The sequence below is a fragment of the Dermacentor silvarum genome, chromosome 6 (assembly GCF_013339745.2).
Source record: "Dermacentor silvarum isolate Dsil-2018 chromosome 6, BIME_Dsil_1.4, whole genome shotgun sequence".
NCBI classification, from domain to species: Eukaryota; Metazoa; Arthropoda; class Arachnida; order Ixodida; family Ixodidae; genus Dermacentor; species Dermacentor silvarum.
Window position 1 is genome coordinate 159,810,457 of NC_051159.1, and position 72,089 is coordinate 159,882,545.

Below are 72,089 nucleotides of genomic sequence, written 5' to 3' on the forward strand. Positions count from 1 at the left end.
TGAGCGACCTGCGCCCGTGCATTCTTTATCAAGTGCCGTATAACGGCACTTACTATACCGGACGTATGCGGTACATTTTATTCCAGTGTTGAGTACTGGATATAAACGGACTTTCAATAATATATTATTCGTGAAAATATCTGCGGCGGCCGGCTAGGCCCGATATAAGCGACCGCGAGTGGACGTAACGTTTATATGCCGCCCTGCAAATTTGGCGCCCAAGAAGCGCGTCAAAGCGTTGAGAGAGTGTTTAAAAGAAAAAGCTCCCAGGAGCGGTGAGGGAGATGCTGCGAGGGAGAAAGAAAAGCGTAAGGCAAAAGGAGAGAACGAAGAGAAAAAATTAATGGCCAATCCATCACCGTGGGTATGCACCACAACCACTCAGGTCAACAACAGCAACCACAACTGCTTTGATGGCGGCGGAGGAGGTAAGACTCGCACTAGCATCCCACAATGGTCCTATTATCCCCATTTTACCGCCGGCAGCTTACATCCTTGCCGCGCGATTGAGGAAATATACTACTGCAAATAATGTTGCTAAATGATCGTTGTCAACATCTTATTTCCCGCACCACAATTTTACTTGGAACAGGAAATGTTGTTCGAGTAGAAAAATTGAAGTCACGCTTACGAGAATACGGTGTCGAGTCCCCCCATCACTAAACTTTTACCTCCACTGGTCTGGTCTCGCTATACCTCCTTTGTGTCCCTTATGCGATGAGAGTGAATCGCTGCAACACTTCCTGTTGGCATGGCGCCCATACAGTATTTAAAGGAAAATATTTTGAGAAGAACCCTTCTCAAACCTTGGCTTGAATTTGACTCTTCCAGTAATTCTTTCCTTTGGGGCTACCGTACTGGGCTACAGCCACAGGATCGTTTGTGAAGCTCTCTGCATCTTTCTGCGTGAGACAAAAAGAATTGCATGCTAACATTTTTCTTAATTCTTATCACGGTCGCATAACTTTTTTCTATAATCATTAGATATTTGTTCATTCATATCTGTAACAGTAAAACGTCAAGTCCCATTTACAAGATCCTTTCATTTCAACTTACATTACCCTAGTTATAATACTTTTTTTCACCGCCATACTCATGGCCGATCCGCCAGAGTGGGTTGCGCCATTTCACTGGGGAACGAGAACAAGAAGCAAAATATGGCGTAAGCCGGTGGACAAAGCAATTGTTTTCGGTGGCAATTATAGTCATATCTTGGTACCGGCGACGTTATGCGACTGCGTTCATGTTGTGAACTCGTCAGGCCGCGTCGGTGAACGCTCTCGGTGATGTCAGTGATGTTCAATTCCACCGATGTTACCGGAAATTGCCACAAGCCAGTGCAACTTCGACAACTAGTGGTAGTGCGACGGCCACACGGGGGATCAGCGGCGGCGGGCCGCCACGTGCTCTAGATCGGCGATCACGGGAGTGCGTGCATGTGGAATTGCGAACCTGCGTCGATTCGGTAGGTCGATTTTGGCTTCCCATACTCTAACCTTACTAAATGTTTAATTTCTACCATTGCAATATTATGAGCCAGCAGATAACGAATATCGGTGATATAAACATCTGAACGTGTAGTACTAATGCAGACACGCGCATTGAAGTTTTGGCGTGTAATCAGCGTAGTTCGTTCAGGCAGCGTAGTTCCGTTTCGGTTTCCTCCAATTGCATTATTGCTGGCGATTTTTAAATGCGAAGCATTTCTTGGCGAATATTTGGCACTTTGAGAGTATCTATTCTTCTATCTAGCCGCCTACGTCTTGGTGTTCTCATGGTCGTTTCGTTAACTTGGTATGTGCCAAAATTGGCATAGTATGACAAGACTGTATGACGAACATAAATGATAAGTCGGACATGAATGCCATATGTGTGTCATGTAGGTTTTGAAACAGCCGCCTATGTCTTGGTGCTCTCATGGGTAAAAAAAAATAACCCAAAGTGGCAATGAATCGAGAATTAATTATGGTAATGGGTGCAGTATGGTTATGATAGTAACGATAATGATACTAGAATACAATAATGACTTATTAATGACCATGACTCAGCAAAAATTACAATGACTCAGCAAAAAATGATTAACACTCAAAAAGCCGGCAGATCCCACGCCCTGTGGGAATCGATGTTATGCGAAGCAGTGTGCGGGGAACCTACCAAGTTAACGAAAGGACCATGAGAGCACCATGACACCATCTGCGCGTCGGCGGGGAGCTGACGCGCAGATGGTGTCATGGTGCTTAACCGAGTGACGCGGTGTTTGACCGCGTGACGCGCTTCAAGATGAGTGGCACCTTCTTCGGGTTTCCGAATCTTCTTTGGTCGTCCCATGTCAAGGCTACATGTACTTGCCGCACAGTCAACGAGAGTTCTGCCGCCGTCGCGGCGGCTCCGAGCTTCATCTCCCTGGTGATGTCACAGCCAAGCTGCGCCTCCACACTTGCCGGGGCGTGGTCGGTCGAAGCCTCACGAGCCACCGCCAGAGGCGCCTGCTGCAGTCACGGACACCGCGCACGGTCGGCGCGAACGCAGCGAAACGGGGAAACGCGCACGGCGTCGGCAGCAGCTCGGCGTGTTGCCTCATTGGTGCTGCTACAATTTCTCTCTCTCTCTCTCTCTCTCTATATATATATATATATATATATATATATATATATATATATTTTCTTTCTCTCTCCCGAGCATAGCTCGAGCCGCGCGCACGCTCTCCTTCCCTCTCCATAACGTCCCATGTCAAAGAAACATGTGCACGGCACGGGGAGGAGGTGAAGCACACGCCGCTCCGTGAGGTGGTTGCTATGCAACGCGTGGTGACGTCATCGTTCAGCGAGGCTTTTTGAACAGGTTCCACAGACTGACGGTCGGCTGAAACAGCTCCGCTGTTAAAATGCACCATAGTTACGTGACAAGCAACCGGTAGCTCTTTGCGCCTCACGCGGTCGCCCATCCGACCTGGACAATGTTCTGCGTACGTGCTGTGTCTGTTCAGTGCCGTGGAACGTTTACGTTTACGTAGCACGCGACGCTCCACGAGGTGGTTGCTATGCAACACAGTGGCAGGCGGCACACATTACGGACGGCTTAAACAGCACGCTGTTAATAACCCCTCAGATGACGCATATTTGTCGTGCAAGAAGCAAAGACAAATTTGCTTCCGCAATTACAGCATCGGGGAGGTCCTGTTCACGTTTCACACCAACAAAGAGTCTGCTGCGCGGCGGCAGAGTCACAGACTCATCGGACATACGTAGAGCTGTCCTCGGTAATTGGATGGTGTCAGAATCAGAAGGAAAAGGGTCCTGGAACGACACCAGCAACTCACATAGATCAATGATTGCGCCGTATTCATGTAGAAAGTCCATACCAAAGAATATTGGTCGGGAGCACACATGTAATACGAGGAAAGACCCCGTGAACGTACACGCACGGATTCAAATACGTACCGTACACATGCCAGTTGGCATAACCAGATGGCCAGCGGCCGTGCGCAACTGGGGCTCTTGCCATGGTATGGCGACCTTCCGCAATTTAGACGCCAGTGCGCCGCTCATAAGTCAATAGTTGGAACCGGTGTCGACGAGGACAGTGGCAGCATGAGTATCCACAAATACGGTGATGTCGGCAGAAACAATCTTAGCAGTGTCGGAAAATAAAGAAAAACTGGAACGGTCGTAGTCGGGTCGTTGCTTCGGGGGATGTTCTTTGAATGTTCGTTGGAGAGCGACTTCACCTTCAGAAGTCGCGGTTAGTAGTTTCCCCTGTGGGGACTCGGTGATTGGTTCCTCAGGGGAGCGTAAGACGACGAGGGCAAGCTAGCTGACACGGACCGGCGGGGAGATGGTAATCGCGATTGGCAGAGCTGAACAGCCGAAGGAATTCACTGGCCCGTCAGATAAGATCCAATTTCCCGGCGACGCTCGCCGTAGCGTCGGCACCGCGCGTAACGGTGGAAGCCGCGGAGACCCAGCTGGCGGCATTGGGCCTCTTCGATTATGCGTTCCTGACAGTCCCGGACTACCCGAGACGGTGCTTTCAGCCAATGAGCGTTGCGTATGCAGTCTTTCGGACATTCCGGGACTGTCAGAGACGGATAACCGAAGAAGCCCACTGGCAGTCGCGGTACACGTAACACGAGTTGCGCTCTGCCTTGAGCCAGGTGGCAGATACGTAGATACGTTCGGGTACCTTGAGCCGGGTAGCGGATGCGAAGGGGTGTCCGGGAACTGATGTGTAGCCTGGTCCAGGGGCCGCACGATGGGACCTGTAGAAGGTGGTGCAGGAGCCCTCAATGCCGCCGCATATGTTAGGACGGGGAACTCATGTCTTGGTGGTGCGAGTGGTTGCACCGCTTGTCTGATTTCACTCCGGATGACGTCAAAGGTGGTTGGGTCCCACTGGCCCCACTGCTTGGAGTTGCCGCTGTTTGTCACGCGCAATACTTCGTATGAAGTCTGCGAGGGCCTGCTTCTCGCTGTCGAAACCAATAGAGCATGCAGTAGCCATGATGTCGTGGCGCTCGTACTATGACGACCGCTGCTGGAGAGTATGCCCCGTCGTGGTTGCCTCACTCACTAACTCGGCCACGCTTGTTGGTGGATTGCGTTCAACTCCACGCATTAAATGTCGCACCGTCCTTTCCTCGGACAATGCAGTGTCTGCACGCCTGAAAAGACGAAGCATGTTCTCGACAAACATCGAGGCGCTCTCGTTCGGCCGCTGGTTCCTAGAAGAGATGGCTTGTTTAGCTGCAGTACACTGCTACGGTATTTTTCGGTACGCATCGCGGAACTGTCGGCTAAACTCTTCCCATGTCGCAAAGGAACCCTCATGGTTCTCGTACCATGTCTTCGCAGAGTATTCCAACGCGAGGTAAACTCTCCGCTGCTTGCGAACATCATCCCACTCATTGATGCTGGCAGCCCAATCGAAGTGGTCCAGCCAGTCTTCAACGGCCTCAAAATTGTCTCCGTGGAATGGTCTGGGTGTTTGGGGTGCATCAAAAACATGCGGGAGAGAAGACTGGGCATCGTAGGTTTGGCTTGCCTGGTTTTTAGTTCTCAATAATGTAGAGGTCGCTACTATTGTGTTAGGGAGTGGCGCCCCCTCCTAGCTGTGAAGCGTTTGTGCTAAGCAGAATAAAGACAGTTGTTGTTTGGGTTCAGTGTCGACCGGCCGTCTTATTACGGGCTCCTCAGGCGCTCAGGCTATGGCTTTAGTACCGTGCCCTTCTAACTGATAACACTACAGTTGACATCGTTATTTCCCGTGTCGATCACTAGGGACCGAAATCGGGTGGTAGTCCTTGAAGACGGCGGCTGCTTCTTGCTGTAGGAGCTGTGGCTCTCTGTAAGGTGCTAGGACTGACGGCGAAAATTTGGGAGTGAAGGTGCAATTACCCAACAGCCTCCACCAGTAATGTCACGGGTGAAGCAACAGAGACACCCAGCAGTGAGTGAGTGAGTGAGCTGTCAACGTTGTTCTTGTTGCCTCAAAACATGGCTCGTACCCAGGAGGGGATTGACCACACTGGATGGATTGAAACATACACCCAACAACGTAATCAAAGGTGAACAATCAAAACGAAGCATTTGGCAACTGACTGCTAACAAAGATTTTGAGAGGGCCTATACATAAACTAAATAAACAAACAATAAAGAGTAATCTACCTACAAAAATAAAATAACATGCCCCACGGTCGGTACCCTAGCACCGTATTCTTATTTCGACATTGCTTTTTCTTACGTTTTCTTTTAAATTATTTCCCTTTTCTTTGTCTGGCACGACCAGGTCTTAGTGCAGGTCTTCTCGTATATATATATATATATATATATATATATATATATATATATATATATATATATATATATATATATATATATACGAGAAGAAAGGAAAGCGAGTTGCCCGATTATTATTAGCCAAATCTTACGAAGCCAATCAACACAAATTCTAAGCTTACTATTGTTAGGAGATGTGTAGCATTTGTGGCTGCAATCATCATTACCATTTTAAACGAAAGATCAGGTGCGCCCTTTAGCATCATGGGTATGTGCCACATACAACATCATCATCTCGCGGCCAGCGCGTAAGCGCCTCGGCTCCGACGGGTCGACCGGTAAGTGCAATTCCACTCATTTTACGCAATCTTGCTTGTACACAGCAGCCTCAATTATGCCCTCTGTCACGGTCACGGTGAAGAACAGATACTGCTACGGTTCAAATATGGCTGCAGTAAGTTAGGAGGCGGAGGCTGGCGTAGGTTTCGTTGTAGCCTGGCGCATCGAATACCCATCAAAGAGCACAAAACTGACTCTGAAAGGAAGTATTAACCACTTTTAATGGCATAGATTTAGAAGGGCGTCACAGAAAGGCGGCCGGCGTGAAGCCTAGCCCGACAGGCCTAACGGCCGCAGGCACCGAACAAACGAATGACTTCTTTCAGTGACGAGCAACCAAGAACCGACGTTTCGAACTGAACAGGCGTCAGTTATGACCGCGTTTCCATTATAACAGTGCGTCACGATACGAAATCGGCAAAAGCGTCGAGGAATGCGTTGTAGAGAACTGCACGGGCTCCGGCTTACCCAAAAGCCCGGGCTCGGCCCAGCCTGTGGTCCGGGACGGGTAGGGCAGTTTTTTCATGGGCTCGGGCCGAGCTCGGGCTCGGCATGTGCTTTTCGGCCCGAGCCCGGGCCGGGCTCGGACTTTCTGGTGTTGTGCATGTAACTTGCAGCGAGTTATCCTCGCGCGTCTTGGCTCTGAAAAACGTGTTACCCAGGCGCAGCTGGAAGCTAGCAGTGCTACTCCTGTGTACTTCCCATTTCTTCTTTCGTCAGATTTTGCGCTGTTTGAACAGAATGTAAAAGTCCAGAAAGACCGAAGTCGCCTCAAACCAAAGGATGCCACTGTATTCCTTACCTAAATCAATGTAATCAATGCTTTCAGCACGGTGCAAGCGCGTTCGCGACTTGCTGATTCTTCAAAGGCGAACGATGACTGGTAAGATAAAATAATTCGTCAGGCGGCTGAAATATGGCACTGCGTCCATCGATGATTGTACGCATGTTCTCAACCGGCCGCCTAGCAGCAGCGCATTGCGCTGCACCATGGAGGAACGAGAAGCTTTCTTTCTCCATTTACTCCATCCATGCACTGCGCTCCTGACCGGTCGTCGCTGCGCTTCGGCTATAGTTGACTAGAATACGCTTGAGTGGGACGAGCGGCTGGGGCGACGCATGCTTTGCAGTGAGGCGCCCGACGTGGAAAAATACTGTGGCGGCGCTGTGATAGAAGTGGATTGGGACGCATAAAGGTCGCGCCGTTGGAAACTGCTGGCGATACTGCTCGGCAGGGTTATTCGTACTACTTTCGCGCGCTGGTATTTGCGTTCAGACCACTGAAGTGGTGTTCATATAATCGCATATGACGTGTATTTATGCCTTAAGAATAAATTCCTTTCATTCTCTCTTTATCTTATTTTTTTAATGCGGCTCGGTAATCTTTTTCGGTCTCGGGCCCGGTCCGGGTCGGTTTTGAGCCAGGATCGGGCCTAAGGTAAGGGGGTAGGCGGGCCGGGCAGGGCGAGTAACGTAGATTATTTCAGGGCCCGGGTCGGGCCCGGGTCTCGCCACTAAAGCTTTTGGTCGGGCTGGGGCGGGCAGCCCAACGTAAAAACGGACCCGGTGCAGTGCTCTAATACGTTGAGGTCCTGTTGAGCAACGACGACACAGTTCTCGACATGCCTGTGAAATGTAAAAAATTGCAGTATAAGAAAGTTCTTGTAACACCCATCTGACAATAAATGGTGACGTTAATGTTAATAGCATTGGAGCAATGTAGCGACACACAGTATCGCCACCGCTGGAGCGCGTCATATGTGAGGCATGCATTCAGTTGGACTCCTCTGTTGCACATTCCTCTGGCCACGCAGGGCTCTTTAACGGCGCTGCCACGAAGTCCACGGGGGCGCGTGTCCGAACGTATATTCATTGACGATTGTCTCAATATCTATGACACGGGTTCGATTCCACCCATCAACTAAAGAAAGGAAGGATTTCCTCCCACTTATGTTTAGCTGCAAATTAGCTATCATGTTGTTTCACCTTGGGCTCCGTCCTTTTTATTGCGTTATGTTATTCTTTTCAATATTGCACCAACTGGCCTGTACTTCCTCACTTATATTCTTTGGAGCACTTCGCTATGACGCATGAAGGCTGTATTTAATTCCAGTCAACAATTCGTTCAAACAGCGGCCGACTCCACCAAGGCAACCAGGAAGCGCCTCAAGACCAACCACCCGTCTACGAAGCCCTTGCCGTGGCCGTCTGGAGCGTGCAGTGGCTCGTGGTCGGATGTCTACCTGAGCAGTGCTTTACTGGTCAGTACTAGCATAGTAGGATGCTTAGTCATGTGATAGGCGGTCGTTGTGCACTGGTTGTGCAAAACGCCAAGAACTTTACGAACTAATAAACCTGAATGAAAATTGTTGTTTTTGACCGAAAGTGTTAAGTTCGAGTGAATTTTGGAAAGGTGTATGTTTTTATTGCGATAACAATTATGTGGACACTTCAAGCGGATTTCTGCTTTCGGCGTCGGCGTCGCCGTGAGGTTCCGTATAAAGTCCTACGTCGAAGAAATCGTTGCCGCGCGCCGTATGCTGTATGTGCGAGTGAAAGCGCGCGAGGGACGCGAGCTTTCATGGGGAGCGAAGCGCACGGCCGAGAGCAAGGGCGACTTCTTCCGTCGCGCGAAAGGCCGTGGGGCGACGGGAGAGAGGAAGGGGAGGCGACGTTTAGCTGCGGCACCAAATGCGTATTTATATAAAAAGGTTACGAGACGAGAATATGGTAAAGACTTCCGATGCTGCTCGATGAGTGCCCCTTTCTGATCTCGTCGAAGACCTCCGAAGCCGCCGCCAGAGGCACCGGCAACAGTCACCAACGCCGCGTGCCGTCGGTGCGAACGCGGGCAAAACGCCGACGGCGTCGACACAGTTCTGCGCGTTGCTGGTTCTGCTACATGTTCATGTTTATACAGCTGATAAAACTACTAACCTTACTCCGTATAGCTCTCCGCTAATTAGCTATCGCAATTGATGCTACGCCTTTCGGGTGAAACTGGGACATTTTTGTTTATTCTTTAACATTCTGTTAAATTATACGATCGTAAACATTGTAATGTAGAACTTCCATGTCTTACCTCGCCACCTGAAATAACAGGAGACTATGCAGTGTCTTTAACTATACCAGTCAGAGCCTTTCAAACAGAAAGAATTATTGAACCATGCGTTAATGGAGGAACTGACACTTTGTTATGAATAGCACTACTTGAAAACTCAAGTAGCTGAGGCCACAGTTCCTCTGAAATTATGGATTAACCGGTAGATATTGTGTGCCTGAAATGAGTTATCTCGTGCACTATTGCCGCCCGGACAACGCTAAATTATAGTATCCAGAACGCAATAAGGCTGCCTATTAACAATTCTTGTTAATAGGCTGACAGTTATGGCGACTAGAGCGCGTGACGCACTAAAGCCCGGCCCACATGGAGCGAACTTTCACGGCGAACTTCGCGCGGCCTGCACCAGCGCGGTGCAACGCCAGCGTGTCGCCGCCATGGATGCACGCACATGCGGCGAAAAACAGGCGGCCGCCACCGCAACGATTTCAGTGTTGCTAGAAACGGCGTGATTCTATTCCCAGTAAAATGCAGTGAAAAAATAGTTTTGTATCTGCAACTGAACCATTATTCTGCAACTGAACCATATTGGTCGTGCCTGGACAACTGTAATCAGTCGATCACTGTACGCGATGTGCGCAGCTTTTGTCGCCATGTTTGCTCTACCCTCTTTGGCTTGTTAGCCGATTCAAATGTGGCGGCAGGAAGTCGGACGCGGCCACTCCCTGAGTGGTCCGAGCTGACAGACTTCATTCGCCGCTTCCAGCGAGCAGTTGACCGCCGGCGAACATATCTAGCCCATCTTGATCGACGGCGAACAGCCGCCGGCCACCGGGCAGACGGATTTCTCTTAATTTGAAGAGATAAGGTACAAAATTAGTCAAGAAGAAACAGGCCAACCTAGACGCAGTAAGGGTAAAAGCAGACCAATTCAGGCTGGTGCTCGCAAACAAATATGCAGCTTTAGAACAGGAAGATAAAGGCAACATAGAGGTAATGAATGAAACCGTAACTAGGCTGATCTCAGAAGCAGAAATTGAAGTGGGAGGTAAGGCACCAAGGCAACCAGTAGGTAAGCTCTCCCAAGTAACAAAGGGCCTAATAAAGAAACGGCAAAACATGAAAGTGTCAAACTCGAGAGATCAGATAGAATTCGCTGAACTGTCGAAACTGATCAACAAGAAGAAAATAAGGGATACCCGAAATTATAACGTGGAAAAGATTGAGGAAGCAGTAAAATATAAACGCAGCATGAGATCAGTGAGAAGAAAACTTGGCATAGGGACAAGCCAAAATGTATGCACTGAAAGACAAGCAGGGTAATATCATCAGCAATTTCGATGACATAGTAAAAGCAGCGGAAGAATTTCTATACTGACCTGTACAGTTACCCAGAGCAGCCAAGCTACTTTCATTCTAAGTAGTGATGAACAGGATACAAATGCTCCTTCTATAACTAGCGATGAAGTTAGAAAGGGCCTTGAAAGTAAAGAAATAAATAAAACAAAATGAACTTTCTTGGCGAGGTGGGATTCGAACCCGGGTACCAACGGTCCGAAGGAGAGCGTCATCACCACTGCGCTATACACCCACACTTCACGAAGATGCATTTATGGGAACCATATAGTTGCATTGTAACGAAGAGAAGAGATTATAGTTGGAAAGGGAGAAAGATTGGGTTAAAGTGCAGCGCGATAGCTGTCTCTCAATAGAGGACACCTCAACCGCGCTGCACAGGAGGATGGGGACTGAAAGATCAGCATTGTACCGACGATTGTGACACAACTTGCTCTGGGCGAGAGAAAGAGAAAATGAGAGAGAGACACACAGAGGGAGAGGAAGAGAGATAGAAAGGAAAGAGAAAGAGAGGGAAAGAAAGACAGCGAGAAATAAAGAGAGAGAGAGAGAAAGAAAAAGAAACAATATAAACTTTCTGGCGAGGGCGTACTTTAACCCGGGTACTCGCTCTCCGAAGGCGCGATACACCCACGCTTGCAGAGCTCCGCTGTTTCATCAGATTTCGCAAGTGTGGAACTGGCCTAATTTTTGAACACCGACGCTGTTCTAGCTAACCGTAAAAAGTGGCGCCTCCTTCGCAAAACCTCGCCGAGCTATGACGTCACTGCGGTGCCTAGCAACCACCTCGCAGAGTGGCGTGGGCCTCGCCCACGCCGCTCCGCGAGGTGCCCTGTCGTGGTGCCGTGCCGTGTCGTGCGAGGTGTCGTGCCGTGCACATGTTGGCTTGACATGGGACGTTAAGGAGAGGGAAGGAGAGCATGCACGCGGCGCCTCCAATGTTGGGGACAGGGATGATGATGATAAGTGGTTCTTGAGGGAAAGGGAAAGGTTGGCGCTATCTTCTGCAGCCCTTGAGGGAGCACGGCTCAGCGCCAACGGGGAGGGGTAAGTGGGAGCGAAAGAAGGGATAGAGTGGAGTCGCCATGGCTGGGCGAAGCAAAACCGGCAGGCATAGGCGGCACGTATCAGGCCGAGATGGAAGGCCTTGGTGTGCTGCAGAGTCTGCAGGGGTGTTGTGCCAGGCCGGTCAGGCCCGGGGTGGGGTGGGAGGCCGTGAGGCCTTCCCGCTTGTAGAAATGTCCTTAGAGGCGTGCGGAGAGCCCTGACGAGTCAAGGAACTCCACGACGCCTCGAAGTGCAGAAAGGTGGTGTCGGCCGGGGAAGAGGAGATCTTCCTCCTTGCCAGAGGGGAGGCCCAGGCGGCGGAACTCCTGCAGGAGTGGGCCCCGCTGCTGGAGGTACGCCGGGCAGGCCAGCAGGAGATGTTCGATCGTCTCCGGCTCCCCGCAGGAGCTGCAGGTGTTGGGGACAGGGAAAGAGAAAATGTGAGCGAGATAAAGAGAGAAAGAAATTGTAGCAGCACCAACGAGGCCACGCGCAGAGCTGCTGCCGACGCAGCCCGCGTTGCCTAGCCTCGCATGCGCTGAAGCAGTAGCGATGATGTCACGTCGCGTTGCCTAGTAACCGCCGGCTCAGGTGCGCGCTCGCTTCGCCCGACACAGACACGGCTCCTGCCGGCCTGCCTGCGTTTGTGGCATGCCAGGAACGCTGTCGCTCGTAGGCGCCGACGCGTCCAGCGCTAGTGACGCGGAATGTCGCGAAGGGGAAAGTACGTTCAATAATGATCCCTCGAGAATACCCTCGCTAGATGCGCAATTAAGTTAAACCAAGTTAAGACCTAGCAGCAACCAAGTTAATACCTAGCAGTAGCAGCCAGTAAGACTTGAGGATTGACACTTTCGCTGTGCCTACGCTTTGCACGACCGAGTGCAAACTTGATCGCCTTTTTTTTTTTGTCGACATTTCGCGACGAAGATATCGCGGGTCCCAGCCATAGACAGCTTCGCTGTAAAGCTCAGAAAGTTAAGCATACGGTACGTTAAACCAGAGGCTTCAATAGACGCTACTTGGTATTCCGGAAAGCGTTAGCCTCAGGTGGCGGCACCCCTCGAGGCAGGACTTGTGTTATAAAGCCATAATCTTGTCGCGTAGTGTTGCAAAGTGCAGATGGTGTAAAGCCGGGGAACGCTGCCACAAATAGACGTCGCCGTTTACTATGTATATAGGCGAACTGCTGAAGGATATGTCGGCTTTCTGCCAGTGCCAAGCGCTGCCATTCTTCGATAAGATCAGCAGCGATGTCTTTCATCATGTCGGCAACATTGTCAGAGTGGTGTGCGTGTCATATCAATATGTCTTTATTATGTGTGACGTCAGGCTCAAATTACATGCGCATGCGGCCGCATGTAATTTGAGCCAAAATGTTAGAGCATATAATTTATTCACATCTTATTAGTTTTCTCGAGACCAACGCTTTCTTTAGGAACGCACGGCATGAGTTACGAAAATTCTTCCCCTGTGATACGCAACTGCTTTCTTTTACGAACGATTTGTTTAATAATGCGGACCAGAAATTCAACAGCGACTGCGTATTTCTAGAATTCTAGCGAGCTTTCGGTTCTGTTTCTCACGATTTACTGATTTTCAAACTTTCCCTTCTTAATATTGACCCCAAGGTATTTGCATGGCTAAAGGATTTCCTCTGTAACAGGACCCAGTATGTCACCGCTAACGAATTTACATCCAGACCTTGTTCCGTAACATCCGGTGTACCACAAGGTTCGGTACTCGGTCCCCTGATTTTTCTCATCTACATTAATGACCTTCCTGACTGTATCTCTCATTCAACCATTAGACTGTTCGCGGACGATTGTGTCATCTATCGCAAGACAATTAACCTTAGTGATTCCCGTAAGCTACAGGACGACCTGGATAGTGTATCCAACTGGTACATCAAATGGCGAATGCAGCTTAACACAACTAAATGCTAAAGTATGCACCTCTCCTTTAGCTCTCCCCTTTCTGATATATTCCCATACTCTTTTAATGGTACTGCCCTGTCGGTTGTTAACTCATATAAGTATCTTAGGCATGTATATCATTAACAACCTTTCATGGAACATGCATGTTGAATATGTCACTAACAATGCTAACCGAACCTTAGGCTATTTGAGACGAAACTTTGCATCAGCACCCACCTCACTAAAGCTTACTCTATATAAAACACTCGTCCGCCCGAAATTAGAATATGCTTGTGCCATATGGGACCCTGCTCATACCAATCTCGTCATTTCCCTTTAAAGCATTCAGAACCGCGCCGCCCGTTTTATTTTCTCAAATTATTCACGTCATTCTAGCGTCACGTCCATGAAAAGAACACTAGATCTGCCTGACTTCTCATTACGTCGCAAGTAATCTCGTCTCTGTCTTTTTCATAGACAGAGACGAGAACCTTTTCACCACACCCAGTTACATATCATCTCGTATTGACCATCAACACAAAATTGAAGTGCCATCTTGTCGAACTAATTTGTATCATTATTCCTTTTTGCGAAGAACCACAAATGAATGGAACCGCCTTCCCGCCTCCACAGTCTCGATTTCTGACACCACTAACTTCAAAATTGCAGTTCAAAGTGCCTTATAGTTTAATTTTTCCGCTCTTGTTCTGTACTGCAAATATTGTATATTTTCACCACTCTTTTCTGTTGTGCCTACTAGGCCTTAAAAGCATAACAAATAAACAAATAAGCATTCGCGCGCAGCGTGCCAGTAGCCATTGCGGTCACTGAACAAGTTATATAACTTTTGATTCAGTTTCCCAACCAATGAGGTAATCTTTGTGTGGTTTGAAGCAGACTTGAGGTGCGGCACGTTTAGATTAAAGGGGCCCTGAACCACCCCTCGGGCTTGGTAAAATGAGAGAGTCGGCCGTTAGCGTACGCTGCTGTGAACATCTCAGCCACGTTTGGCTGTCATACGTGGTGTGTGGAGCTGGCAAGCGGAGCGCGAAGTCATCTTTCTCTTAAACGCTCTCTTTTCAAACAGAAGCCATGTTCCTCACTCTCTTCTGGATGCTTTATTTTGTAATAAAGCGGATTCCCATACGCGGCAGCTATTGGTAGCTGCGGTCGGCTACGCAGCGTAGATAACGCGGCCGCCGCGGGGTGCCGCCACGAGTCCACTGGCTAAGCGCACTGCGGATCGCTGAAGGCTACCGCCTTTGGCTTACGTTTAGCGCATCGTAGGCACCGAAATCGGAAGTCGTGGAGCCTACATTAACATCCAAAATGAAATTTGAACTGCGCGCCACGGCGACATTTAGAAGGCGGAGCGTTGTGGCCACGCCCCAGACTGCCGTAGCCTTCGCAGTGCAAGGCATTGAAGAAGGATCCGGAACACAGTGGAGGCCGTGTTTGATTGCCATTTACTCCGCTTCTGCTGAACGCATTGAAGTACTTTTTTGCGGAAAAGTGTTTATGAAATAGCCTATTTCACTTCAAATGCCTTTCTCCGCTTCGATAAAAAGTGGTTTTAGGGCCCCTTTCAAGATTACATTTGCGAACAGGATAAGAGCCACCTGTTGTTGGTGTTGATGCTCTCGTGCAGGTTTATCCCAGCCTTGTCATCACCTTGAACGCCAGGGAAGACGTGAGGATTGCGGGAAGCGGTGCAATGGATGCCGCGGTGGAAAGTGTCGCCCCCACCATGGAAAATGATCCTGCAACTGCAGCAATTACAGAACAGTTGAGGTAGCGTCCGCTGAGTAGCTCAGTGACGAGCCCAAAGAAAGCTACTTCTGCCAATTTGTTACGTGGAAAATGCAGATGAGAGGCAGTATACAAAAATAGACCAACCAATACCAATCTCTGACTGGAAAGCGAGAGCTCACGTCAGCTCAAATATCGTCGCCATCAACCGCAAAACCCATTGGCCTCTTTCGCACGGATGGGGCTGGTCCTCAGGACTATTACCGGCTGTATAGAACTGCAGAAACCTTGAAATTTCGTCACGTGCAGAAAGATTCATCAGGTAACTGCTAGTTGCTTGAGAATAATAAAAGAGGCAACTTTAAAATAAAGAAATTTTACTTTTCAGCGGAGCTTTTAAAGCCGCGTTTGATCCTTGCCGGACCATCAGGATCATGCGGTGGTCTTGGCGGAGTGACAGTCAACATCAGACACATTTAGTACCACCTAAAAAATGCATGCAATACTCAAGTTCTTGAAAATGAGGGAAATGTTTTGCTTTGCTAACATGACACAACCTTCTCTCTTTTTTTTTTCAGTGATCCGCCGGATTTGACATATGTTTTCGGAATGGCGATTCGTAAGATATACTATTTTGTTATATGTTATGTTGTAGTTGACTACGGTTAGTGCAAGAAAAGAATGACCAGTAAATTATTAAACCTATTTTTATCAATGTTGTACGCATAGCTGTGACCAAACGAGGCTTTGATTTTTCAAGCGTACCGGGTTTGGCGGGAGGGTATTACATGCTTTAAATGTAAATATTGACAACATACAACAAACAAATATATCGAGATGCAAATATGTACAGACAAATAGACACCTACACTCTTAATCTGGTTCCACATAAGTTCCAGCTAGTAATAGGAACTTCTTTGCAAAAAAGTTCCGCTTACTTAAGCGTAACCTGCGCCCCAGATGAAATCTAAAATATGCAGAACAGTGGTGCGGGTATTTCTACTTTGTTGTATACGCAGCAGCGTCCCATTTATTTACTAGCTGGATCATAGTTCCAGTGATTTTATCTAGTCATGCACGTAGCACTGTTCCACATACTCTTTGGAACAACGTTTCGTATACATTTTCTGTAATTTTACCTGTGTGTTCCACAAAAACATATCTTGGCAGCATTGCAGTAAAGCAACAACTGTTTTATAATCAATGTTCTTATCCTATTATACTGAAAATTATCTTGAGATTGTCGGTTCAGGTATACAACGAGTGTATAAGAAACATCAATGCTGACTTGTCTGATATGGCATATCAGTTTAGTTATACCAGATATAATGGCGACGTCAACCGTGGTCTGCATAAGCTGACACCACGAGATGACCCATCATTAAGTCACCCATATATTCATTGGGCTTAAAAATGGCAACATAAATTTTTATGTGCATCTGGAAACAGCCATGGTATCAGTGAGCGTTCCATAGCATCAATGAAATCATTTGTAAAGTTTTGAGAAGAGCCGCAGTAAAGACATTTGCATTCCAGTGTCATTCTTAGGATTTGGTGTAGAGCATGCCTACATTATCCCATATTAAAACACATCGCAATGCTACACAATCTATGTGAGCTTACAATCACAATAGCTGATGCCAATGCTTTACGTGGGCATGATATGAAAGCTGAAGACTATTTCTGAAGGCACTCAACGCTATGAAATGCTATATACTCACCGAGGGATAGTACTGCTAACAAAGCCTGCTATTCTGGCTAGCAGTACTAAGTAAGTAAAGAAGGATGGAAAAATCTTTTAAGCACTTTATTCCGCAGAACACTTCCTGCAGCATGGTTAGGTGCAAACAAATACAGTCTATATACGTAATACAAGGCCAGCCTCCACACTCAAATAATAAACCATAGTACACAGTTCGATAGAAGTCTGTGCGGCAAGAACATCAATACACTTCCGATAAACAGGAAAAAGCAGAATAAATAAAAAGTAAAACAAGTATTGGCATGCAATATTCAGTTTGATAATTTACAAGTTAAGCACATTTGCAAAGTTGTCAATTCTCAATACAGGTGAGCAGTGTGCACTGGCTAAGTATTCATATCACCCAAGCAAAAATAGAAAAAAAGCACCTTGTCTGAGGCATCATCACAAAAAAAGCAGTCAGCTAGCTGTATATTCAGTTTTCAGGCCGGCTAGCCTTCTGGCTTGTTTTTGAGAGGTAGCTGAAATGTGCCACTCCTTACTAATATGGTTCGCAGCAACCCTAAGCTCTATCCAAACGCATGCGGATACGAGACATCTAGTATGAAATAGATTGTCAAGCATAGGATTAGTGCATGCTCAGCGGAACATCCAGGTACAAGGTGAACTTTCTGTGGCTTGCCTACAATTCTTCCTGCTCCAGGTTTCATGATAACGCATGGTCCTGGAAGAAGCTTGCTGGTATCATGTGGGTCCAAAGAAAAGTTTATTTAGTGCACCTCAATGTACATCCTTATCCTACGGCAGTTTTATAGCATTTCCACATTAATATAAACAAGCACGCTGTATTGAGCCCTTTCTAAACGTTTCAGGTCATATATTTACCTCTTTAAATAATAAATATACTCCGTCACACGTGACAATCCACACAAATAACAACAACAAAATCCAGAGCCCTTCCACTATTGTGAAGATGGAAGTCAGCGAAGCTGTGACTATGGCCGGCCTGCTGTTGTGGATATTCCTATAGTGAATTTATATATTATCATTATTGATTATATTGAGCCGTCCATGTACTTAGATTTAGGTGCACGTTAAAGAACCCCAGGTGGTCCAAATTTCCGGAGTCCCCCACTATGGCGTGCCTCATATTCAGATCGTGGTTTTGGCACGTAAAACCCCATAATTTTTTTAGCTTCTTCGGCGCGTTCGTCAAAGAGCAAGGACACCGGTGTTTTGTTTTCGCCCGGCGCGATGTCCAAGTAGTGCGTTTGCTGCAGTGGCACAGTACGCGATCTATAGAGCGCATTGTCCACCTCAGATTCCATGGAGGGAAAAACTTTGAAACTTCTAGTGGGCACCATCACAGTAAGTTCGTTATTAAGTTAACAGTGCTGGACAATAACATGTTCACAAAGAACACTTGAGGCTTTACATATAGATATAACTTCAATGTTTCGGAAATGGCTTGCCAGAAGAATTGATGCTAGGCGTTTTCCTCGAATAAATTAATGCGAGCGCATTTTGAGCAGATTGCACCAACCGTTACACTAAACGGCACCGCACCCAACGAGGACGCCGAACAACGCATCAAATTACCACACCCAGCACTACATTGACACGGACACTAAAAAAATAGTAAGTGAAAGTGTCTCTGCACGCTTCGTACTAGTTGGCTGTACACTGGAAAGATTGCCGAGGACAACCTCGTTATCGTGAATTGTACTATCTCGCTTACGTGGGTCATCCATGGAAGCGAATGATTTCATTCATTAAAACTCCCGTACAAGGCAGTGTTTTACACAGCAATCCTCTCAGTGAACCGAGCTTAGAGCTACGCCGTTCTAGCTGGCACAGCGGCCCTCCCGCCACGAGCGTTCGATCAAGTATAGTTCGAGATTGCTCGGCAGAATCTACCGTATAAAAGCGCTACATGGCGCAGAAATTGTGCTCATGAGAGATCCTTGCGTATTCATGCGGCCTGCTACTGCGCGCCCAAACTCTCTCCATCCCTCGGCGGGAGCAGAAAATTTCAAGCCACGCAGCAAAGACCGAGCTGAAAGCCAGCGAGGAGGATGGCGGAAAGCATGCAAGAGCTCCCGATTTGTTCTCCGCCTTGTCGCTTATTAGAAGCAGTATAAACACTCACCTCTGTGAAGTGACCGCCGGATGAAACGTCCGAAGCGTCGAAGGTAAACTTGTTAACGATAGTCCCAAAACTTCCGGAACATACCTACAAGCTTGAGCAAAACTTTGAAGACGCACCACTATTGCACATTTACCGGCACAGAAAATGGCTGGCTTCTAGCGTTCAATGTCACAGTTTGTGTGGAACTAGTGAAGCACTTGTCACCGTACTCCGTAACCGCCATAACGCTCCGCCAGTGAAAGTTTGTCGGTTAGAGCGCACGGACTTGCTCTTTCTTCTTGAGGAAATGCGCCGCAGGGCGACACGGTGGTGCTTTGCCAGCGCCAGTCCAGCCTTTGGCGTGCTCTGCCCCGTTGCAGTACTGATATTGTTCCGTATTCTAAGAAAGCGTTCATGGGAAGGAAATAGGTAGAGAAGGTGCTCGGTTAAAGGCTACACAGATGCGCATAAATTATATAGCTGGAACATGAGATCCAGATACGGCGTTGCTTCACAGTCGTAAATGGAACAAATCACAAAACACGAAATTTGGTAACCGGAACAAATCACTGGTTTCGGTTAAGTATGACTCGTTCCACTTAACTAAGCAAACAATAAAAGAAAAGACAGCTACTGTTTCGGATTAAACTCGCGAATCAACGCGGATCGATATAAAATTCCTGCCCGTTATGGTTAAATTATCTAAAGCATTGTTTTACCTGGAACCTACGTGGAACAAGATTAAGAGTGATGTACAAATCGATCTGAAGCGAAGTTTTCATGAACCGAATATTATTGCGATAGCAATTATATGGACACTCCAAAGCAGATTTCTGCCGTCGGCGTCGCCGTCGCCGTGAGGTTCCGTAAGACGTCAATCCAGATGGTAAGTGGTTCTTGAGGGAAAGGGAAATGTTGGCGCTATCTTCTGCAGCCCTTGAGGGAGCACGGCTCAGCGCCAACGGGGAGGGGTAAGTGGGAGCGAAAGAAGGGATAGAGTGGAGACGCCATGGCTGGGCGAAGCAAAACCGGCAGGCATAGGCGGCACGTATCAGGCCGAGATGGAAGGCCTTGGTGTGCTGCAGAGTCTGCAGGGGTGTTGTGCCAGGCCGGTCAGGCCCGGGGTGGAGTGGGAGGCCGTGAGGCCTTCCCGCTTGTAGAAATGTCCTTAGAGGCGTGCGGAGAGCCCTGACGAGTCAAGGAACTCCACGACGCCTCGAAGTGCAGAAAGGTGGTGTCGGCCGGGGAAGAGGAGATCTTCCTCCTTGCCACAGGGGAGGCCCAGGCGGCGGAACTCCTGCAGGAGTGGGCCCCGCTGCTGGAGGTACGCCGGGCAGGCCAGCAGGAGATGTTCGATCGTCTCCGGCTCCCCGCAGGAGCTGCAGGCCGGGGACGTCGCTCGTCCCAGTCGGTAGCTGCGTGCTGCCGTCCAGCTGCAGCCGATGCGGAGCCGGAGAAGGAGCGAGGTCTCCCTGCGAGCCAGGCCTCGCTGGGGGAGTGGTCGTGGGGGGCATCCCAGTGCCACCCGTTTGTCTGGGTGGTGGGTCGCCAGGTGTCGCCGCAGCCTCAGTCCTGTGAAGTCGCCCTCCGTCACGGCCCGACTGAGGGGCACAGTGGTGTGGTGGGCGTCCTTCGCCAGGGTGTCGGCTGCCTCGTTGCCCGGGATCCCTACGTGGGCGGGGATCCAGTGCAGGGACACCGGGTGGCCTGCGTCCTGCAGCGCTGTCAGCCGGGTAGACAGCAGTGCGACTCCAAGGCTGGCGCTTTCTGGCCTCTGCAGGCCGAGGAGGGCTGCCCTGGAGTCGCAGAGGATGGCCGCTGGTACCCCAGGAAGCTCCTCAGAGAGTAGGTCGACGGCCAGGTGGAGGCCTGCCACCTCCGCTGCAGTCGAGCTGGCGTGTCTGGGTAGTCGACACTGCCTGCTCTTCTGCAGGGCTGGTGCCGTGCAGGCCGCCGTGGCAGAGCCGGTGTCCGGTACCACCGAACCGTCGACGTACACCAGGAGGTGGTCTCCGAGGGTCTCGTCCAGGAGGCAGGCGGCCGTCTGCTGCAGGGCGCAAGCGGGTGAGCGCCTCTTCGAAATCCCAGGCAGCTGCGTGGCGATGGGGACAGGAGGCCTCTGCGGTGGGGGCAGCTGTCAATCCAGATGAAATCGTCGCCGCGATGATAAGTGGTTCTTGAGGGAAAGGGAAAGGTTGGCGCTATCTTCTGCAGCCCTTGAGGGAGCACGGCTCAGCGCCAACGCCGCGCGCCGCCGAACGCTGTATGTGCGAGGGAAAGGGCGCGAGGGACGCGCGCTTTCACGGGCTGAGCCGTGCTCCCTCAAGGGCTGCAGAAGATAGCGCCAACCTTTCCCTTTCCCTCAAGAACCACTTACCACGGGGAGTGAACACACGGCGGAGAACTAACGCGCGTTCTGCGCCGTGCTCCCTTAAGGGCTGCAGAAGTAGGCGTCTCTTTCCTCCTTTACAATCACCATATATGTAAAACAAACGCGCCTTCTTCCGACGCGCGAAAGACCATGGGGGGGGGGGGGGGGGGGGGGAGGGAAGGGAGGCGACGTTTAGCTGCGGCACCAAGTGCCTATTTATATCAGAGGCTCCGGCAACAGGCACCAACGCCGCACGCATCCTGTGCGAACGCGGGCAAAACGCCGACGGCGTCGACAACAGTTCTGCGTGTTGCCGGTGCTGCTGCATGTCCAAGTTTATACAGCTGATAAAGCTACTATCATTACTCCGTATAGCTCTCTACAAATTTGCTATCGCAATTGATGCTTCGCCTTTCAGGTGAAACTGCGACAACTTTTTTAAAGGCGACACAACTTAATGAGATCCGCTCAATTGTGCTAATTTTATCCGGTTCAATGTTTAATGTCATGTAATCTTTGTTTACCTTCTTGAAATGCCCCAACAATAATTTCATGGAAATTCGAAGTTCATGCGCTAGACCAATAACAAGCTATGCCGAAATTAAAACACCAAATCACACGAATAAACAGTGTAGTGGTTGATGTAGCCGTGTCACTCACGAGGATGAAGGCGATGTTAGCTAACATTTTGAGGTTTTACGTGCCAGAACCACGATACGATTCTATGGAACGCTGTAGTGGGGGGGGGGGGGGGGGGGGGGGGGGGTGGCTCGGGATTTGTTTTGACCCCCTGGAGCTCTCTAACGTGCGTCCAATGCACGGTAAAAGGGCGTTTTCAAGCGAATAAGCTTGTATTGCCTCACAAGTGTCGGTGCCGTTGTAGGTGTGACCACGAAAAAACCATCTCGCTCAAGTGATGGAAAACGGCGGGAAAGGCTAAGAATAGACCGCTGGTGAAACACGTGAGGCGCGCGCCCGTAACACGTGACGGAAGCACCCAATCTGGAGCTGGCGCGCGCCGGGGGAAGGGCACGGGAGGGAAATGACTTCGAGAGCGTTGCGTCGGGTCTCCGTTTAAGTGCACGCTCGGCAAACATGTGAAGGCCGTGCGTTGTTCGATCGGTGGCGGAACAGGCCGCTTTCGACGGAAAACGCCGGGAACAGACTCGCGCTCGCCGTGTGGATCCGGCGTTCAAGGCAGCCCAAGCCCAGGCTCGGTTACAGCGACAGGCAGCGGATTGCACGTTAAAAGCCAGTCTATACCGAAGGGCAGCGAACCCCGAGGCCAGGGAACGCGACACCCAATTTTCAGGGTGCGAGAAGTTTCACGTGCCCCGCTGTTCCCGGTAGGGGAATGGCAGGCGAATTTTCTTCTTTTTTTGCATTTCGCCTGCAACGAAATGCATCCGCTGCGTCCGGGATTTGATCCACGCCGTCGGGCTTAACAACGCAACGCTTAAGCTACTATGCCTCCCCGGCGGGTGAAGGCGATGTACGATGCTTGTTGAGGAAATATTTGTGGCGAGTGGAGTAATTAACGATATATATCTAAATACATTCAGTGATATGCTGTACCGCTTTTGTCATAGTGGAACATAACCTTTCTTGCAGACTGTTGAAGAACGACCAGATACCCAGAAGCACGTTCTGAATAGCCCCAATAATGAAATATTACAGATATACGATATATAAGAAAATCAAAGAAACTGTTGCATATCATTCGCTTTGCCATTAAGCCGTCTTTTTCCTTCGCAGATGTACCTATGAGCAGGCCATATGTGTGAAGCTGTTATGTCGCGATTTATTATCCTATCGTGCGAAAGAGAGGTGCGCTTGGTCACACTACATGGATCTTGAAAATTTCGCGCTTTATAACACAATTCGAAGGACTAGGTGGCACATACTTTGGCACATACAAGTGCAAGTTTGCGCCCACTGGCTCTACGTTATGGATCAAAATTTCGCGTTATATGCACAACTCACTCGGAACGACACATAACGAGCGACTCATGAAACTTGAGAATAGAGGCAAGAAAAGTTACGCTTTGGAAACGTAGATATATGAGAATACACGACACATGTTTAAAAGGAAGCTGTGGCACGGATCTTATATTATATATATATATATATATATATATATACCTAATAACGGAGCAGTCATTTTTCTCACAATCTACAGCACTGTTTCGCATTTAGTCTGTTGAATTTCAAAAAATCAGTTAGAATATAGTAGCCTCAGAAACCTGATTTTGATTTTGTTCGTATTTTTTATTGCGATAATACTGAGTATTGCAAAACTTGAAAGCAAAAATATTCAACAACCAAGTTGTCAACCTATAACTCGGAAGAAGACCATCCAATTCTGTAGAAGCGACATATTAGTACAATTTACGCAGACAAAAGTGGCGTATGAGATATACCACTGATTTGTGAGCAGGACATTTCCGTTACTTTTGCGTAAACTGATAGAAACCAAATTTGTTCACTTGAGATGCTCTAACCGATGCGTTTAAAAAACTGATATCTGATTTCGGTGTAAAGTTATGGATTTCTAAACTTCGTGCTTCATGCTATTCGTCTGATTTTAGAAATAATTAGTATTTGAGTAAAAGATTTGAGTGTCCTTAACCAAAATTCGGCTTGCTACACTTGCTAGAATTGAACTCTCTCTCTCTAAAATTCAACGACTTCTCTTCCAATCATGCCAGCGGCTCTCAAGAGAGAATTTCTGCGTTATGTATGTATTTTAATAGGAAAATTGACAGCAACGTTGCTTGCCTTGCGCAAGCGCAAAAGGTGGGTTAACAATATTCTTTAACACGGAAGGGTACTCTGCCTAGCTCCAGCGAAAATCTGCCCATGTACGTACGTACGGAACGCTATCATCATCGCGCAAGTTTCCTGGCATTCCCGCGAAATTGCGATACTTTTTATTTTGTGCCTGCCTAATGTAATTAAAGTAGGCATAAAAAATGAGAAAGATTTGCTTTAATAAAGGAGTTATGCTCTAGATGACGTATATTTGTGCGACTTAGGATGTTTAAGCATCATTTGTTTTGTCACTAATTGCGCAGAAAACAAAACCTGGAGCTTGTACGTCTATAAACGTAGTAAATATGGTAGTGCTGTCCTGCGCCCGAGCTATTCGGAGAGACAGCTGCAGCACCAAGCAAAAGTAACTCTATAACGTAGATTAGAGTTTTAAGATTGGAGCCCGAGGCAAAAGTAACTGACTGTACAACGTAGATACAGAGATTAGATGGTTTTAGGATTCGATACTGACGTTGGGCCCCCAAGCCATGTTACGTTGGTTACCCTTGGGTTCGGAGGAGCATTCACAGTTTTAGAATTGTAACAATAGCGGCGGTGAGTTGCGCGCGCAGGGCGTTGTTGTGGTGAAAATAGAAGGCGCTTGAAATCGAAAAAACGAGGTGTTTTAACAGCGGAGCTGTTTAAGCCGTCCGTTAGTCTGTTACTCGTCCGCAAAAAAAGTGGGCCGATCTTGACAGTAGTGCATAAAGGGTCCAAGCGCAATGGCACATACCCCTGTGAACTAGCGAAGCTGAACCTGGCTAAGTCTAGTAAGCATTTAAGCTTAGTCAAGCATCGATAGCCAATCAATAGCTAATCGATCAATCATCAATATATTCCTGAAAATGCTGGAATGGCTTAGTAGTGCTTAGCATAGCCCAAATACGTAGCCAAGACCTTGCGATAGCCAATCAATGGCTAATCGATCAATAATCAATAAATTCTGTAAAATGCTGGAAATGACTTGGTAGTGCTTAGCCTAGCCCTAAAGCCAGGACTACCTAGTTGCCCATCAGCTCCGCTGTCTCTTTAGCCTTGTGCCTCCAGTGAAAGCTACGCTAATTTTTGTTACAAGTGAAACCTAAACGAATGCCTTTTTAATTAGACAAAAACTTGCAAATGTTTGTAATAAAAATAATGACTATGTTATTCTTTGTATGAAGTGGTTCTGACACTTTTAAGCGAAACGGGGGGAGGGCGGTTAAAGTTGGTCAAAAGACGCTCACCCCAGCATAGCTAGCGCCTTCTTGCATTGCCCTGAGTCTCTAGCCTCTACAAAAAATCAGAGCGCTTCCACTGCTGTGGCGATGGATGCCAGTGAAGCCTGTCACTATGGTGGGTCTGCTATAGCGAATATTGCTATAGTGATTTATATGTTATCATTATTGACTATATTGAGCGTCTTCGCCACGTTAGTCAAAGAGGAAGCACACTAGCGCATACAATGAAATATGAGAAAAATCTGAATATCTCCGGAGCCTCACAACGCAGCCGGGTATTTGCATTTCGGGCCTCGACTGGCATATGATAACACTGTTGTTTACAGTTTAACTGGCTACTGCTAAAGGCTGCTCGGGAATTGAACGTTTTCTGAGATCCCGTGGTCCATAAACATTTGTGGTGGACAGTACATACGTCATAGCATCTACATGGTTTTTACAAGCTTTATCAATCGGGAACACGAGCTATCCCGGAGAAATGTAATGGTTTAATAACTGCAGTGTACAGTAAAAATTTCGCGCTCGAAAACACATAACTGGTTGCGCACTCGAAAACGCACAACCGAATCGTGATTTATCACGAGATATGTGATCCTAGAGTTTGCTTAACCAGAACCTCCCATATTTTGTCAATACCAACGCAGTGACGCTGGCCGGGGGTCACTAAAATATAGCAAATTACATTTAATGTAGCTAAAATAAAATTACTACATTCAATACTGTACCCTTATTGTCCCGCGAAAGTAATTGTGGATTCACTAAAAATTAATCTGTTACTTCTGCGTAACTTGTTTTCCAAATGTTATTAACACTGCAGAAATACAATAAATTGAACCAGAAGGCCCGGATCTTTGATTGCCTAATCCGCAGCCTTTCACGTGCTTACAGCTTCCTTGATAATTGCTTTTCAAGATTACAATTGGTCAACCATCGTCGTTTCCTTATGAAGAGATCTGTATGAACACAACTCACTGAATGTGCATGCTGAACTAAAGCACCGGTGTTGTAACTCAGGAACATTTCACGCACAACATTGTGGTAACTTAATGCCCTGATTCTTGCATCTTGGTCTTCTGCGAAGTGCAGCGCTTCCCTGTGGCTGGTGTTCGGACAGGGTGCTCCTTGTTGGGCAAATGAAAAGCCGAAAAAATTGACCGGGGATGATTTACTGGCATCAGCATCCGAAGAAACTATCGCTGTGGAGTCATAAAAGTGCCGGTTCGATTTGGCAGCTCACTTCTGCGGGAGCGGTGAGATTCAGAAACAGATATTGAGAAATGGAGCTGGGCAGATGCGTAGGGTGGATCATTGGAGTTATAAAATGGGCGCCAAGAGAGGGGAAACACAGCCGAGGATGGCAGAAAATTAGGCGGAGTGATGAAATTAGGAATTTTGCAAGAGCAAGTTAGCATCTGCCAGCGCAAGACATAGGTAATTGGCGATCGCTGGGAGAGGGCTTAATCCTGCAGTGGACATAAAAAAATAGGCTGATGATGATTGAGCGCCCGAGTTCACCTGCCTGAACATACGCATTCTTGAGGCAGTTGCGTGGCACGACCGTAGGTGTTTTATTGCAGTTGCTGCCAAATTCTAGGCTTCTATGCTGCATCACCACAGTACATTACATTACAATTAGGTTACATTACATTTACAACTTGTCTAGTAAATGAAGGAATTTCTTACATGTTATTGGTTAGTGAAAAAAAGTACTTTAAATACAGTGAGTATTGTAGTCTGTTAGGTATCCAAAGGTAATCTGTTAATTACAACACTGCCAAAATGTAATTGTCTACAAATCATTATACTTACCGTCATCATTTGCGTACAAGTCTGGTAACTTATTTCACTCACAAATATTAAGAAAATTTATTTTGTTATCCTTTCTAAAAATATTCCAATGAATATAGAGCTGGCTGACTCCATGCATGAGGAGCCAATTTGAAAATTTTAATTGGCAGCATTTGGTTAAACAAGCTGTTGAATTATATTTTTACTGTGCAAATGAGGTATCAAAAAGCCGTGTACTTAAATCGCTGTTGCGATTTAAGTACACGGCTTTTTGTATATAGTACACGGATATTATATATATATATATACATATATATATATATATATATATATATATATATATATATATATCCAACGCTTTCCGTATATGTTCATACGGCTCTGTCGAGGCTATCATTAAAAATCTTACACACCTACAGGATTGTATCAAGGTACATTATTATTTGCAGAAACATGACGCTTTCTCAAAGTGGCCGTCATCATTAAACACGCGACAGTGCCTGGCAAATCTCTAGCGTCCAGATCACGGATTCAGCCTGCGATTTTTATTTAAGCCATGTACGAACCTCCTGATTTTCAAAAAAATATTGTGAGTGCCTTTGATTCCAAGTTTTGTCCCCAAATAAATCATCTATTTGCATAAAACCTACATTGCGAGGTTTCTTGAAAGACCACCTAGCGCTAGAGTTTGATTTGGTGCATTATGAGCGGCCCCTCTTATTTTATACCTTCACACAGTTTCAATGTGAGAATGCTGACCTTGTTGATGCCCTGCCTTTTCTCTCATTATCTGCAGTGATGGCATTCTTAGCTGTGTCATTCGTGAGCTGGATGATTAAGAAGCTGGGTTTCGGCAAGAAAGGAATCAAGCCCAACAGTGTGGCAGCCTCTTGGCAAGCCTTGATGCAGGGCGTTGTCCCTAAGGCAAGCCTCTTCGCCCTTTTGCAGAGCTGGGGAGTTAGGGGACTTCCCGCTACTGCCAAATTTTTCATCGGCTACATCGCCTTCTACTTCACCTTTGTTTTCTATCTGTGACATTCCCTGCACAACCGGCACAAAATTCACGTGACAGCGAGCGTAGCTCCGCCTGCGGAAATGCTCCGCTTCCAACAACATTTCAGGCTGAGTTTGAACTGAAATAAAGAGCACAGAAACTCTAGAAAATATTGTTTTCTCTCTTTCGGTTGCATGTGCAGCGAAGTAAGAATGTTTTCAAGGGTTGCAGGAACGTGAACCTGTACGTATAAAAGTGAACACTGTCATGCAGGGGATGTATTTTAGCAAATGAGTGCTGATGAATAGGAGCCGCGATGAACTTTTTTCACTGACATTTGAGACAAAAGAGCATGCATATGTTTTGTTGCACGCAAGGATTGTTGTTCTCGCTGGTCGTGCAACTTTCTGTTGCACGACCACCCTCTGCGGATGTAAGTATAGCAGCGTACCAAATAATGCACACGCGTAGCGATGTTTTTTTTTACCCTCCATGGCGGCGCAGGGCCTATAGAAATGCACTGCCGAGCTCTAGGCCGCGGGTTCAATCGCGGCTGTGGCGGCCACAATCTGACGAGGTCAAAATGCAAAAAAAAAAAAAAGACACCGTCCCATTTAGAGTGCCCAAGGTGCACGGTAAAGATCGCCAGATTGTCTATATTGGAGCTCCCCACAACGGCGTGCCTCATAATTAGCTCATGGTTGTGGCAAGTAAAATAGCAAAACTTGTTTAACAGCGGAGCTGTTTAAGCCAGCCGTATAATGTGTGCCGCCTGCCATTGCGTTTCCTAGTAGAGCACTGCACGGGCTCGTGCTTACCCGAAAGCCCGGGCCCGGCCCGGCCCGTGGGCCGGGCCGGGGCGGGTAGAGCAGTTTTTTCACGGGCTCGGGCCGGGCTCGGGTTTTTTGACATGGGCCCGGGCCGGGCTCGGGCTTTCTGGTGGTGCGCATGTAACGTGCAGCGAGTTATTCTCGGGCGTCTCAACTCTGAAAAACATTATTTTTTGGTCTCGGGCCGGGTTCGGGCCGGTTTCGAGTCGGGCTTGGGCCGGGCTCGGGACTAAGGTAAAGGGGTGGCGGGCCGGGCCGGGCTGGTAACGTAGATTATTTCCGGGCCTGGGCCGGGCCCGGGTCTCGCCATAAATGTTTTGATCAGGCTCGGGTGGGCAGCCCAACGTAAAAACGGGCCCGGGACGGGCCCGGGCTGAAGAAATCGGCCCGTGCAGTGCTCTATTTCCTAGTAACCACCTCGCGGAGCGTTGCGCGCTATGTTAAGGAGGGAGAAAGAGAAAATGAGAGCGGGAGAGAGTGCGCGCGTCGCACGCTATGCTCGGGATAGAGAAAGCAAAAATTGAGAGTGAAAGAGAGAGAGAGAGCAACAAATTCTAGCAGCACCAACGAGGCAACACGCAGAGGTGCTGCGACGCAATCCACGCTTCTCCGTTTCCCTGCATTAGCGGCGAACGCTCGCGGTGTCCGTGAATGCAGCAGGCGCCTCTGTCGGCGGCTCGGACGAGCTTCCACCAGCTGCGAGCTACTGCGCATGCACCGTGTCGTCATCGCGGCGTGTCGTCTGCTGCGCGCCGCCCGTACACTGCGCATAGCTTTCGCCACACTTCCCCCACGTGTGCTCGCACTGCAAGTGCTTCGCGAGGCGTTTCCCGAAGCCACGGACCATGAGGAAATGCTTATACACTTCGTATAACTTAGCATCACTTGGATTTACTTCGTATAACTTAGCATCACTTCGTATAGCCAGGACCAGCTAGGAACCGATCAGCTCCGCTGTCTCTTTAGCCTTGCGTTACTAGTGCAAGCTACCACGTTTTTTTATTTTCAATTAATGGCAATAGTTTGAACACCTGGGAATACGGACCACGCAGCTTTGCAACACACTTGATGAGTCAATAATTCCATGCATCTGTTAGGTGGGACGCTTGCTGTAGCAGATAATTTGATATTTGTACGAAATCTTGCTTTGCTTGGACACAAAGTGGGAGCAGGTGATCACGTCAAACTTTAGATGTGAATTTCTGGACGTCTTCAGATTTTCTAAGTGCCTTTGAGCGACCTCCGTCCGTACGCACTTTGACAAGTCCCATATAAAGGGACTTGATATACCGCACATATGTGGTATAATTTCGTTCGAGTGCAAAGTGCTTCCTATAAACGGACTATCAATCAATATTATGCTTGAAAATGTCTGCGGTAGCTGAGTAGCCCCAATATAAGCGGCCGCGGGTGGACGTAACGTTTATGCAGCCCTGCAAATTTGGCTGCCAAGAAGCGCGCCGAAGCATTGAGGGAGTGTTAGAAAAGAAAAGCTGCCAGGAGTGGTGAGGGAGATGGTGCGAGGGAGAAAGAAAAGCGAAAGGTGAAAAGAGAGAACGAAGAGAAAGAGTTCATGGCCAATCCATCACCTGTGGGGATGCGTTACAACCACTCAGGTCAACAAAAGCAACAACAATTGCTTTGATGGCGGAGAGGAGGAAAGACTGTGCCGGCCGCGAAGGCTCTCGCAGTAGCATCTCACAATGGCCCTATTATCCCCACTTTAACGCCGACAGCTTACATCCTTGCGGCGCGATTGAGGAAATATACTACTGCAAATAATTTCGCGAAATCATCCTTCTCAACATCTGATTTCCCGCATCTCAATTTTCCTTAGAACACCAAATGGTGTTCCAGTAGAAAAATCGAAGTAACGCTTACGAGAATCCGGTATCGAGTGCCTCCACTAAACTTTTAGCTCCACAGGTCTGGTCTGGCTATACCTCCTTTGTGTCCCTTATGCAATGAGAATGAATCACTGCAACACTTCTTTTTGGCATGCCGCCCATACAATATTCAAAGGAAAAGATTTTTAGAAGAACGATTCCCAAACCTTCACTTGAATTTGACTCTTCCAGTAATTCTTTCCTTTGGGGCTACCGTACTGGGCTACAGTCACAGGATCTTTTGTGAAGCCCTCTGCATCTTTCTGCGTGAGACAAAAAGAATTGCATGCTAAAATCTCTCTTAATTCTTATGAGCGTCGCATAACTTTTTTTATAATAATTAGATATTTGTTCATTCATATCTGTAACAGCAAAACATGAAGTCCAATTTACCAAGATACTTATTTCATTTCAACTTACTTTACTCTAGTTATAAAACTTTTTTCACCGGCGGATTCATGGCCGATGCTCCAGAGTGGGTTTCGCCATTTCATTGGGGAACAAGAACAAGAAGCAAAACATGGGGTAAGCCGGTGGACAAGGCGACTGTTTTCGGCCGCAACCATAGTCATATCTTTGTACGGGCGACGTTATGCGACCGAGTTCATGTTGTGAAGTCATCTGGCCGCGTCGATGAATGCTCTCGGTGATGACAGTGATGTTTAATTCCACTGATGTTACTGGAAGTTGCAAGAAGCCAGAGCAACTTCGACAACTCGTGGGAGTGCGACGGCTACACGGTCGATGAGCGGCGGCGAGCCGCCACGTGCAATGGATCGACGGGCCCGGGAGTGTGTGCATGTAGAGTTGCAAACCTGCGTTGATTCGGTAGGTCGATTTTAGCTTCCCCTACGCTAAGCTTACTAAATGTTTAATTTCTACCATTGGATTATTATGAGCCAGCGGATAACGAATCCCGGTGATTTAAACATTGGAACGTGTAGTACTAATGCGGACACGCTCATTGAAGTTTCGGCTTGTGAACTAGCTATAACTGCAGGCCGCGTAGTTCCGTTTCTGTTTCGTCCAATTGCATTATTGCTGGTGATTTCTTTCTTGCTTAGCCAGGTTTCTTTCGTTGAAACTTGATGCGCTTATTTCATGGGCTTGCGTTTTGTAGCGCCGCAAGTATTCGCGCGTAGCATTCTAACCATGAAATCTTCCATTTTTTTATTTCCTTCGTGGACTTTGCTATCTGAATTCATTGCATTTCGTAGTTTAAGTTTGTCGAAGAACCGACGTTTTTTTTTCTTTTTTGTAAACGAATTTTGTGGTGCGTTGCGCACTTTCTACTGTGTAGTGTGTGGATTTGCATAGGTTTCTGGCTTTTCTGTCAATGTGTTGAGTTCCCTGGAAATTAAAGCCGACGTTATCTCGAAGCTATCTTGACGCGAGAATAATCATTTAACTCCGGCAACACAGCAGCTCCGAAGTGTCGGTTCGCGCTAGAAGCAGCATTTGCCACACTATATCTTCTAGATGAGCAGCGCACTTGTTAATTGTAGAAGGGGCGAAGTTCTATGCCACTGGCAAATTTTCAACAGCGCGATATCTCATGTCAAGCGTAGCAGTTGCAAGTTTTGTTGTAGACTGAAAAATCTATGGTTTTCAGTACTTGCGTCGTTTTATAATTTTGTCAGAAAGCACCACTGCATAGCTGAAAGGTATGAAAGAGCAAAAACAACATATCATCAATTCGGAAATTTAGTTTTTGTGTAGTGATTGCTATGTAGTGTTGATTTTCGGCTATGAGATCCACTAGCCCTAAAATAGGCTTCAATAAGAACTTTCCTGTGAGCTTATATTTCTCGAAATATCAAGTTTGTACATCTCTTTTTTATTCTCACCTAACTGATTTTTTTCGATACAGAATAAAGTGGGAGAGGTCGATACTAATAACAATGCCACCAAAGAACGCAGAACCCCCTGCTTTCCAATGTAGTTATAGAGTATAAGGTCCACAGTACCGGTCAGCGAAAATCAGGCCCAGAATGGCTGTTGATTGCAGTGCGCCAAGGTCATATGCTTATGATGAAGCATACGAAGAAAAAGCTTATATTTTGCTAGCACAAAAGTGGGGTGGGGCTCAGAATTATTATTATGATTTTATTTGTAAACATATACACAGGAAAGAGAAAGCGAGGAGCAAGGCGGCAACTGCCACCGGAAGGGGCACAACGCCTGCCTACTCTTCGGAAAGGACGAGAGAAACATAGAAATGAAAGATAGGAAGGAGGGGAGGAAGGAGAAAAGAAAGAGCGAGATGCTATGATAAGCTCAGAAAGACAAGTGTTTACAATACTGCTCACATGCCGAAGACATTTAAGCAGTTACACGCGCTGTAATGTCGCTGCAGGTAGACACACATTCGAGAGCCGTCTCACTCATTTCTGCTTATTTCACAAGAGTGGAAAGTCACAGAATTAGTTTAGGTGGGTGTAAATGAACGAATTGTGCCGCTGAATGTCACTAAGTGTAAGGGACATAAATGAGTGTCCCTGAGTACCTGCTGACAACATGGGTCATTTAGTTATTACCTGCAAGTGTGAAAAAATATGACTGTAAAATAACCATAAGCCCAAGCACACTCGGTTGATTTCAAATAGGCCAATTATACGTGAAATGTGTTTGTGCATATCGTGAAGAACACAACTGAACATATTTTGTTTGCTTTAGTTGCTTGCTCAGAGCATTCCATGTGTTCGTTTATTGTCATGGCTTGATTTCTTCATTTACACTACGTATGCACTCATTGTGTTCAGATTAGGCAGGGATGGACTTTGATGTTAATAATGCTAGTGAAATTTCAAATACAGTGCTGTAACTTAAAAGGTCAGACACATTCGCACATCTTTCACAATCTCTTATGAGTTATGCACATGTGAAGTGCGTGATATAGAATGTTCTGATTTCTGTAGTAAATCATCGACACTTAGGTTTATGATGCTGACACGTGCCCTTGGAGGAAGGAGGACGAAAAATAGGAAGACAGCCAGGTTAACCAGTGTAAATACAAGTGGCCTACTCTGTGCTGGGGAAAGGGTATAAAGTGAATATAAGAAAACAGGAGAGCCGAGATTTATTTTAAAAAGGAAAAGAATGTGTGCACATCAATGCGATGCCATGCACTACAGCAAAGCCCGAAAGTCCAGTAGCAGGGCGACAGAAGCGTGTTGAGCACAGTCTGGACAATGGTGCTCTCCCCAACAAGGTTCAATTAAGCGCAGTCGAGTCTGGTTTCCCAGCCACACCACAATGAGGGCAATCAAATAAAAGACCTAGGATCGTCATCTCGCAGCCTCAGAAGTTTACCGTTAACACTGATATCTGTTTCGTGTAAGAGCACAACTATATTGGCCTCGGACAACTGTTGAACAAAACATAGCCCTAACATGGACAAGGTTAAACAGTTTTCGCAATTGTCTAACATTGAGTGGAATTTCTTTTTTGTTCCAGGTGCGATGGTCGCCTAGAGGTCCAGGAGTCATTAGAACAAATAATTCTGAACATATACGAATGATATCTAGTGCGTTTGTTATTAGAAAGCCATTATGTCAACATGAAACACATATTTGAAAATACTTTTTTATCTTATTGAAAATGTATACATAAAAAATCAATAGCCCCTCCTCTGCCGACAAAATGGGGGTAAGCGAAGCTTGTCGTGTGTTTCTTCGGTGTTCCTCAAACGAATTTCACTGACGAGTACCACATTGTGCTCGAACCAGAACCGGTCACACGCTCTGCACCTGGCTCCAAAGTTCCGGTTGAGAAAATCGCGTTGAAACCTGGCCGTCGCACCAGGGAAGTTGGCGCTAGTGTTGCCGAGGCGTGCACCACCGTTGTCGGTTTCCTGGAGGGCAAGACGATGCTGACATTTGGCCTCAACGTCGCCCTCCCTCAACTTGGGGTCCGACGTTTCGCCTGGTCTTCGGAAGACCTCACGCTAGAATCAGCACCTCCACGATGAACCCTTTCCCGAGCGCGTTCATTATGGATTAATTTAAATAAAATTGCTTCAAAATTAAATCTGTACGTTGCGTACGACAATGAATGGCTCTTCCCCCTTAAGCAATGGCTCATACTCCCGAAAACGCGGGCTCCCCATTACGACGACCGACGAGAAGTGAAATTCTACGCTGGAATGATTACAGACAACGGAGCCAGCTGTGGAAGACGACGACGAACGCGGGAGCAGTGGCACGAGCGCGTGGTAAACACGAGCGCAAACCGCTTGATTCAACGCAGCCAGCTGCGTACGACGACGACGATTACGACAGGGGACGCCGACAGCCCAGGAAGCAAGCCATCAAGCCCGGGCGCATAAAGTGATTCGCACCTAAAAGTATACCTTACGCCGACAGTGACCTGGGACACCGAGCGCTGTAGCGGTCTTTACAGCACATAAAACAATTGGAATACCGTGGATGCGATAGCAGACCTGCCGCAACAGTCGAAAGAAGCTTTCGTCTTGTTCTATTCGAGCTCAAAGCCCGAATGCCACAAGAGTAATATTTTTATCCACGGTTCGTGGTAGTTTTTATTCGAGAATAGAATTACTCGTATAAAAAACTATTTCTCGCAGACAAAATGGTCGCATGAAACAAAAGATATGAGCATTGCAATAGAATATGACTGAAGTATATTATACTCGTATTTGTAGTTTGTAAGGAGAGAAACTTATGCAGATGACATGCATTGTGCGAATCGATGTTACGCTAAGGATTTTGCAGATAGCTTGCTATTCAGCGTCGATTAAGGTCCTGGAAAGCGTTACCAGGTGGACCAGGTGATGGTGCAACATGATCAGCCATGTGTCTGACACAAGCGTATGTGCGAAAACCACCGTAGGACGTGACGACGATTACGGTGGCGACAACTGTACCTTGGTGACCTCGTGATTTCTGCTCCGGCCATGCGACGGGAGTTTACAACGTGGAATTGTAGCGCTCTAAGTCAATATCTGAAGCGCGTAAGCGAAAGAAACACGGAGTGTGACATCATGTGCGACTGAGTGTCATACAAGCGTACGTACGGGTCCACAGGCCTCCCCAATTCTGCATTGCTTTCTAGATCCGCTAGTGATTCCTTGCAGTATTCAGTCCTAGACGTCTCGCAACTTTAACAGCAACCATCTTTCGAAAACGAACTTGGTGCACTACGCCTGCCACCTGCATTCCTCATGTGGTATTTGCAAGGGCTGGCTCTAAAGTTTACCACCACGCCACCATGTGGTGCTCGATCTCCATGGGCGCATACTGGGAAAATTGTGATGTATCATACTGGGAAATTGCATACTGGGAAATTGTGATGTATCCAGACGACACAGTGCTATTAGCAGATAATGCGAGGAATTTACAGAGACTTGCGCATGTGTGTGGCAATGAAGCGTTACGTTTAGCCCACAAGAATTCGGAAATATGACCTGTAATGAAGACATCAATTATTACGTTTTATGATTTCAAGAGCAGGTCATACCCATGGTTTAGCAATATAAACACGTGGGAGTTTACATAAACAAAGGATAGACCCATTCAAGCATTCGCCTATATATAAGTTTAAAATGAAAGGGAAGTGGAATGCAGCCATAATGACATCTGGAGCTCTTTGGGGCTACAATAGATATCTGGTGGTGCGAGGAACTGGGACAGGAGTAATGGTGCCAGCGCTAATGTTAGCAAATTATATTTTATGCTTAAAACCAGACATTTTGTCGGTAATCGAAGCTATTCATAAGTCTTTAGGCAGGTTGGGTTTGGGTCCACGGTAAAATCACTACTGAGGCATTGCCAATCGAGTGGCAAGGGGCGGGCCTGTTTTGAAGTCAGGGAAGTACAGTGCAAAATTAGTTTTAAGAAAGACTCAGAAGCATGGATGAAAATAAATGACTGGCTAAAGAGCACAAATATTGTACCTCAAAAGCGTGGCAAAAAGTTGGCAACCAAGGACAGGGTTATTGAAAGTGTAAATGTACAACCAGGATCGTCATCAAAAATAAAGTTAGAAAAACAGAGACAGTAAATTCGACGCAAAGGATGGAAACAAAAAGGACAATGGATGTTTAAAAGTATGCCAAGAAAGAAATCGGGAAGGAAAATCAGCAGGGTAACATAAACGGCAGTGCCTTGCGATTTGAGGCCCGAGCTGGGTGCCTAAAGGCAAAAACATACTGGAAACGCATTTGCAGCAGGATGAAGCATGTGCCTGATGCAGCAAGATTCCAAAGACAACTCAGCACATCCTAATGGAATGCGAAAGTATTCACCCAGCGAGACCCACAGGAAACGTGCCCCTTCCGGAAGCGCTGGTATTCAAGCACTAACCAATCAACAGACGAGATAAACAAAAGTCGTTATGAATATTATTGAAATAAAGGCAGGGAAGAGATTGATAGGACTGGATACCTAACAGGCATAGACAGTTAACTGTAGAAAAAAGCCCAGTCGCAGCACAATATGCCTGCCATATACAAACGCGTGCCGCTATTATAGACTCCAGTAATTATAATTCTTCGCGTCTCATGATGCCAGCACAAAACAGCCTCCCAAATTAGGTTTCTGCAATATGCCTGCCACCTATATTCCACATGCATTACTGCCAACTGCTCGTTCTGGATTTTGCCACAACGGGGCGCTAGCTGTCCTTAGGCGCAGGAGACGGCACCGATTATGAAGTTGCCCATCGCTATTTACCTGCTGCCTATTTCGTTGTGGGATATCACCGTGGTTATCGCTTATTCTTCCCACCAAAATGTCTATACTAAAATTTATAGTAGAAGTATATACTAAAATTTGAGATTATGCTTCGTTTTTCCAAGGTAGCGATCTATTTTCGTTAATCTCGAAAAGCGCACATGTTAGACTTACAAATTTTCATAGGATTTGATTCGGGATGAGAACGGTTTATTAGCTGCTATTAAAGGCGACAGGCGATTGTCCCCACATCATACTTGTGTACCGGCTATCTTACATAGCCACCAAAGCTTTTCTGGCCTAGCATAGACGAAATATCTGCTTTGTATGCATCCATTTTTTCTTTTTTTTAATTGCGCGTGAACTCTGTAAATAGAAATCCGATGCCAGAAAACATTTTTATAGCAGCGTAGGCCTATTACCTCACCTAGCCACGGTAGCATCACTAATGAGGCAGTGCCGAGTGACATGGGCTGGGAATCTTTTGAAGTTAGAGAAGCGTATGTCAAAATTAGTTTCGAAGAAAGACTCAGAAGCCTGGATGAAAATAAACTGCTGGCTTAAGAGCACAAATATTGTACCCCAAAAGCGTCGAGAGAGAACGAATGAATAGGTATAGAAAGTTGGCAATGAAGTACCGCGTAATTGAACGTGTAAATGTACAACCAGGAGCCATCAAAAATAAAGTTAGAAATACAGAGACAGTAAATTCGATGCAAAGGATGGAAAAAAATGACTAAGGATATTTAAAAGTTTGCCAAGAAAGAAATCGGGAAGGAAAATCAGTACGATAAAATATAGGGCAGTGCCTTGTGACTTGAAGCCCGATCGAGCTGGGTGCCTAAAGGCAAAAACATACTGGAAACATATTTGCAATTGATAGGACTGGATAGCCTAACAGGCATAGTCAGTTAACTGTACAGAAAAACCCAGACGCAGCACAATATTCCTGCCATCTATAAGCGCGTACCGCTATTAAAGACTCCAGTAATTTATTCTTCGCGTCTCATGATGACTACACAAAACTGCCCCCCCAAACAAAGATTGCGCAATATGCCTGCCACCTACATTCCGCATGCATTACTGCCAACTGCTCGTTTTGGAGTTTGCCACAACGGGGCGCTAGCTGTCCATAGGCGCATGAGACGGCGCCGATTATGAAGTTCCTCTCCGAAACTTAACTGCTGCCTTTAGTTCGTTGTGGAATATCACCATGGATGGTTAACACTTAGTATTCTCACCAAAATGTCTTGAATGACATCGATACTGAAATTTAACATCCTGTTTTGTTTCTCCAATGAAACGATCTATTTTCGCTAATCTCGAAAACCGCACACATCACACTAACAATTTTTCAGTGCACTTTGTTCAGGACGAGAACGGTTGATTAGCTGCTATTACAGGTGACAGGCGATTGTCCCCGCATACTATTTCGGTATCTGCTATCTCAAGCAGCCATCAAAGCTTCTCGTGCCTAGCGCAGAAGACATATCTGCGTTATATGCATCCACGTTCTTCACTGCGCATGAACTCGGTGAATAGAGATCAGATGCCAGAAAACATTTTTATAGCGGCTAGCTTATGCCTATTATCTCACCTAGTCAACCTTGTTGAATAATACAGGTGAATTGTCGCCTTCTGAATCAAATAGAACAGGAGCGAAGCCAAATAGAGAAAGCAAACTGGCTTAAGTCGGCTACGGTATCTTGCCGCAGCCCAGAAATAAAAGAGAGAGAACTGCGTTTGTGCAGGTGACAAGTTGATTTAGATGCACTTCTAGGGCACTTTCGTCGAGACGTTTATTTTATTTAGTGTCACAGACGCTTGCTTCTCAAATAATAAAGCTTGATTCACTAAGGGGCTTAATCAAGGTGAGAGGGAGAGATTAACTCTATTATACAAATGGCTCTTTGAGCTGTCGCCACTGGTGCAAAAGGGGCCGCTAGGTTCCTAAGGAATCAAAATATGGAAGTAAAAGGCATCGAAGTAGCACGAAAATAATGAAAAGCGTCGCAATTCTAACAAAAGCCGTAGTTTAATAAAAACCTATGGTTCGCAGTGTATGATGATGAAGCTCATCATCTATGGCACGTACCCACAAATGGGGCTACGCCCAAAAGCGGGCGACGGGAACAAACGTTAGACAACTATTCAAACGTTATGGTTTAGCACTTCCACTTTCTCTTATTCCACTCTTTTAGTCTTTGCAAGTAGATGCGGAGAGTTAATTCTTTACACAATCAACATGGATAATTTTTGTGATGAGAAGGAAAACAAAACATCTGTCAAGGCGTAGCAGTGATAGGCAAACAAGATTTCGTGTGAAACAAAAGTAAAAAAAGGAAGGCCAAAGCAGATACGAATGTACCGTGAACAAAAGATGACAGCCTTAGGTCCCCGAAGATAAAGGCTGATGTCGACCTTCGTTAGCGCGCCTGCTGCTTGAGTGGTTCTGATCGGTGAGGCAGCTTGCTGCAAGAACACCCAGTCGTGTGGTCGAACTACAACAGCTGTGTACCACAGGGTTTGTTCCAGTTAGAGATGAACATTTTTGTTGGCTGGGCACACATAAAATCATAGCACATTCTTTACTTTTGTTAGCGGTTCTTCGTCGGCAAGAAACGCTTCTGCCCAGTCTCTAGCCAAAATGAATTCTTTTCAATATCAATCTCGTTGTACAGGGGCGTTGCGCTGCTAAGCAGGAGGTAACGGGATCGTATCCCGGCCATGGTGGCCTGATTTCAATGGGCGTAAAATGCAAAAACACCCGTTTACCGTGCATTGGATGCCCGTTAAAAAATCCCAGGTAGTAAAAATCAATCTGGAATCCACCGCCACTACGTACGGAGTGCCTCATAATCATATCGAGGTTTTGGCACGTTAAACCCTAGAATTATTTTTTTTCCTGAGAAGATTCGTACAAAAGAGCTATTAAGCAATAATGCAGACTGCTTTGAAACACAGTTAAGGTACAAGCGTATTCGCTCGGAATACTAATTTATTGCCTTTCCTTTCTTCCATTAAGAATAAAAAAATACCGTAACCGACAATGCTTACAAAATGCGTTCCCTCTGCACAATTGTTTTCTTATCGGAGGCGACGTATGTTAAAAAAATATGTATTTGCTTTCTGTATCATTCAAAAGTAATTATTGCAGCTGCTGCTCAGAATAAAGATAAAGTAAAAACTGGAAATGCTTCATGACGCTCCCATAAGTGTGAGATCGGCGTAATGTCGAAAGTTTTGACAGTATAAGCTACGCATATCCCTGCGCTTTCATTTTAAATAATATGCAATTCTTTTGAAACTCCAGTAAAAGCTCGATAAAGACGCTACTATAAGTGTCTTTTCAAGCAGAGCTTGGCAGCATGTAGACAACAAGTAGCAATCGGCATTGCAAAATCAAAATAATCAAATTCTACTGCGTTACAGTGGGGAACTGTTGTACAATTTTGACCAACTGGAGCTTTTCAACGTCCAGCTAAAGCTAAATCACTGCACTAACACGACGGGTTCGGTGTTGCACAACATTCGCATCATCTTGGCGGCAGTTGTGGGCCACGTTACAAGTTTGTCGTGACGTTTTCCCTGGCCGCCAGGAATACAAGTTCGCACCGACGATCTCTACAGTCTCTCGAAAGAGAAGCAACACCTAAAATAATGCTGTGTAACATTATGCGAATTTCACGAGAAAGCCACGCACCAGGCAGTTCCTCTCGGCCTTTTAATGTTTGCCACATGTGTCATCTCAGAAAAAGCAGCTGCTGAAGGTTTTTTTGCGGAAGTAAAGTGATAAGCTCTCGCATAACATTGACGTAGTTCATATTTACGAACCCGCAAACCTCCGAAAACGCGGCTCACGGAGATCTGCGGCTATAGATCAGTTTCGCCGCTCCAAAGCGCGTACACCCTCCCCCGCCCGTATACCCGCCTCATCTTCTAACTCGCGTCTCCCATCTTTTCCAGGCTTTTCACGGCCTGATTTGCATAATACTCACCACCTTCTCAAGTTAGTGGGTACCGCGGTCGCTCAGTATAGAGCAGAAGAACGAAAGAAGAATGACGTTCATCTTCAGTGGTTTCGGCGGCTGCCATCGCGTCTGGTCAGGTTCCTTCCAAAGACATGCAAATTAGGAAACTTGCGGTAAAAGTAAAAACCGCGACGGTCCTTGCGCAACGGCAGTGATAGCGTTTGCGCAAGCAGGGGCGTCAGTGTAAATCTTGGCGGCCACGTAGGCATGACAGCGCCGCTCCGTTCAGGCCTTTTCGAGGAAATGACTCTACCTCAGAAGTCGCGGTAGTAAAAAAAAAAAATGCACGGAAACCTGAATAAGTAAACAATGTGAACGTACATTATACGATACGAGGAAGACGCAGGTGGGGGAGTTCAAACGCTAGAATCTCTAAACGAGTTTCGCGGGATACGCGAGGTAGAGGAAACGAAGGAGCATCGGAAGTTGAACCATCAGTGCATAAGAATAAAAGAGAGGAAAATAAAACAAGAATAAGTGGCACTGAAACTTAGAAACTTAGCTGTATGTCTCATTTCAACTGTTTTCTTCAACGTAATTTTACGCAGTGACGGCAGAAAACAAGGCTAGTGAAATTTTACGCTAGCGAAACAAGCTGTGGAACGGCTTTCACACGCAAGCTGGTATCGAACGGGCCACTGATATAAAGCGCGAACAAATGTCGCATAATTGGTTACACAGATCAACCACACTTAAAACAACTGCAGGGTGAGGGCTGATTGAAAAAAGGAATAGTATAGTGGCTGAGAAGGCGCAGTGGAGCTGCCATAAGTTTTCCGTTCACCATGCGTAGGATGCGTGGATGTCGTTTTTCGAGTTGGGACTTTTAACGCGATAGCGTTATGGGTCCCGTGTCGCAGGAAATCCGGCTACGGCGTCGACGTAAGTGCCGGCGTCGTTGGCGGTAATAATCATGCCGAAACCACATCGTTCCGTACCACCCCGACCGCGCGGGCCCTTCAGAACGTGGTGCAAGGCGTTAGTGAACAAAAATTGAATTTTTCAAAGTAAAATTCGTCAGAAAAATCATAAAGTAGGACTTAACCACAACCTACTGACGTGATAGTGTCGGATTGTAACTTGAATATCGGAGAAAAAAAGCCTGATAAGCAGCCAGGGATGTCTGAATGCTATCGCCTTCCGCTCTTAAAAGCGAAGCATAAGCGTTCTCAATTTTTTTTTTGTTTCCTTTTGAATCCACTAGTATGTGGGGGAAAGACCCTCTTGATTAAAGGCCAAATTACACGTACGCGTGCAGGCGCGCGAAAGCTTTCGCCCATGCACCTCACTCATGCGCACATGGTGCAGAACAATCGGTTCTGCCCCATCTGCGCATGCGTGAGGCCCGTGGGTGTGAGCTTTGGCGCGCCGGCACGCGTACGTGTAATTTGGCCTTAAGCGTTGTAATATGTCAGGCAAAAGGTAATGACTCTGACACGTTAGGCAGAAGCATAAATAAATAAATAAATAAATAAATAAATAAATAAATAAATAAATAAATAAATAAATAAATAAATAAATTTTACCATGATGGACGCACCGGCATGTTTATTATTTCTTTTATTGTTTTCATAGTTTGAAAGCTCAGCCTAGTGCACACGAACGCAAGGGGAACAAAAAATGAAATTTTTATTGTGCTTGCGTTTTCTAAGCCTAGCCTTTCCTATTATTGCCGTTAGCACCTAAAGTTTATGGCGTGTGCGTTCGGGAGTGTGCGTGCGTACGCTTGCAACCCATCAAGACCAAGACAAGTGTGGTTCGGGGAGAACGGCAAACAATAACACCAGCAAGGAGGAAAAAGAGAGCCCGTGCACGGTACTCAATAGCAACCACGAAAAACCTTGTTTTCGGGAGCACCGCGTAATGAAGACATCTTTTTCCTCCCCCGTAAGCTAGATTGAGATGGACGAGCCGCGTCGTGTACAGGCATCCAGCGGGTGTTCGTGATCGTTGCCGTGACAAGCGGCACTTTCTCGGGATTTTGCCCCGAGCCCACGAGACTTGCGAGGCACTTTTGATGGCTTGCGTCCCCATTGCTTTTTGCCCGGCAGGGATGCTACCGCTGACGTTGTTTGCTGCGCTGGGAAGGATCGTGTTTTCTCAAAGCTTAAGTGAGGGAAAGAAAACAGTGCCGGGCTAATTAGGTGGGCATTACATTCCAGTGAGGAGAAACGCAAGCCGCAAAAGCGATTTACTCTCTTCCGAGTGGTTGTGCTGGAAAGGAGTTCCAACACGCCTGAGCAGTAAGAAGATCACTAAAAAAAGTTCTTTAACTAGAGACGCGACATCAGTGCTTCTTTCGATTTTGGCTGCTGAAAAAACAATGCAAGGCTGAAAGGAACATGTGCTGAACAAAATTATTTTGCGAACTGTCACTGTGGCATTGTGAGCGTGACTGGCACAGCTTAATTGAGATGTACTATCTCAGTTTCTTAGTTCTATATCACATTGAGTTCGCGGTGTATTCTGGTTTTAATACTCGGTCTGAGGAATTATGTGAACTTTACGTAACTATGTGTCAAGAATTTATAGTGAAAAAAGACAGGGTTCGAGATATGGGACCATTTTTATGGAATGTAAAACTTCCCTGCTTTGCAGCGGTTATCATGCAACACCATTCATAAAGTGCATGACTTAATGACTGTCTAAGGAAGGACACGGGGTGGTTATACATTTGCAGGATCATTAAGACTCACGTTATATGTTTACACTTGATTTACAATCACATTGTTGCAAGTTGTAGCCCACAACAGCATAATCTTCTGATGCCTTAAATGTTTCTGCGATAGCGTTCAGCGTTGAGTAGGAGTCTGCAGATTTATTTCGCAGACGCGGTGACCGGCATCACGATAAATATATACCTTTGGCAAACTGATTGATTAATTGATTGATTGTTTGTAAATATACTACAGACTAAAAATTATGCTTGTTCTTCCGACTTCTTTCAGTCATGACTGCCACAGAACAATACCATAACATTAGTGGGAAAAAATATTCAAGTTACAGATGAGTAGCGCATTCAATGGAGATTAAGCGATAAAGAATCTACAAGTCTGCCTCTAGGTATTTACATTGTATCTTAAGAAGTACGAAGGTTTTGTATACATATTCAAGAAACTGCTGTTGCATAAACTAATACAACGCAAGCAACTTTCGCGTCCATTTTAACGCGATAGCCGTTAATGGCCCCATGTCGCAGAAAATTCGGCGTTAGCGATGGGCGTCGGCGTGCGATGTCGGCGTCGGTGGCAGAGAAAATCATCCCCAACCGCCCCAATCACCCCGACCACGCAGGCCCTCCACGTAGTGCAAGGTTTTGTTGAACAAAAATTGAATTTCTCGCAGTGAAATTCGTCAGAAAAATGGTAAAGTACGACTTTACCATTCAGCGTCGGATTCGCCATCGGATTGTTTACTATTCGGCGTCGGATTGTAATTTGAATGTGCGAGAAAACCTAATTCTGCTAAGAGGAAACTCAAACACAAACCCCTTTTCCAGCATTTCTACCAGACCTATAGCCGCGCTCTCGGGTACTTGCGAAAATGATATCCAGATGGCGCTCGCATCCTAGGCACGTCAAACTGGGACTTCGCCTGCTAATTCGTTTCGGACACGCGCGCACGTCGGGGCAATAGCAAACAATTATAAATAGTAAAAAAAATGGTGTTAGGGCCTTCAAATTTTGATATAAGACCACTTATATTGCCCCTCGATAAACTTCTTCCCAGCAATGCATTTCTGTTTAAAAGCGAAGCCGTCTTTAAGGGGATTGGTGCAAGCTTGGTCTTTGTAAGCTGGCTTTCCCGTGTTCTTTGCTGCAGTGACGCGCTTCTACTGAAAGAAAAATGCGATGCGAACGGGGCCCGATAACGCTATCGCGTTCCACTCTTAAAGGCGAAGCTTAAGCGTCCTCCAATTTTTTACTTTTGTGGAATGTGAACAGGGAAGTTATCTGAAGCAGAATCCGAATTCTGGACAAGATTCCCTACGAGAACGGTAATAAATTCGTTAAAATGTGAATAGGAAAGAAAATCACGCATTTTAACGTTCATGCTAATGTGTAGTAATGCCCCGTTTCCTACTAGCAAGCATTGCTTTAATGATGAAGCGACAAACTCGCTTTTACTGAATTATTTCTCGATTAAATCACAAAAACTGCCTGGCGCGTTCACAACAGTATGTAAAGAAATTGCGATGGCCAGAACGGGACAGGCGCTTTCGCAACCAACATATTTTCATGGCCACGAGGAGAATAATGACGTTATTGTTGTACAGTGCCAGCAACAGCAGCCATTTTTATGCCACAGCATATCTTCGAGTGAGCGCTGATAAGCGCCAAGAGCGGTAATTCACGCATTTAGTGAATTAATGAATACTTGTTGCTAGTTGCAAATGTGTCAGGATTTCTCGTGCAAAAAAATGTCCACCTCTGAAGATATGTGCAAAATGTGCAGATATGTGCATTAGAATATGTGCAACACGCGATATAAAAAAATTCCGGAAAGATTTTCGTACTTTGCGCTAGTACCGCTTGCTCCCCACTGAGTTCATCTTTGTACCTCCGGATCATTCAATATATTGATTTTTGTTATTCCTTCAGTTCTTTAATTAACTCTTTGCCCAAATGGGCTCTACGTCGAAAGATGGCACAAAAAAAAAAAAAAACTGATGGCATTCGTTTTGCTCGTGAGGTAAGATAACAAATAAAAATTAAAAAAAACAAGTCCGCCTAGAAGACCTTTTCTTGAGCCAATGTGATTGGGTGCCTTAGGCAAATTGAAAGCAATGAAGATTGAAGCGTATATAATTTGTCTCATATATATTTAAGGACTGCTTCTTCTTTTAACGCATTGCTGTCAGTTTTAGAGATGACATAAAATAACGACAATGCCAAGGCAAAGCTGACTCTGCATTGCGCTTTTTTCTGTACAAAAACAAAGAAAAGCGTTCATTTACAGGAGAATAACTTTTCTTGGAAGTGGTTTGCACTCATTGAACAGAATTATTTTATCGCACTGTCGATAATACTTTGCCCCAAGAGAGAGTTGACATTGCCCAGGCATTCCCCACAGGGGCCGATACAAACGTGAATTGATCCAGATATCGAAACTTGATGAGTGCTATGAGAGTCAGGTGTAAACACATGAAGGAAATAAGTATGGTACCTGAATAAAATCCAATTAAGGTTTGCGCGTTCCTTGTATCGCTACCATTCGATTGAATTATATCGATATTACAATCTTTCCTCCTCTATGGAGTGCTGGAAGCCAAGTGTATAACTTAGTTTGAATATGAACCTCTACTCCCTCTTAGGCCTTTACGTATATTGCTACCAGCAAATATGCAGCTAAATGTTAGCTTGGCAGCAATAACGGATTCGCGAGACTAAACAAAAAGAAATAACAAGAAAATCAACTTTTCATTCTTTCCTTGAAAATTGTCCATATTTTAGCCAACCGTTGTTGTAAGTCCATTTAATTTGGTACGGTAGTTTATTATATAATAAAACGGGAGCAACAAAGTGCTGTGGTGTTTGAGCTTATTTATTTATAGCCTTTAACTTGTCAAAACAACACTAGCGCTATGAGGGCCACCGTAGTGAAAGGCCTCGGACTAATTTTGACCACCTTGGGTTCTTTACCATCCACCTACAAACCAAGAACTGCAGTGTCACCCCCTGCATGAGCACCTACTAGGCTGGCAGTATTCTCTAAATAAAATAAATGAACAAGATAAAAAGATGAGTGTTTTTTGCAATTCTCCCCCAATTAAATGAAGCCCCTATGGCCATGCATAGAACCCGCCAACTCGTGTTTCGCAGCACAACGCCTCAGCCACTGAGCCACCACGGCTGGTATATATGTGCTGTTCAGATCAAACAACAATCCAGAGCTAGCTTAAAAGGTTGTCATTCTGAAGGGCATGATGGCCAGGTTGAATGAAAGCCCCTTAAAAGAAAAAATAGCGTACGAAACGTACAGATACATGAAGAAACAAAACGTACGATGCAGCGAAGAATTTAGCAGACAAAGTTGAAAAAATTAAAATGTTTATTTTTTTAAGTGTCTCCACTCCTAATGGCATGCGTGTGCTGGCGTAGCCTAATCAGTATCCAATGTCACTGAGTGTGCGCGCAAATTTCAGTGAATACTGTTAACCATCATGTTCTAAAAGGCTTTATGGTTAGGTTATAGTCAACTGAGCTCGCGTCACGGGTAGACTGGCATTTTATTTCTCTTCAAATTCGAGCTATAAGCGTAAAGCTCGGGCTAATATTTAAATCATTCATAATTTATTGCACTCTCAATTAAACATGCTTCTTCGTGTTCTTCATTGGGGCCTGTTTCCTATTGCTTTCAATTATTTGTTTTATATTATACATTTTCACGCTTGATCACATTTCTGGGATACCGGAGGATACCTGTAGGACGAAGAACCTGCTGGCGACTATAGGGTCTTAATTTGACCTAAGGAAACCCTATAGCAGTGAATAACTGACAGGTGTTACGGAATAAACTTACCGGGGAAAATTCTTTTTCAGACTAATATTTCATTAATATCGTTTTCCGAACAGCATCATGCGCAAGCGTACTTTTCACATTCGCAAAATAAGACCTCCAAATTAGACTGAAACCTCATTTCTCGCAGTGTAAGGGCTGACCAATGTGCAGTCACGTTCAATATGAGTTGCAACGTGGTGCGCGTGGTCAATGGCTTCCAAAGACTGTACGGCCGTGCCGACATGAAAAACCTTGAGGACTAAGCATGGTTAAAATAAATGATCGTTATAAACCTCTTTTTTAATTTATGCGCCATTGTTCAATCTTGAGAGCCCCTTCGAACACGCGCACAGTGTTGTAGTTTATATTGAACACCACTGTACGCCAACAGCGTGCGAATGAGGGCCGGTTGGTACATAGCACCTGGAATCACGGTGTACACGTTTGTGTGAGCGACTTGATTTTGCCAGTTCCGTCCAGCAGTGGCAAGGGAAAAAGAACAAGGATATTCCGCTATATACCGCTGAATTGAGCCCTCTGCTTACACAATGCGTGGCTGCATTGCACTTGGTGTGCACAGTATTGCCAGAGCCAGTAACTTTATACTAAAAGCGCTAGCATGTTTAATAGAACGTTTTATGTGCAGCGTTCCATCAATAAATATGAAGCTATAGCTATTTCCTTCTCATAATTCCTGAGACCAAAAACGAACTTGTGAAAACTCTTTATTTTATTTATTTCTTTAGCCTTGTTCAGACACAGTGAAGGTCTCGGATGGCAAGGCTAAAAGGCAGAACATTGTCTGCCTGACTAAGGCATGGTCCCCCATACATTACTCATCGGTGAGGTAGTGCAGAAAAAAATATAGTATGCATATAGCATACAGCCAGCGAGGAAATTGTTTTTTAAAATAAAAACACGCGGCATGACTGGTTGTATACTTAGTAGAAGTTTATTTCTTTCTAATTTCGATTGAGTCAGTAGAAGATGATGCGCGGAATATTGTCCTACAACCCTGTTTTTTTTTTTTTTTTCGCAACGGAGTCCGCAGAACTTTCGAAAAAACGTATGTAACTTAAACACATTAATTCACAATGCATGGAAAACAGTGACCGAAGGGCAAACTTGGATGAACGAACAGCGCTTTAGAGCAGGACAAGTGGAAATTCAGACGACGTACCATCAGCGCTCATGTGTGACGTCTCCTCACGACCTGTTCTTAAACGCTGCTCCTGCGCTCAAGCTGACAAATACAGGCTTTGTGGCTTGGTGGTGCAGGCTTGGCGGTGCTGTTTTCTACTCGCGAAATGAAGAAATTACTCAGAAGAAAATTGTCAACCCTATCAAGTATTGCCAATAACTTGCACCCCCATGAAAACAGGAAAGAGCCGGCTTTTTTAATTCGAATGGTATACCTCCGACATTTGACATCCCTGATATATAAATGTCCCTTCCTCCGACAAAAAATCTAGGCCTATAATGTGTTAAGAAGAATCGAACATCTTTTTGCCATTCCAACACTTGCTGTTTTGGCAACCGCAATATACAGTTTCTAATGTCATAGTGTTGCACAGCTGTTGTTTGCCTCATTCTTCTTGCTCATTGAATCTTCCGGGCACGTCGTTACATAAGTAAATAAGGTGCGCGAGCACTCGCTTCGGCATCCTGGTCCTCACTAATGAAGCTTCATCTATAGAATTTGTTGGTTCTGTTTAGCCGGGAAGTGCGTGGAAGACAACTTTCACTTAATGATTCACCGTGGACTGCTGCTTGGGTTCCCCGCACCATCGCTCGGCATGCCGAAATATGAGTATGAAAAGACCTGCGTGCAGAAGAGCCATTAAGAACTTTGCAGTGTATGAGGGATGTTATAAATTTGGCAGGTTGTATGCGCGGAGAAAAGTGCCACCAGGTGCCTGTAAGTAGCTTGAGAGTACTTATTATCGCTGCCTTCTTGCTGACTTCCAATGTTGGTGAGCAGATAAGAGAGAGGTTGGTAACTGCAGACCATTATTACATCAAGGAAAATAAATACAACAACCGGCTGTTTTCCCATATACTAACTAGGTGTACCTCACGAATATTTATTTGCGAAAGATTGCAGCACGTGAAGGCTTCGCAGACAAAGTATTCTAACGTAACTGTAACTACGCCTCATGCATCTCGCAAAGATAACTTCATATTTCACTTCAGCCCTTAACTATACTGGTCGGGATTTTCCATTCTTACCATTACTTCGCAAGTACGTTATGCGGCTAGAAAATTTTCTTTACGGCCTGAAGTCGCACTTAGGACATCACACAGATTACATAATCACCTCAGCTTCACGCGCATGTACGGGAACACTCACGCATTCAATTCGTTCTGGTTGGTTAACACTCACGCCATTATGTTATGGAACGCTCATCCTGATTTCATCGTCTCCGAAACAAGTCCTGATAAATTCCGCCAGTTCCCAAGTTCATATTCCTCTGCATAACTTTGACAAAAGGAGGTATCTTTTCTTTTTTTGCCAGTTTCATTGGTTCTGTACGCTCTCTTGTTTTATTTCTGAGTTCAATATTTTGCTTATTATTCTTGTATTTTTTATCCTATGCCGTTGGAGCGTCTACATTTGCACATTGTTATTTTGTTTGCTGAATGAACTGCACCTTTTGCCGTTTTTGTCCAATATGTTCGCTACCATTCCCTATTTTTTATTGCATTGCTGTAATATTTGTAGAAAATGTTATGCATACATTACCACACTTTAAAAGGATTATACACGTATATGATGCTTTTGTGTGTACCCATTTAGTCCTTAGTTTGACCCCCCCCCCCCTCCCTTACCTATTGCCTCATGCCATGTCTGCAAAGAAAGTTTAAATCAATAAAGAATCAAGAACGACGAAAGCATTTCTTGTGTATTATTTTTGCACTCTCCAGATACTACTTACGCTGTACGCTTTCGAAATTACTCACTGCCTCGAAACTACTTATCAGAATGTGTCGAAAAAGTTTGTTGGAATGGAGAAGGGCTGAGGAAGGAACATGGGGGAGTGAATAAATCTTATCAGTGAAGAATAAAAAGAGCACTCTTTAATGATACCGGAGTAAAGTTAGAATGTAGTTTTTATGCAATTTATGAGAAATCGTAAAAAGGCAAGAGTGGTTTACAAATCGTGTAAATGCGACGTTATTATGAAAAAGACCAAAAATGCCATATTCAAGGATCGTCCTAGTCAACATTGCCACACAACTGAAGATTGAAGACAAGTCTATTGTCTTTCATCGCGTATATAAAGGAAAACTCTAATAGTTTTGGAAGGAGCGAAAAAAAAAAATAAAGCCAAGACATGAAAGGTTCGGAATAAAAGAACGTCCGCCTTTATATCCTGCAAGTGGGCAATGCTGTAATAGGAACGGCACAGGACAACGTTAGGGAGTCCGCATTGTGCCCACACAATGTTATGAAGTCCATGCATATTTAACGGCACACAGTCCAGTACACTTCGATAAGAGAAGTAGCATTGGAGCATTCGTCTTCGCAGGTGATGGGCTTGACCATGGTCTACTGATTGTCGCCTCGGAAAATAATTCTCTTGGTGTACAGCCGGCTTAACGTGACCCGGACAGAGAAGAGCTAAATGCTTCAACTCTGGAAAAGCTGCAGCTGTGGCGGGATAATGCAGAAAGCGGCATGAACAAAAGTACGGGCGTAAATCATTTAACGACATCGTTAGGCAAACGTTTCCTCGCGCGGAAAACGTTCCTTCCTCGAGCTACGTACCCCCAGGGTGACACTAAACGCGTAATGACAGTTTGCCCATTTTCAATGGAAGTCGCCCTGATCTCCCAGGCAAGACCTCGTCAGCTCTTCATCCCCACCCCGTCCCTGGAGTGCCCACCAAGCGCGTTATCTCGGCTCAGCAATGCAGCTTGAGCGCTTAGAGCCGGAGGGTGGTAAGCAGATTTGTCTTTATCTCGAGGTGCAGTGTCCTGGCCATCTCGTTCGAAATCGCTCCCTTGTGCCGTCGTCGCCGAACGAGCTCCAGAGGATGCACGGAGAGAGAAAATCACATATAAAGAGGGATATAAAAAAAGAGTGCAGGTCAGCTTTGCCCAGTTTGCCGCATATCCTACGCTCAAAAGAACACAGCACTGTTACTGTAGGTTCCCTGCCTTAGCGGACGAGGCAGCCGAAAGGACAGCAACGTACCGACAAAGTACTGTCGCTGGCTTTATCAGTGATCTCTTCTTTTACCATAAACACTTAACGCAGCATGTGGGCTCACCCGTGGTCTCTAGGCATGGGTACCTACGTGGACCTTTGCGTTATCTTTCCGGATGTTTTGATAGCGATGTTGCACAAGAGCTAGGACTCCGTCTTAATGCAACGCTCTTGAATTCAACGAAGTCATATTCAATGAGTAGAGACGTGAGTGGGCGATGAAAGCGCTAAAAAATGTCGCGGTTTCGCCCGAAAGGTGAAGCATCGTTTGCGACAGCAAACTAGTGGCCGTATTAGTTTTATCGGCCGTGTAAACTTGTAAACATAGGCATACTAACTAAAATAACAAGCATGGTGTCACGTGCGCACAAGCAAACATGAACACATCTCACGCAGAGGAAGCTCGCTGTGAAAACGCTGGAGTAAGAAAGCGTGGGAGCAGCAGCGAGCGAATTGGACATCGTGCTGCGTCTCGCATCTACGCGAACTAAGCCGCGAAAACAGCGCATGGTGGACTGTGTCGCCCTCGCAGATGGCTTTCAAGATACACAGCGGCGGGGGCGGGCGCGCGCGGCCGCAAGGCGCCCAGACCACCCGGAACAGTCCGACCCCCCTCCCCCCCCTTCCCCCCTTCCCCCCGGAGCCTTGCGGCCCTGGCGGGCGCGGGCGGCCGCCCGGGCCGCCCCGAGTAGAAGGCGCCTTCCGCATCTACAATACCGCATCTAGAATAACCCATGCCGGCGGGAAAGATGTTCGTTAAAGAGCGGCAAATATGTACACACTGGCACATACTCAATGACTCAACAAGGTCTTACGGTTGGTTTCGAACCCTGTTTATTCAGCACAACAACCAGATGCTCTAACCATTTAACCAAGTGGCCTAGGCTTACCATTAACCATTTAACCAAGTGGCCATTTAATACAGTGACCTTGGTTGGAGGGGAAACCGGTTAGATACAAACGTACAAAGCTACATAGAGAGTTAGCCCCGGGAAAGTCCATGAAGTACCCTATAAATTCGAACGCATTAAAACTGGATGCTGAAGCCCAAAAGGAAACTACAGTTAAGTTCAGTGGGTAATTATTTAGTTTTTCGATGCACCTTCGATCAATTTTATACTCTAGTTACTTGTTGTACCTTGAAGGTACAACAAGTAACTAGAGTGCAAGAAAACACCAAGGCAATGCTGATATTCTGCTCACGATTTCAGCTTTATTGACCAGGTGAATCGATAAAGAGGTATGTCTGCGAGATATGACTAGTAAATGTAGCTGTAGGACAGGGTTCATCAATTCCCGAAGAAAATGGGCCAGAGGAATGGGCCCAGCGCGATAAAGAAGCAGGAAGCCGGTCACAAGAATCGCAATCATAGACAAAAATAAGCTGACCGGCTGGCGGCTGAGGCAAAGCTGGCTAGCGTAGTATTCCCCAATGCAGTGCCTTTCTACACCTCCGGCTATATCGACAAGTCAGGGCCGGAACATTTTGCCGCGCTGTTGTCGCAAGTCCTGTTTCCGGCAACGTTTCCAGCGAGTTTATGCCTTGCCGGAAGGGTCCCCGTCGCTTGCTATTGTTTACAGGCCACTCAAGAACAGAGGGTCAGGTTTGTTGGAGAAGGACGCCTTAGGGTATCGCGCCGAAGAAAGAACATGAGCCATGAAAAGGTGGAGGGGAGGTTCGCCTATTTTTGTCCGCGAGAAAATATGTCTGGCACACTTCCGGCCGCCGGAAACGAACAAGTCGCCACTGCGGCGTTGAGTCATTCTCGGCGCACGGTTTCCTCCGTATTACGGGTGTGCTCCTATTTCAAATATCTTGTTTGTTTCCGAGCAAGAAGTCTGTGCATTGCGTGTGGCGATTGTGCCTAGAGAAAAAAATAAAAACATTGTTTAAGGTCTTATAACCTTAATCTGAATCTCAGTACCAATTAAACACTTTCTTGTAAATGAATGAAACACTTTCTTGAAATGAAACCTCTAAATGAAATTCGGTCACATTCTGCTGTTACTAGTATTCGCTGTTCATAGTACACGAGAGGTTTTTTTTTATGACAGCATTTCTTTGTTAACTTGAAAAAACAATGGCTCTGGCTTAACTCAGTTAAGCGTGGGTGTGCGTAGCGAGAGGTACGGTGAATCTTATTGTTTAGCTTGGTTCTCTATACCGTTAAATCTTATCGTTTAGCTTCGTACGTCTGAGTGTTTAGGTTTGGTTGTTACCTCTCGTTAAGTTATGGTTACATGAAAGACTAGACATTTTAAATGTGTAACGTATTTATTTTGAAAGTCTTCACCTTCTTGTATTTCTCAATTGCCACAAAGACGGACGGTCCGATGGTCGGTGAGGCGGGAGGTTAAGGGGTTGTCGTCCAGTGACTTGAACCAAGGAGTTAAATAAAAATGCTAAACCTTCTTGACTTGAACACGTTTCGGGTGCTACCCTCATCTGAATCCACTCGCCTGGCCGCATTCGTACTTACGACGCTTCTCCAGGCGTGCGGCTCGTTCTTCCTCCGTCTCCTCGGCTCGCTGCCTCCTCTGGGTTTCGTTCCGACGACGAAGCTTAGCTTCTTTCAGTCTCTCCGGCTCACTTTCCATATCTGCCCACGAATCCAATCAAGCCGCCCCTTCTATATATATGATGCAACGCTGGCTCCTCCTCTGTTGTAACGCGGTTTCACCGGCTCCTCCTCCTGGACGCCATGCCAGATGGCGCGGCGAGCGGCTGCTGCCGGCTGCAGCGGTTGCTAGGCAACGGCTCAGCTCGCGGTGCGGCCACCGGCCACAGCGAAACGGCGAGAATATGGTCAGTGTAGCTCTCGCTACAAAATAATAAAAAATGAATTCATGAAAAACTTTATTTTGTGAGCTTTTCAGCGCATGCAGTAAAAAGAAAGTCCACGGCAGAGCATCACCAGAGGCTTAAATTACATAGAACTTTTCCGATGCTGTTCTTTTTTGATGTTTCTTGACAATTTTAGCAGCCAGAAAATAGATATCTACAGATGTTTTCCAGATAAGTATGCTTCACAATATCTATTCGAGAATCCAAACAGCCAGCTATGTATGTACATAAAAGGGGAGAGCAACGTTTAATGTTATTGAGAAATCAAATTGCTGTTTGTACAGACCAGTGATCGCAATAGCAATAACACACCTTCTCATGTAATAAAAGTATTTGTACATACCTATGTATAAAATGCAAAAAGAATACAATGATCGCAATAGCTATAACACACCTTCTCATGTAAGAAAAGCTCGTATACATAGCTATCTATGCAATTAAAAAAAATACTATAGACGTTCTTATCTAGGACCTGTGAAAACAGCTGTTTTGAGACGTGAAGACAGTGCGAAATGTGTTTGCGCGATAACGCCTTGTCTGCACAAGATTACTCTTGCAGGTAGTGTGTCTAAAGCGCACATCTGCGTATTGGAAAACTTGTATAGTATAGTAGCTCACTGTACTATATCATAATCACCTGCCACCTCCCTGTACATCTCACTTCCCCTTAACCTAGTGAGGAGTCGCAGGCTAGAGACAGGCTCTCCATGCCCACGCCTCCTTCTTTTTCATTCATTAAAATCTGCTCCTCCTCCCTCCTCCTGCAAAAATCTATAAATAATTTACAAGCTACAAGCCCGCAGGCATTTAAAACTACCTGAAAATGCAACATCTTGACGCTTTTCTTTTAGGCGCTCACTCTGCATGTGTATATTTGAGCTGTTTAAAAGAATTAGGCGTTGCCCTAGAACAAAAAAATTACTCCATCTCCCGCTAAAGGGAACCATGTGTGGATGCGAAGCAGCGGGGAGATCGTTAGCTTGAGCGGGAGATGGTTTCGCAGCAGCGGCCCGAGCGCTCATCGCGGCCCTGCACAGGAGAGAGACTGAGGCGAGCGCGCTCCGTCATTTTCATACCGCGGAACTACTGTGGCGCCCCCAGCGGAGTATGCAGCTGTCGCACCACCTGTCGTGCGCGCCGCTCCGGATTCCTAGAGGAGAGAAAGGGGAGCGTAGGAGAGGTGAGAGAGGGGGAGCGGACGCGCATGCGCTGTGGGGGTGTGGGACGCGGGCGCCGCTCCGTAAAGTAGAGGATTCCTAGAGGAGAGAAAGGGGGGAGCGTAGGAGAGGAGAGAGAGGGGGAGGGGACGCGCCTGCGCTGTGGGGGTGTGGGACTCCGCTGTAGGGACAAAGAGAGCCCCCGCCATAAGCTGCTTCTCATCTAAAAGATCACAGTTTTCTTCCGCTTTAGCTTCGATATTAAATGACCGCTAAACAGGAGATAGCAAGATGTCAGCGTACGTAAGACGGTCAAGCCCTACTTATTACGCAGGATTTACCACAAACAACGTCTTCAAATCAAAATTTCCCACCCCAGTCACTACTAGACGGAATAATCTGATTCATGACAGCTGTAAAAAAGAGCGATTAATCTTCGCTGGACGTATAAGAATCACGCATTATATGATTATTGCGAACTCACCTAAAAGTAAGTTTACCGCAGCTAATTTGTTCTACCAAGAGCACCCCGGCTGCTGAAACATTGCTTATCCTTCCGCTTTTGTCCACTTTGCTTTTTACCATTCCGTTTGAGACAGGAAATTACTTTGTTCAATGTTACTTTTGTAGTTGAAGGTGATGTGAAGTAGAGGTAAAAACACCTGTCATCGCTGCGATCCCACCATGTAGTGTCTAGCCAGCAGTCTTATTTTATCTGCTGCATCTGTAAGAGACCGCGTACCATCATGGATTGCATCGCTTGGGACAGGGCGTAGTAATAGGCAGGGCTCTTTCAATCTCTCTATTTCATCGCATAACATGTCACCACTGCGCCTTTGTGGGACAGGCAAAGCCGTTATCGACCAGCCATATGCTCCTTTATGAGCTCCGGCATCGTGTCCCTTGACAGAGCATGGGTTGCAGGAAACGAATCTTTAATGCGGAGCCTCCGCACCCGTTGGATGAGTGTGCGTGCGTGTGTGTGCGTGTGGGTGTGTGCGTGGGTGTGTGAGTGTGTGTTTGAGTGCGTGAGTATGTGCGTGTGTAGTGTGTGTGAGTGTGTGTGTGCGTGTGTATGTGTGTGCGTTTGTATGTGCGTGTGTTGAAGAATTATTGTTATGCTTTTGGCCAGGGTTCGCATGCCACATTGTTAAACTTATTATCGAGACCTGACAGATTTAGTTCAAAATATGCTCCTACAAATATCAGAGCGCTTCTACAGTAGCCAGTGAGACGACAGAATATATTTTACTAACAATTGGTTCAGGAGCTTGACTTGTGAGTGTTTCTGCTCTGTTTGAAGTCTTTTCACTAATGATGGTTAATGTTAGATATTTCTGCGGAGCGCTCATAGATATACCTCGATTTTTCAAGCGAATAAAAAGTGCAAAAAAAAAAACTGCTCTGCAAAGCTTTTTTAAGTGTTAAAATCTATTGTAATGTCTTAGCATGACTTTTTTTCCAAGTATTGCAATGGAACAAGAGACACAAAATACCTAAGGAGCGCAACAAAGTCGAGAAGAGGAGAAATAATTAGATAAATACAAATGGACTTGCACGCGTGTGTTATACCATCGTCCACACATTGAGCTCGTTTCAATCGTAACAGCGCTGTCCATTTTTGGAACGCATTGGGCGCGAGATGCTCAGCCTCCTTTCCCTGTAGCGAGACCTTGAACTTGATGTCACTTGACTATGTGACCTGTAGTGCAGGGGAGGCTAAAGGTGCCAAACGGAAGAATCAGATAGGTGCTAGTCCCTCCATGGCAAGCTCCGGGCCACCTGCAGTTCGATAAGCACCCCCAAATAGCAGCCTGCGTACACAGTTGTTTCCTGCCACCCTCTGAATTGAAACATTTTATCCTTGTTCCATAAAAACTTTCCCACCCATCTTAAGAATAAGGTGTCGTCTGTGCCACAATGCCTTTCGAACTTCCAAAGACAATTTAAAACACATTCTTTCTCATTCGTTTCGCTCCTCACATGTCTAAGCGAGAACCTTTCCGCTTACAATACAGTGGCCATCTGCTTCCATGGGGCAGCACCCTTTCTCCTTTGTGATATTACTTTGGCTGTCCATTCTTTGCGTGGCACTGTTCCGCATTATACTGTTTTGTTTTGCACTTTGCGCAGAGAGCTTACGAGCAGTGGCTCGTAAAGGTCGGCAATTTCTTGCCAAGTCATAAAGCACCGTAGTAGGCATTCCCTTCCTTGCTTTCGGGAAACATGGCATCCAGCTGCGTGCCCCGTTTCGCAGCTTCTTTCTTTCTTTCTTTCATTCTCTCACAAAAATCAAGAAGCGCTGGAATCTCGCAAGCGTTCGCGTTCCGGAGGTCGTTTCTTCCGGAGTGTAGAGGTGGTATGCTTCGGAATGTGTCTAGTGGACAAGTGCGCACACTCTGTTCATTCATGGCAGATTTGCGTTGCGTTTCGCGGCGGTCGTGTTCTTTGGTGTTCTTTAGAATGGCCGCGTGAATACCTGCACTAACGTGGCAAAAGCACCGTCATGTTCTTACCGCGGGAAAACAAAACGTACGGTGAAATGGTGATGTTATGATGGGCACCTAGAACGAAATGACTAATACCTTCTTGGAAGAGCTCCTTGAGCACTAGCAGAAAGGGCTAAGCTGCGCTTGATGTACAAAAACCATCCGATGAAGATACAAGGCGCAATAATTTTTATAACAGCTTCTCTATAGCATAAATACGTCGCCGCCCGATTCATGTGTGGGACTTTATAGTTGTTTAATTAAAAGAGCTAGCGCAAATAAGCACACTCACAACCACGCACACACGCACACGCTCACACTAGATACGTCCACCACACACAGCTCCGTGTGTGGTGGGCGTATCTAGTGTGAGTGTGTGGGTGTGTGCGTGGTTGCATGCGAATATGCCCATTGGCGCACTTTTAATTAGCTAAGATGTGTTACCAACTAGCTCAACAGCAAGTTCTTTTAAACACTATTGACCCTTTTCGCGGTGATTCCGAGGGTGCTGCCATGTTTGATCACGTGGTGACGCGTCCATTGCTTGCCTCAGCTACCCCCGTTACCACCGTATTTACAATGCAAGCGCCTGACGCCGGCGCGGCGCAGCAAACCTCCGTTTCGTAGCATATCGTAGGCGGTGATTGCGTGGACGACACGAAGCTTTGGCCACAACTTTAGAGGACATGTAAGTGCTTTCAGTGCTCATTACGCCTTGTCCAAACGGCGCGAGCAGCGTATGCAGTGCTTGTACTAAAAGTGGAGCTAGAAATGTATTCCAAACAGTCCAAAGTTTCCGCTTATGAAATAAATCAGGTTCAGTGTGCTCTTCCTTCTTTAATTGGCAAATATTTTGAAGCAGTGGCTTGTCATGTTTCTGACTCGCTAAAGTTCCTCGGTTCCTCAATGCGGCCACTATCTGATTGTTTATTTTCAGCCTAATCTCTCGCGGGGGTGCTCTGCTGCGATATATTTGTTCTTGCTGCGCACAAAGCTTGGCATGTAAATGTTCTGTACTTCGTGGGAGCCTGTAGCAAGGACGTATTATCGCTAGTCTCTCGAATACTCTGTGGACCGTCACGAAACGTTCAGCTTCCAACATTCTCATTTTGTCGGAGTAGTCGCCGTCACTCAGGCTTCAGCACATTGATTCAAGTGTGCGCCCATTCACTAATTATTGATACGTTGGCGATAGGGCGGGCGTAAGTTTGCGCGCGAGTAGGGGTGGATGTGTGTAAATAACGTGCGATAAACCTACTATGCTAGTAAGTGGCGCTACTTCCTTTTGTAACGAGCGGTACTCACTCTTAAGTGCCGACGTTCCTCGAGGAAAGCCATGCATCGCGAAGGTCCGGCAACACAGGCATTCCGTACTTAAGCGGCGACACAGGTTGATTCTATTCCTCAATATGCATATCACTATTTTTGCAGTTAACTACCGCACACGTCTTCCCTTTATCGTTACACATTTTGCAGCATGAATTGGGCACAGTGCATTAGTGAACACCCAGTTGCATTTCCGACAGCTGATCCCACAAGAGCAGGGCAGAAGCGGTAATGGTTTTTTATTCGTGCGCATTCGCTGAGGCAACGCATGGCGCGCCGCCGAAAGCGCCATCTCGTTCCTCCAGAGCAACTTGCTCCGTGAAATGGGTCAATAGTTTCGTTGGCTGTGGTTGGTTTAGATGGAGTGACAGTAGCTATCTATCCGGACTGCTGAACGCTTCATGTATTTTATAATAAGCCCCAGGGCCAGACCGATACTGATATTCCTTCTTCTACGCCATTGATAACTAGTCACCATCTACAGGTAGTGGGTTTCCAAGTGTAAGTTGCTATCTAAGAGTGTTTATAGAGGTCACCGAGATTACCACAGTGAAGCAGTCTGCAAGTTTGTAGTCACAGTCCCATTGCCTTAAGTTTAATAAAGTAGCTTCAATCTGCAAAGACGGAGGCGCGATGTGAATGGGGTTAAGAGGTGAGCCTCCTTGTTCCATTAATGCATCGCAGGGAGCGTAAACGCAATGCATCCGTGTACGTATAACAACTTTTCAAAAAGGAGGTAAGCCTAGGACATCCTCACATACAGGATTTCAAAGCACTTGTTTCTTTCCTGCAAATATCGAATGGTGATAACGGATACATCATGCGATTAGCTTGTGTTTTTATATACAAAAGTGAATCACCTGAAACGCATTATGAAAATTTGTTTGCAGTGTAACAAACACATCACAGAATAATGGAGAGTTATGAGTTGTCCAAAGAAGGATAATGGAGGATGAATAAAGTAAACATGCCTGCCTGCTCCTTGTGCTGTTTCCGGTAAGCGTAAATGCTAGAGAAAAAAAAATAAAAGAAAGCTGATCACACGACTCTTATAGATCTGAACTAAGTAACCCTGTTACGCTGTTCGACAATTTCCCGCAGGGATAGCTCTTAAAATTACGCTGCCGTTTCATATGTTATAAAGTTCTCACTGAGAGAACGAAAAAAGAAAGAGAGAAGGAAAGGCAAGGAGGTTAGCCCAGTTGCAGTTGGTTTGTTACCCTTACCAGGGGAAGTGGAAACGGGTAGAAACGTGAATGGAGAAAGAAAAGGGATAAGGATGGAAACGCGTACACTCATAAATGCGTTCATCGCGCATTCATGGGCAGCTTCTGAGCCTGATCATCCTTTAAAGTGCCGCAAAGCTCTGGTGCCTTAGTATGTATTGCCTTAGTATGGCTTAGTGTGCGTGGTATGGTCGAGTCCATGGTCCTCATTACAGCTTCTGTTATTCGCACCTTTGGCCCGTTACCAACAAAAGGATGCGAAGAAACTAAGTACTTTTTTTGCCAATATGGGCCGTCAAGAATGGAGTTGAAGAGAGGGCTCGTCTGCATCCATTGCTGAACTGGTGGAACGAAAAAAATACTTATATAGGATCTGTGTCCTTCATATTTTGTTTGTCCCTATTTTAGGGCCGACAATACCGAAAACAAAACAAAGAACGAGGCGAGCGTACAACGAAGAAGGTGAAGGCGAAATAACGGCACGGATGTCTCTGAACCGCCAACGCACACGTGTTCTTTGTTTTTAATTTATTTTTCCCTTGCGATACACACAGCCATATTCTGTTGCCGAAATCAAATTTCTCGCCTCCGCGTACATCTTTCAGGTCCTGCTATGAAAGGACGATGTCTGAATAGAAGTGAGCGATGAGAATATCAAAAGGCCGCATATGAAGCTGCCTTGGGGTGGGTTTCAAAGGCTTGTTCCAATCCTGTCGCCGCTTGTCATACGTCGCGCGTACCTGCACGCCCGTGAAATGGCGTCTGTGCTATTTTGTGCGCGTGATCATATTTTACGTGCCGACATCCCATTATATGCTCTCTGAATTGGTGGATATCCTATTTTCCCAAGCCCAATAATTGAATGCGCTGTTCTATAAAAGATGAATAAATATAAAAGAGAAGAAAAGATGCAATAATTTCTCTTCATTCGACGGTTGCTTTCGTGGCAAAAAAAATAACCGCACACTTTGACAATACAGCTGCCGAAAGATTCGCATGGAAGAAAAACAAAGAAAAAAATTTATGCGAGTGACAAAGTGTTTCATCAATTCGGCCACGAAAGCTGATTCTGTGAACCGTGTTCCAGTCATTGTATTACAAACCCCACACATCAAATACTGTCTGCACATACGCTTTCGTTACATTTCTTTTTTTGAGTCATAATACTGCTCAGTATGCTACAGGAGACGCACTACACGGGACGATGCCATCCTTAGTCACACATTACATGGATATATAACGCATAATAGAAACTGTACTCTGTTAAAAGCACTTCTATTGTCGTTATTCTGGGTATCGCGACAGGGTTGCGATAGGTTGCGAAAGTACGTGCGGTGTCTTTTTGTATGAAAACTTCGCATGTATGGACTGCTTGGATTAAGTACACACACAAGCAAGTAAAGCTATATTGTTATATGCAGTAACCAGCGCAATATTTATTATTTACAGTGATTTTAACTGCATTATTAAAGCAAACCTAATTTGTTTAGCCTACCTCGTACGGTTTCGCGCCAATCGGTGGCTCGGTTAGTGAGTATCACGCAGTATATACTTGTTAACATACAGCGTATATATTACCACCGTCCTTTATAAACACTGCACGTTGGCCATCAAAATAGTGCGAGTGAGCATGCCTTTATTCTGCGTAATCAAACACTATACATATATGAACATAAAACCTGCACCTGTAATGTTCCTTCATAGATATCTCTAAAGCACACACACCTTTCAACAGCTTACTTGGTTTTCTCAATTGTGGGAGCCCCATTCTTTAACAGCTTTGTTGGACACAACGAGGGAACAATTGTTATCTTGTGTAAGAGATCTTGAGCGAGCTGTTGATCACTTCTTGATTCCATAAAAACCAATCCGAATGCCGAGAAGTGTGTTATTCCGAAAAAAAGTGGGACCTATATGTCCCGCTGTCTACTTGAGGCAGTTCACATTTTTTTTTGTGAAATGGTGAAGTTGCACACAGCGGAACGTTGCACACATTGCACATGTACTTCTTGAGGACTTTTTTGCTAGTTGAACACCAGCGGCACCGCGATCGCGTGCCTGTCAAGTTTGGGTGGTGAGTGTTTCCGGAGAATCGATGCTTCCGGAGAGCCATCCCGAAGGTTCTCCGAACGATGCTCATCATCACTGTTGTTACAGTTCTCTGACAAGCTCCAGAATAATTAAAGTGCTCCTTGAGCAGTGAGATGCTTCGTCTTATCTTTGGGAAAAGAAAGAAGCAATCAGTACGGACCGAACAGCCCGCACGCTATACGCTAAGCTTAACCTGGAACAGGTAAATCACACTGGTTTCGTAAAAAAAAAAAAAAAAAAAAAAAAACGTTTCGTTTATCTATGCATGCTAAACATCACAAATTATAGCTGATAGTTTGTTTGTAAGTGGTTACTGTAGTGCAAGAAACACAATATTTACTCACCAGACATTTTTTCCTTGCTTGAAAGTAGCTCACAAAACACAGAAAAACGGAAAAGCGGACATGAAAAAACAAAAACTGCTACTTGTCTTGTTTCGTGCTTCCACTTAGCGGAAACGCTATGAAAGTAGATACAGAATGTTGTGTTATACTCAATAGATAGAGTTAGTGGCTTGTATGTGGTAGAGCGAGCTCTCTTAAGGAGCGACAGCACCGAGAACGTGGAATGAAAAGTGGGACGTATATATCCCGCTGTCCAACAAAGGGTTAACACTGTGTGTGTGTCAATGGCTGTTCTATCTTATACAGCACGGAATTTCGAGCAACATAGCAGTACCGGTGAACACACCTATGTTCTGCGTTTTCAACAATAAATAAGTACATAAAATCTATTAGTAAAATGCCAGCTAATAGGTATCTCTAGACAGCATAGGCGTTTCAATGAAATAAAGCATCATATTCAACGGCTTTGATCTTGCTATATTTCTTAATTTGCTGCGCCCCATTCTTGGGCCATCGGGTATGAGCCAATGTGAGACAAGGGGCATAGAAGCCTTGAATGTATTTACGTATGCGTCACTCTTCTCTCGGCACACGTTTCACGTCACCATTCTTCCCTTGAAAAATATCACACGTTACGCATCGCCTTTCTCCTCACATGACTCCGTCGACTTCTCCTATAGTGCATACGCATTAACTGCTGTTTGAATTTCCGCATAGAGTATGATCAGTGTATAGTGCATAAAGGTAAACACTGTAGGACATTTAAACTGGTACCTGTGGGGAGCATAAGCAAAGAAGGCGAAAGAATATACTTTGCGTTGGAATGAAATACAAACAATGGTACGCATTGAATTAAGTTATTAGCATTTATTTAACCGCTTCACGAACGCTTCGCTTCACTTAGATTGCAACAAGTGTGTTGGATCTACATAATTTTTCCATAGACAATATTTCAACGGTCTCTCGTGTAGCTTTCTGTCATGTGCATGCGAACTGTAACTAACCAACAGGGCGACTAAATGCCCAAGGGCTGGCGAATAATTAGTTCGTTTACGCACTTTCAACTAAAAGCCCCCTTAATGTTAACCCGGTCTATGAAGTAATCGAGGTGTTCATGAAATCAGCCCCTGTTCTCCTTCACTTGCGTGTTCCACAAGCAGCAGCGATAAAATTGATCGGAAACCATTGGAGGACTGTCAGAGTCAAGGGATAGCTTCCCGGTAAGTATTGGTAGATATGATGCTGGGACACTTACTGCTTAGCTGTACTGCTCAATGCTATGAGAGATGCGAGTGCTTTAACCTATGGAAGTGGTGTAGTGCACCCGCCAGGCTATGCTACAAGACGACATACAGACTGATCTATAGCCATGTGGCCTGCACCCATCGTTATACCATCCGATATTATGTGGCCAACGTCTCGTGAATCTTTGCCGTGCTTCAAAAAGCTCTCAGTTGATTCTACGTTCACGTGGGCTAGTGCGTCAGCATAGTGCTTCATGTTCGATAAAGGAAGAACGTCTGTAGCTGTGGGCGAGCAAGAGTGTACATAGAGTGCTGACTTCAGAACAAGAAGCGCCATCGAGCAGTGTGTCCTTTATTGATAGCTTGATAATTTATACATTTAATAATAACGGAGGTGTTAGTACATATAGATAAAGTCTTTGCGCTGGACTCGCTATTTAGTCAAATAAGAGGGATTACGACGCATGCGCACAGTAACGGATAAGTGTAATAAAAAGAGAAGGGCCACTCACGTGAACTATAACTTCGCACGCCTGACGTACATCTTCTTCGGTACAAACAACTGTGGGTGGACAACTTTCCCGCGTCATGGCTATATCAGATTATGCCATGGCTAATCTGTCAGGGAAGCCCGCATGGAAGTGCTTCGTAAAAGGTTTTATCAGCACACCATTAGCCATAAAAGCCACCGACCAAACTGGCATGGCAGAATGGCCTGCTTTTCAGGGAATATTAAGTAGTGCATCGAAGCGATGAATGTATTTGCTGCTACAGAGCATGACGGTTACATCCCAGCGCGTAGACCCGATCTTCTATTAAACACTGAGAAAACTGCACACAAAAATTTGTTTAAAAATAGACACTGCGGAGCTGGACCGGCTGCTTCTTCAAGGGGTGAACCGTATGTTTTCGAGCAGGTCCGACTACGAAACCTAAAGTTTTAAAATGAAAATTTGGTTGGAGTTTTCCCAGTCTTCAATTCAGTTAATTGCTCCCAATCAGGCAGATCTCTGCTGAATGTTTAAATTCGATCCGAGCTTCTACGGAATCCTCCATGCCGGTATATTTTGTCACGCAAGTTACTGCTGAATATCTCGTAAATATTTTTGAATAAGACGTACTCAAAAAAAGACCAACACAAGTTCATTCGTTGAAACATTGTTTCCAACCTGATGCTTCCCTTGTTCGCGCAGTATGGATCCCTTCAAGTCTCCATCGTGTTGCAGCTCTGCATGTCTTGCTTGTTTCGTAAGAGTGTCACGAGAGGGTGCTGCAAACGAGAATTGACATGGGGCATTCGCCCATCCCAATACGTGTTCGGCGAAACACTGCGTTGCGGCGGTGACCTGGTGCTTTTGCTTTCTATGTGCATGTTTGTTTTCGTACATTGATCAGCCAAGCGAACGAATAACTTTATTTTCAGAACCGGCGCTTTCGTTTCAGCTCACCGTGGTTGAATAACGAGAGGTTGTTAAGCGGTATGAACGAGGAGAAAGGAAAATGGAAGCGCGTCTCGAAGGAAACGAGCACCGATTCAGCGGTGAAGCGACCTGCGCGCACATCATTCTGCTGCGTATACGCACTCGTTCGGTCGGATATTCAAGATTATTGAAGTTGAATCTCTCGAAAAATTGCAGTTTGTCTCGACTGCTCGCTTGAGCGGATAGACGCTCGCAATTTGCCCGAGGGCCTGCGGGGCACAGGATTATCGAGTCACTCAGAAAAAAAAGGATCACCATTTTTCGCCGAATCTCTCCTTTTTCTTCGAGATGCAGTGTTCTTGGCACAGATAAAAGTGTTTTTTTTTCTCGTTCCTTCTGAACTGCGGCACAGTGAGACTGGATTAACAATGCCTCTAGGCAATCGTTATATAGTTCGTTTTGAAATATGAACAACTGTGTATCACGGAATATAATGATTTGAATAAAGATTTATCGATTCCCCCTGCGTCGCAAAAGATAGTCCGTGGCGTCGCCAGGAAAAAGGTTCTTCGCACATGGAGTTTTCTTTTAGGCTAGTTCAGCAGAATTTGCGTCAGCATGATTGTTCGAAACAAACTTAATTTGTGCTCTCTATAGTTACAGCGACACTTACGCGTTGCATCGTGAATTAAAAGACACAAGATATTGGCCAATGTTCAAAAAAAGGATATCCTGTTGCGTAATCATCCACTTACCGCTGAGTGTCCAGAGTTTTTTGAAGTACCATAGAAATGGCTGCTTATGTAACTACTACAGGGTTCTGCACTTGAGCACACTTATTCTTGGTTTCTTAAATTTTTCGTTCGCTCACGCACTTAGTTCGTGATTGTGTGTATATTTTACATACCTGCATATTGTCAGCGCAGCGGGTTGTAGATAAGCATTTCTCCAAGACGTCCTAAGCACAGCGTAAGAAGAAACTGCAAGAAAGGAACATACCTTATTTTTCTTCACGTCTTTCACCTCGAATGAGATGCTAACTACTTAAATTGCGAGGTATAATGTGGTCTACAAACTAGCCGCAACATAGAATTCTTGCAAGGAAACATTCTGTAAGATTATAGGCAACATTTCACTGCTGTTTCTCTCTACAAGCGATGGGGAAAATGTTTTCCTTGGAAAAAAGGCATAAATCAGTTTTCTAGAAGCTGTTAGCGTTGATTTGCGCTTCGCCAATCCCCCTTCGGGCCACTGGCTCAGGAAGGCGGAAACTGAAATGCGAGCATCTCATCCACGCTTACCATTTTCACCGTCTTGCGAGACTGCAATAACCCTTACGCATTTCTCGTCAGCTCCATCCCAGCCCCTCAAGGCTGCAGTTATACATTTACTTGTGGAACTTCTTTCTGTTTTCATTCCACACATTGAATAGCCGAGCCTCTGCTTATACAAACCTCAACCTCTGGTTAGGGGCCTACGATCTCGCTTCGAATTACATGTTCATCGTTGTCATCCAGTATGAATTTTGTTGTTGTTGATTAGTCAAAACTTCCGGATCAAAGTTTTCTTGCCTTGCATTTTACGGCTGTATGACCACACTTTCCCTTCGTCGTGCGTTTCTTCGACCATGATGGTGGAAAGGAATGTTGTGCGGGCAACCACAACCGCGAATCTTTCGATGGAGTTTGCCACATAGTTGACCTGCGGAATGTGCCTCGCGAATTCTGGACGTTGTCTCGCAGTCTCCCATTCCGGGTTCGTATTTACGTTCTGCTCTCTTAAACAACAGTGGAATGGTCTATTTCATCGACCTTTGTTTCTATTCGTCTTAGTCAGTTTTTCTTCCGCGATGAACGTGATGCCTTCGATTACTTTCTTTCTTTGTTGTTTACAATTGGTTGTTGAGCCCAAAATGCAAGCAGCTCTCAAGCAATGAGAAATTGTGACAGAACTGTTAAATACTGCTGTCAAGGTAATCTAACGTCTTATATATCTTATGCGGACGATAGAAATCAAATAGGCACACCAGCGATACTTCCAAACCCCACACGCGACACTTGGTTAGCGTCTACGACCAGTATAAGTGATTATTTTTCCAAGTTCCAATAACATTCTTCGAGAGCGGGATTCTGTCGTACGCATCACGGACTTTGCCTAAAACTTTTAAAAGCCCTACAACATTTGTGCTTTCATGCTTACGGTCAATAACAGCATCCGGATTGGATATATATATTAAGGCAAACAGACATGTTAAGCAACCAAGCATTTTCGATGCCGGATGAAGACGACTAAGTAGAAAAGGTCAAACAAACTGGAAATTAGCTGACGATTTTTTATTTCTCTCTCTTTTTTTATTTTTGCAAATGGCTCTCCGCTGATCGGAGTGCAACTTCAAAACAGTGTGGCGAGTGGAAAGGCGCAAGAAAAAAAAACAGTTATTAGAAAAATCTGGCGTACAAATGACCTTTCCGAGTGCGTCAGCTTGCATCAGCTCATTCAACCTTTCACTTATCATTCAATTCTCCGTGTTTCATTTCTGTTGCTCATATATTCTTCCACCCTACAGAGACCGCCATCTAACTGCTCGCTGGCGGCAGCTGCGGAGAACATTAGGAATGGACTTTCCAAATCTGTTTCACGCCTTTCTGATGATAGGCGTTGCCGTGTGCAAATTGAAATGGCAAGATGTGTTCTTTCTCCGAAACTTCTTTTTTTTTTCTCTAATGCAGCAAACCTTTTATTTTTACCAGAAATTTTTTGAACCTCCTGAATTTGATTTATTTTGTGCAGCTGAAAAACAATATTTTGTTGAGGTGCCGCCAAAGGGATAGAAATATTCTGTGAGATATATGCTTGATGCGATGCTTTTGCGCACAGCATGCGCACTACACAGGATTAACTATTTCACTCGAGTATTATCAAAAGCGATATAAATACAAATAACACTGACATAGTTGAAAATTATCGACAAATGCTCTGTACAAACCGTGTCGCTTTAGCTCAAGAAGATGTTTCGACGAATTTGTGATACAAATCGTAGTGCTGTAGAGGCCTGTGCGATGATTTGCTGGTCTCCCGCTTGCTTACGTAAACCGGCGAGCTGTGATACAAAGTAATAGTGCTGTAGGCTCGTTTCATCACTTTCGGTGATACTTTCACTTTTGTGTGGTGTAAGGTGCAAACCGACTCCTAATTTGAGTGACAGGAATCCTGTCCGCTGGCTCACTTAATGAGTGCACCCTGAAGTTGGTACCTTCAAAAATGAATAACCGAGAATGCGGCCCTGGGTCAAAACATGCTCCAATACAGAAATCAGATGGTGGGCAACGTCAGTGTGTTTGGCCGCATCTCCACGATTTTTGAATTGAAAATTAAACGCCATAAGCAGCACCAAGGCGCAGATGCTATAGACTAAAGGCGTCTGGACCATGTAATTTTGTGTTCCTCGAAGCGTAAGTTGAAAATGGTGTAAATTCTGCTTGTGTTTTCTGAAGTGGAAAGCAGAGAATTAACACTAAAGAAGATAAAGAAAGCACTGATTTAAAGAAAACAAAAACGTCTCCTTTCTCGGTATTCCCGTCCAGTTCCTGAATAATGTTCTCGCGAAAAGGTGTCAGTTTTACACCAGTTGGCCCTCTGCAGGACAGATTCAACAGAGTAATTCTGCGCAGATTTTGTTCATCCTGCCAAGCATACTGGAAACAATGTCCAGAACAAAGCCGGAATAGTGGACTTGATTTAGGTGCAACACAAGAACACGAATGAATGCCTAAGAAGGAACATATTCATGCACTGTTCAGCCAGTTGTTAATGAATCGCATATACAATAGCAGAAAGACGGCATCTCCTTTACACTCTTATTACTTTATTAACTCTTATTAATGCTAAAGGCGGCGTCTCTTATTGAACTGAATATATCTGTTTGTACTGCTTGCAAGAACGAAAAGAGGCTGAAAAAGAACTGCAAACGAGGACAAGCAAGATGGTAGGAGAATTGAGAAGCTCGGCTATTGGTACATTTTCGGAAGCCGAGAATTGACACACAAAGAATGAAGGACGGTGAAAGACACGTGAAAAAGCGCAAACACGAGTACCCGTTGAAAGTTAATAACGTGGCATGACGAGGATGTATTCTACCTTGATGGATGAATCATAGCCTACGCTTTTGCTTGCTCAAGTTTTTTTTTTCATTGCCTGGTACATGCGTGTTGTATATGTGCATGATCCTGTTCCCTAATGAAATTTCATTTGCGTATCATCACCCGCTTTGTGTCTTTCACCGTCATTTGTCTTTTTTGCGCTGTTTCTAATCTTCCGAAAAGAAGGACGGTGTAGGTACAGCCGTCGTCAAAAATGTGCGGGATGCAGATTTTCTGGAGCAGAAAGTTCGACCATGCAGTCCCTAAATTAACTGTTTTTTGCATTAAAATTTGGGGTTCTGTGTTCCAAAACCACGGTATCATTATGACGCACGCCTTAGTGCCAGACTCCGGGTTAATTTTGACCACCTGAGGTTCTTTACCATGCACCCAATGCCCGTTAGACGGGTGTATTTGCACGTTGCCCCATCAAAGTGCGGGCGCCACGGCCAGCATTTCATCCCGCGCCCATGGGCATAGTAGCGCAACACCAAAGCCACTGCGCCACCAGCGGTGGGTGGTCCCTGAATGGAAAGCTTTCTTATTCGCGCATACTACTGCGGACTGCATCTGGAAATTCCAGGATAAGTGCCTAATTAAGTGTCCTGCACCACAGAAAGCATTTCCTGTGCAACGGGAACATTTCGCACCAATATAGTATTCAATGCGTTCTGCAAGAGCCTGTGACATGAATGTCAATGGTTGGCAACTCAATCAGTCAAGCTACGAGTCAATCAATCACTCAGTCGATCAATCCGGCAATCAGAGACAAAGAAGAACAAAGCTAGATGACATTCTAAGTTACAAACATCACGTTTGATCAGAAAGTTCAAGAAGGCAGGGAAATGGCCAACCTTTATAGAAAGTAACACATGAATGGCACAAAAAAAGAACATAATAATAATTACATGGCAGCAAGAAAGGCAGATAGACGCGATAGACATTAAGGCAGCGAATAAATGCGTAAAACAGGACCGGTGTAGTTTAACATACTTTTTGGAGACGCTATAGCAATCCATTTTTCTTACGATGTACATTCTTTGCTTTTTCTCTCTTCTTATTTCTCTCTTTCTCTCTTCTAATATGCTTCGTTCTTCTCATTCGTTATAGGTTTCAAAGGAAGAAAAGAAAAAGATCCACGAAGGAACAATCCTGACGTTGGCATTGCTTGGTTCAAATGGTCTGCCGCGAAATACGTGGGGACATTCCGAGCCAGTGCGTTCAACCCTAGGACACTTCGGGGCCATTTTACATTTCTCGCCTGGGTATTTCCCGGCGTGGGTTCCATGTGTTCGTGTTGTCTGTTTCTTAGTTTCTGTCTCTCTCTGTCTCTCTCTTCTCTGTTAAAATTTAGGTACTCTATTCACTATAATCGTGGTGCAATAAAACATGAGTGGGTGT

General features: G+C 45.6%; 1 protein-coding gene across 1 annotated transcript; it reads left to right on the plus strand.

Annotated features, from left to right (window-relative positions):
* The first annotated feature begins 6,074 nt into the window (after window positions 1–6,074).
* LOC125946153 (uncharacterized) lies at window positions 6,075–28,400 on the plus strand. Its single transcript, XM_049668650.1, has 5 exons — window positions 6,075–6,112; window positions 8,247–8,374; window positions 15,142–15,284; window positions 15,821–15,861; window positions 28,059–28,400. The coding sequence occupies exons 3-5, from the start codon at window positions 15,208–15,210 to the stop codon at window positions 28,295–28,297; spliced, it is 357 nt and encodes a 118-aa protein (XP_049524607.1). The 5' UTR covers window positions 6,075–6,112; window positions 8,247–8,374; window positions 15,142–15,207; the 3' UTR covers window positions 28,298–28,400.
* The last annotated feature ends 43,689 nt before the right edge of the window (window positions 28,401–72,089 follow it).

Excerpts from the sequence above, each read along its gene's own strand:
- LOC125946153 (XM_049668650.1), top strand. The coding sequence starts at position 15,208 with ATGGATGCCGCGGTGGAAAGTGTCGCCCCCACCATGGAAAATGATCCT. Across the intron at positions 15,285-15,820 it reads GCAATTACAGAACAGTTGAG|TGATCCGCCGGATTTGACAT; the intron begins GTAGCGTCCGCT and ends TTTTTTTTTCAG. Across the intron at positions 15,862-28,058 it reads TGTTTTCGGAATGGCGATTC|TGATGGCATTCTTAGCTGTG; the intron begins GTAAGATATACT and ends CATTATCTGCAG.